The 59,636-nt window shown below is 41.2% G+C and overlaps 1 protein-coding gene across 6 annotated transcripts; it reads right to left on the reverse strand.

The window, feature by feature from the left end:
* Positions 1 to 1,132: 1,132 nt before the first annotated feature.
* ZNF484 (zinc finger protein 484) lies at positions 1,133 to 33,911 on the reverse strand. 6 transcript variants are annotated; one of them, XM_045467737.1, is made up of 6 exons: positions 33,706 to 33,911; positions 28,389 to 28,433; positions 20,845 to 20,903; positions 19,990 to 20,116; positions 12,819 to 12,911; positions 1,133 to 5,770 (listed from the first exon to the last, which is right to left on the reverse strand). In XM_045467737.1, exons 3-6 carry the CDS (start codon positions 20,887 to 20,889, stop codon positions 3,456 to 3,458), a joined length of 2,580 nt encoding a protein of 859 aa, XP_045323693.1. In that variant the 5' UTR covers positions 20,890 to 20,903; positions 28,389 to 28,433; positions 33,706 to 33,911; the 3' UTR covers positions 1,133 to 3,455. The 6 variants fall into 6 exon arrangements, with proteins under 6 accessions (XP_045323693.1, XP_045323694.1, XP_045323695.1 ...); XM_045467738.1 differs by lacking the exon at positions 33,706 to 33,911 and adding an exon at positions 33,614 to 33,628; XM_045467739.1 differs by lacking the exon at positions 20,845 to 20,903 and having other exon boundaries at positions 33,706 to 33,910.
* Positions 33,912 to 59,636: the final 25,725 nt, after the last annotated feature.

Consider the following 59,636-nt stretch of genomic DNA (forward strand, 5'->3'; position numbering starts at 1 on the left):
AAGATTGGCAGCTACCATAATAAAATCTGATACCACCACAGTCAGTTTTCTCTTAGGTTTCAAAGTTCACAAAATCTTCAACAAAACAGTAAATGCCTTAACTTTTAGCCACAAAAATAGGGAATGGTGTCACAAATCAGTGCATTTTCACTTTTAAATTAGCTTGGAAAATTCTGGTAATTTAAAAAATATATTTCTGGACTCCACACTCCTTAGAAAGGAACAGCTATTGGGGTGCCTGAGTGGCTCAGTCTGTTAGGCGTCCAACTTCGGCTCAGGTCATGATCTCACCATTTGTGAGTCTGACCCCACTCAGGCTCTGTGCTGACAGCTGGGATTCTGTCTCCCTCTCTCTACCCCTGCCCCGCCTCCACTCTGTCTCTCTCAAAAATAAATAAACATTAAAAAAAAAAAAAAAACTTTAGGGGGGCCTGGGTGGCTCAGTCGGTTGGGCGGCCGACTTCGGCTCAGGTCGTGATCTCGCGGTCCGTGAGTTCGAGCCCCGCGTCGGGCTCTGTGCTGACAGCTCGGAGCCTGGAGCCTGTTTCAGATTCTGTGTCTCCCTCTCTCTGACCCTCCCCCATTCATGCTCTGTCTCTCCCTGTCTCAAAAATAAATAAAACGTTAAAAAAAAAAATTAAAAAAAAAAAAGAGTAAGAAAAAAAAACTTTAAAAGAAAGGAACAGCTATCTCAGGGCATTGAAAACTTCTGCTAATGATTAGACAGAGCAGGTAGTACAGACAAGTACTTCCTCTGAGAACTAAAACTGGTGGAAGAAAATATTAAATGTACTTAATTTTGTGATGGCACTGGAGAGCTACCGAGAAGTGAGAAAATACAGGAATAGGATTAGAGATAAGACATAACCTCTGGAGTCTGGGACTATTAAGAAGGGGCGTTTGGGGCGCCTGGGTGGCGCAGTCGGTTAAGCGTCCGACTTCAGCCAGGTCACGATCTCGCGGTCCGGGAGTTCAAGCCCCGCGTCAGGCTCTGGGCTGATGGCTCAGAGCCTGGAGCCTGTTTCTGATTCTGTGTCTCCCTCTCTCTCTGCCCCTCCCCCGTTCATGCTCTGTCTCTCTCTGTCCCAAAAATAAATAAACGTTGAAAAAAAAAAATTAAAAAAAAAAAAAAAAAAGGGGGCGTTTGCTAATTTTTAAAGCAAATACCGAAGAAGAGAGGTTAAGACAGTTTTTAACAAATTTATGGACCTAATGGGACAAATACTAAAATTAAGTTCCTTCACAGAATGAGGCACCTAGAAAATCTCCCCAAGTCCTACATCTCTAGGGTGAAAAACACCAGACAAGCCTTCCCTGGGACTGGAGGCCAGTCTCACACTCTCAGTACAAGACTGGACGAAGACAGGCAGGGGTGCTTACGCTCTTGCCTAGTCCTACCTGTTAGAGTCAAAGGCAAATCTTCTCTGGAAGATGACACCATCCAGACCACCTCAGTGTCTCTGCAGTGCCTAATATATAGTGCCTGGTAGCTGATTTAAAATTACCAGGTATAGGGGAAAACAAGCATTACCAAAATCTGAAACAACAAATGGAAAAAGGTTTACAGAGGGTCTAAATAATGGGGCAATCTCTAGACAAAGCAGAGGAAGACATGAAGCAGAAGCATACTTTGTATAGATAATAGCACGAAATTTCCCAAAAGGTAAAGAAAAAAACCACCAAGCTACAGATTTAAAAAAAAAAACAACACAGCAAACCCCAAACAAGCACACAGAAAATCACACCTAGGCATGCCACTGTGAACTGCTGGCAGCCGAAGATAAGACAAATTTTGAAGGAGGGAGAGAAAAGGGAAAAAAAGCACATTATCTTCAAAGGTACTTACACTGAAAGCTTATTTTCAAAAAAAAAAAAAAAAGGAAAACATATATGGATTAATATAAATGAACATGGACTCAAATGACTGACCACATCAACTACACACAAAATCCAAATGCATGACATTAATACCATGTAAACCAAGAGGGAAATAAAGGACCTAATGTTCTAGCTCCTCACCTCATCTGGAAAGTGGAGAAGGGACTCATTTATTTTAGCCTTCAATGAGTGAAGTATGCATACAGTATTAACATCTGATGCAGTAAATTTTAAGGCAAAAAAGAACATCAGTAGCAATAAAAACAGACATTTCATAATAATTAAGTTTCAATTAACCAGAAAGAGTAGAACAACTCTAAATCTGAATGTATGTAAAAACAAAGACTCAAAATATAAGAAAAAAATGGGTTGATCTACAGGAGAGACAAATTCACAAATATTCTGGAAGATGAAACACTGCTGTTAGAATCTGTTAGAAAAAAAAAGATTTAAAAAAGTCTGTAAGAATACAGAGGGTCTGCAAACACAATCGGATTAATTTGTAGACACTGGGAGGGGACAGAGGATTACTCTTCCGAAAGTGCAACCCTGTCTTCTTAGAAAACAAACTCAAATGTGAACAGTAGTGTCCCATAGTCACCTGGCACGTAAGGGACATGCAGAGAATGTACCAACAAAACTTCCATGGAAGGAAAGAATTCTAGGTTTTGAAACCCATTTTCTTAATTTGTCTCTTTTCCAAACAGAAATTTTAAAAAAATATAGACTTCTGTGGATGAGGCTGACAGTCCAAAGTGCTGACCTCTGGATCTGTGGCCTGAGTCCCATGGCCTCAGGGCCAGTCCTGAGGTGACAAGTAAGGAGTCTGTGGGGCTGCTGTCTACCTCATTGGTCACTCTGGGGACACAGCTGGGATAACTTTATGCCTCTTGGGTGTGAGTTACCTAGGCCATGGCAGGGAATTAATAAATACAGGAACATATTGGTTAATAACTAAAGAGGCCTATGAATATTCAAGTAGGCCTGTGGTTCTGATTACCAATCTCAAAGTCAAACAAAAAAAGTGTTTATCCAAATTTCCACACACTAATAGATACTATAAATAATAAATAAGAGTGGCTTCTTCCAAAAGGGGGGGAAAAAAGTCCTTTCTTTGTGTCTTTAATGTCAATTTTCACAAAAAACCTCTGGCTTCTCTTCATTATAGACCCGAACTGTCTATACTTTTGCCTTGATTTCAGCGTCCTTGGACGATGAAAAAATTTTTTTAGCTCTCTGCTCATTAAGAACTTCATTTAGTCAATATCGAATATTTTTGCTACCCAGGGCGTGAGAAGCTCAACAGCCCTGAACTTATGAAGCTGCTTCTCCACAACATGAAACAAGAAAGACTAAGTCCTCTCCTTGCAGATTTGCTATTATTTCCAGGGGCTTGACAATTCCAGTACCTGTCCGGTAACTAAGTGTGGCCATCACACATCGCTTAAGCTCTTCCTCCCAAGTATCTCCCGCAAACGTGTAGCTGGACGTCAGCTCTGTAATCCAGACATTCCTACTTCTGACCAGAGGTAAGGTGGCTTTGGTTACCTCCTGCTTCTTAGCCACATGGTAGCCTCTCATTCCTTGGTATCCCCACACCATGATTGTGGCACTGGACATGCTACTTCCCCAGTGTCAGATTTCTGATGTATCCTGAGCTGTGGCCTCCAGTTTAAGGCTTTCTTAAAGTCACTGCCTTTATAGGTCTTTTGTTTAGTATGAATTTTCTGGTGTTTAATAAGATTTGATCTGATAGTGAAGGCTTTTCCACACTCAGCACATATAAATGGTTTCTCTCCTGTGTGAATTCGATGATGCTCATGGAGTTGTGACTTCTTAATGAAGGCCTTCCCACAGTCACTGCATCCATAGGGTTTCTCTCCAGTATGAATTCTCCGATGCCGATTTAAGTGTGATTTCTGGATGAAGGACTTCCCACATTCAGTACAAATATAGGGTTTCTCTCCTGTATGAATCCTCTGATGCATAATTAGTGTTGATTTTCTCGCAAAAGCTTTCCCACATTCGCTGCACTCATAGTGTCTCTCTCCAGTATGAGATTGCTGATGTATATGGAGGCCTGACTTCCGAGTGAAGGCTTTTCCACAGTCACTACATTTATAGGGTTTCTCCCCAGTATGAATTTTCTGGTGCGTAAACAGATTCGACCTGTCAGTGAAGGCCTTTCCACACTCAGCACATCTGTAGGGTTTCTCTCCTGTGTGAATTTGCTGATGCACATGGAGTTGTGACTTCTTAGTAAAGGATTTCCCACAGTCACTGCACTCATAAGGCTTTTCTCCAGTGTGAATTCTCTCATGTGTAATAAAATGTGACTTGTGGAAGAAGGCCTTTCCACATTCAGTGCAAACATACGGTTTTTCTCCTCTGTGAATTCTCTGATGCATACTTAGTGTTGACTTCTGGATGAAGGCTTTCCCACACTCAGTGCATTCATAATGTCTCTCTCCAGTGTGGCATTTCTGATGTATCCTGAGCCGTGACTTCCAAGTGAATGATTTTCCGCAATCACTGCATTTATAGGGTTTCTCTCCAGTATGAATTTTTTGGTGTTTGATGAGATTTGACCTGTCAGTGAAGGCCTTCGCACATTCAGTACATATATAAGGTCTCTCTCCAGTATGAATTTTCTGGTGTATAATGAGATTTGTCTTGTGAGTGAAGACTTTCCCACATTCTGTACATATAAAGGGATTCTCTCCTGTGTGAATTCTCTGATGCACATGGAGTTGTGACTTCTTTATAAAGGATCTTCCACAGTCACTGCATTCGTAAGGTTTCTCTCCAGTATGAATTCTCTCATGTGTAATAAAGTGTGACTTCCGTATGAAGGCTTTCCCACATTCAGCACATACATAGGGCTTTTCTCCCGTATGGATTTTCTGATGCATACTTAGTGTTGATTTCCTTGTGAAGGCTTTTCCACATTCAGTACATTCAAAGTGTTTCTCTCCAGTATAATTTTTTTTATGTAGATTGAGGTTTGAATTCTGAGAAACATTTTTCCCACATTCACTGTATTCATGGGGTTTTTCTCCAATATGAATTCCCTGGCATCTGAACAGATCTGACTTCTGGACAAAGGCTTTTCCATACTCACTGCATCTACAGTGATTCTCCTCAGTGTGAGTGTCCTCATGACTTGACTTGAGGCAAAAGTCCTCCTCGTATTCAGTGCATCTATAGGGTTTTTCTCCTGTAGAAGCCTTCTGAGGTAGAGCAAGTCGGGGCTTCTGAGTGAGGACCGTCTCATATTTGCTGCATTCATGCTGTTTCTCCTCAGTATAGATACTTTGATGTGCAAAGAGGTGTGACCCCTGGGTGAAAATTTTTACAGAATCAGAAAATAAATTGAGATTCTTCCCAGTATGAATTTTGTGATGTTGAATGAGAGCTTGCTTATGACTCAGAAGCTTCTTACACTGATTATATTCACAACCATTCATTTCTGTATGAGAATTCATAGGAGTGAAAATATTACCATATCCAATAATCTTATCAAGATTTTCTATTGCATTGTTTCTATAATTACATAAGCTTACAATAGGCTTCAAACTCCTTCCAAATGAGTCATAGTTCTGGAGTCTTTTTCTTGCAGGAACAAGGTATGTGTTTACATGATCAGTTTTCCCAGTGTCCTTATATTCACAGTCTCTCTCATTAGCTACTGTTTCCTTGTCAACAAAGGCGACATGACTTACACTTTTGTTCTGGTATTCCTCACATCTCTCCGTCTGTTTGTCATCTTGCCACAATTCTTCTAAAATGGAATAATATGGGTCATCTCTTGTAAAGAGATTAATTCTCTCAAACCGTATTGAAACTTCTTCAGACGTTCCCTGCTGTAAAGTTTCAAAACCAATATCCCCATCTAGAAAAGAAGGAAAAAATAAAACACACAAAGAAGCGTTAAGAACATAGAAGGGATAATATATACAGGTGATTTAGGGTGAATACAGAGAACTGTGAGAAGCTTATATAAATTTACCAAATATGTATGCAAATATATAAAACATAAATAATACAGGATTTGTAATAGATTTATACGTGGGACAGCAGTAAAATGAACCCTTACAGTACATGTACTAAACAAGCAGTGGCAGCTCGATGTGCCAGGCACCGTCCTAAGTTCTATACTACCTCACGTAATCATCACACCCTTTCGTGCTTGGTGTCACCCTTGTCTGTATTTTACAGACGAGGAAACTGAGCCACAGAAGAGTCAGGTAATTTGCCTAAATCAAGTGTTTAGTAATTGGAGAAGATGAGCCTCAAACTGAAGCCATGTCAGCTCCATGTACATTAGCAGAAATACACAGTAAGGTGTCAGAGGGGCAAAGTGACAAACTATGTGGCTTAAAAGAAGCGTATGGGTCTAGCTTCTTATCATCCTCATTATTCTTATCCTATTATTCTAGTTATCCTTCATCCACTAATCTCCCACTTTCTCTTTCCCTATTAATCACTGTGCCCTAAACACCAATTTATTTATGCACAGTGAAACTACTGCAGCTTCAGTCATTCTGACTTAGCCAAATGGCAAAAAATATCTATGATTCGATTCTTTGTTCTGGTTTGGGGTGCAGAGATACATGCACTCAACAGGAGGCATATAACAGCAGACAGGGGTGGCTTTCTGAAGCAGGACCTGAAAGCTGTCAATCAAAACCTGTCCTCTTCCTTTCTTTGGTTTACAAACCCACTGAGAGAAGAATTTGTCGTGTGTTAGATAATAGGCAGTAACGTCAGTTGGGATCCATATACCTATGACAGGATAAACGTGGTGTTTTGAACAATGAGATCTATTAGTAGCACCTAAGATGAACTAGTAAAAAAATATGGAGGTAGCACATCCAAGTAAGGTTAGAATAAACTAAAGGCTTGAAGAAATATAGACATGGTTTTGAGTAAGAGGAGGAGGGCATCTAAGTGATATTTTCTAAAAGAGAAAAGTTAGTAAAAAGAGCAGAAAGAATTATTTGAGAAGATGTATCACAGGGAAAGTAAAGAACCACAATAGAACATGATGAAATTTTGAAAGGTGAGCTATCTACTCTTAGCATGCTGCACTGGACCTGCTCTTCCTTCATATAAGCGGCCACCAGATGGACCCTTAAATGCAAAAGCCATCAGTCATTCCCCTGAGTATTCTATACAAGGGCCAATGCTTGCTTGAGACACACAATCAACAGTGACAGCATTAAGATTCGTTTCCCTGAGCCGAGCCTAGTGATGATCACAATTTATGCTCAAATTGAGACCCTTAATTTCAATCTGAGACACACAACTGTCTCTAAATGGCAATTATAACTTTCAACTTGGGTTGGTTATACATATGACAGAGGCTCAAAGGACTCAGCAAATGTAGCATAAAGCAGCAAAGTTCTAAGTATGTAGTCACCAGCAGGCAGGTGAAACTGATAGCAAAAGAGAAAAAAAAAAAAAAGACCCCTGTGGCACTGGTGATCATCTTGACATCCTGCTCACTGCACCAACTGTTAAGCTGCCTGCAAAGAAAGGATGGACCCCCACCCCAAATTTGGTTCAGATGTCAAGACTGAGGATGTAATACACACACCAACAAGGTATGAACAGGTTCATTACATAGCACAAGCAGTCAGGCTGACCACTCCTGTGCAGCTTCCCACCAGCACCGAGGGAGGGAGCACCTGTGCTTTCTTGTAGATTTGCCCAGATGTGGGGCAGAAGGCAAGGAGAGAGGGGTGAGGCTTAGGAGATGTCAGCAGTCAGACATCAAAAATGAAGTCAGATGTGACACCTAAAGCACAAGCCACAAAACCAAAATCAACAAGTGGAATTGTATCAAACTTAAAAGATTCTGTGCTCACAGTAAAAGAAACCAACAACAAAATGAAAGGAAAGCATATAGAATGGGAGAAGATATTTGCAACCATGTATCCAATAAGAGGTTAAAATCCAAAATAGATTAAAAAAAAACCCCGTAAGACTCACTAGCAAAAAACCAAATAACCTAATTAAAAAATGGGCAAAGGACAAGAATATTCTAATTAGCAAGGCTGTCATTCAGAATAGAAGGAGAGGGGGTGCCTGGATGGCTCAGGTCATGATCTCACAGCTCATGAGTTCAAGCCCTGCATCAGGCTCTGTGCTGACAGCTCAGAGCCTGGAGCCTGCTTCAGATTCTGTGTCTCCAGCTCTCATTTCCCCTCCCCTGCTTGTTCTCTCTCTCGTTATTTCCCTCTCACTTTCTCTCTCTCTCTCTCTCTCTCTCTCTCTCTCAAAAAAATAAACATTAAAAAAATTAAGAAAAAAAAAAGAATAGACGGAGAGATAAAGAGTTTCCCAGGCAAACAAACTTAAAGAAGTTCGCGACCACTAAACCAGCCTTGCAAGAGATCCTAAGGGGTACTCTGTGAGTGGAAAGCAAAGACCAAAAGTGATAAAGACAAGAAAGGAACAGAAAAATCTGTAGAAACAACAAAACAAGTAATAAAATGGCACTAAATACATATCTACCAATAATTACTCTGAATGTAAATGGATTAAACGCTCCACTGAAGATACAGGATGTCAGAATGGATAAAAAAATAAGACCCTACAAGAGACTTGTTTTAGACGTAAAGATAGCTGCAGATTGAAAGTGAGGGATAGAGAAACATTTCCCATGCAAATGGACCTCAAAAGAAAGCCACAGTAACAATATTGTTATCAGACAAACTAGATTTCAAACCAAGGGCACTATATCATCATAAAGGGGCCTATCCAACAAGATCTAACAATTGTAAATATTTATGTCCCCAACATGCGGGCACCCAAATATATAACACAATAACAAAAGTAAAGGAACTCACTGATAATGATACCATAATAGTAGGGGACCCTAACACCCCACCTACAGAAAGGGACAGATATCTAAGCAGAAAATCAACAAGTAAGCAATGGCTTTAAATGACACACTGGACCAGATGGACTTAACAGATATATTCAGAACATTTCATCCTAAAGCAGCAGAATACATACAGTTCTTCTCAAGTACATATGGAACATTCTCCAGAATAAATCACATTTTAAAATACGTGGAAACAGGGGCGCCTGGGTGGCGCAGTCGGTTAAGCGTCCGACTTCAGCCAGGTCATGATCTCGCGGTTCATGAGTTCGAGCCCCACGTCGGGCTCTGGGCTGATGGCTCAGAGCCTGGAGCCTGTTTCCGATTCTGTGTCTCCCTCTCTCTCTGCCCCTCCCCCGTTCATGCTCTGTCTCTCTCTGTCCCAAAAATAAATAAACGTTGAAAAAAAAAAAAATTTTAAATACGTGGAAACAAATGAAAATGAAACACGATGGTCCAAAACCTTTGTGATGCAGCAAAGGCGGTCCTAAAAGCAAAGTATGTACCAATACAGACCTACCTCAAGAAGAAAAATCTCAAATACACAACCTAACTTTACACCTAATCGAGCTAGAAAAAGAACAACAAGCAAAGTCTAAAGCCAGCAGAAGAAAGGAAATAATAAATATTAGAGCAGAAATTATATAGAAACAAACAAACAAACAAAAAAGACGATACAATGGATCAATAAAACTAGGAGCTGGTTCTGTAAAAAAAATTAATAAAACTGATAAACCCCAAGCCAGACTTATCAAAAAGAAAAGAGAGAGGACTCAAATAAATAAAATCACAAATAAAAGAAGAGAAATAACAACTAACACCAAAGAAATACAATTACAAGAGATTATGAAAAACTATATGCCAACAAATTGGACAACCTGGAAGAAAAGGATAAATTCCTAGAAACATAAACCACTATAACTGAAACAGGAAGAAACAGAAAACTTACACAGACCTACAGCCAACAAAGAAACTGAGTCAGTAATCAAAAAACTCACAACAAACAAAAGTCCAGGGCCTGATGGCTTCACAGGGGACTTTTTTTTTTTTAAGTTTAAGGGGAAAGTGGGTGATGGGCATCGAGGAGGGCACCTGTTGGGATGAGCACTGGGTGTTGTATGGAAACCAATTTGACAATATATTATATGTAATATTTAAAAAATTCTCTCTCCTCTTCTGCCCCTCCCCCACTTGTGTTCTCTCTCTCTCTCTCTCTCTCTCTCTCTCAAAAAAAAAAAAAAAAAGATATATGACAGGCTGACTGGTACATGAAAAGATGCTCACTCATCATCAGGGGAATGTGAATTAAAACCACAATGCGAGGGGCACCTGGGTGGCTCAGTCGGTTGAGCATTGAACTTCGGCTGAGGTCATGATCTCACAGTCCATGAGTTCGAGCCCTGCATCAGGCTCTGTGCTGACAGCTGAGAGCCTACAGCCTGCCTCGGATTCTGTCTCTCTGCCCCTCCCCTGATCATGCTCTGTCTCTCTCTCTCAAAAATAAATAAAAACATTAAACACACACACACACACACACACACACACACACAATGCAATATCACTTCATGCCTGTTGGAATTTCCATCATCAAAAAGACAAGAGATTACAAATGCTGGCACAGATGTGGAGAAGAGGGAGCCCTTGTGTACTGTTGGCGAGAGTATAAACTGGTACAGCCACTGTGGAAAACAGTACAGAGGATCATCAAAAAATTAAAAATAGAACTGTCATCTGATCAAGCAATTACACTTCTGGGAATATATCCAAAGGAAACAAAAACACTCATACAAAAACATATCTGCAACCCCACATTCCCTGCAGCAATATTTACAATAGTCAAGACATGGAAACAACCTAAGTGTCCCTTGATGAATGAATGGATAAAGGTGTAGTGTACATATACAACAGAATATTATTCAGCCATTAAAAAATGAGGAAATCCAACCATTCGCAACTACGTGGATGGATCTGAAAGCATTACGCTAAGATAAGTGAGAGAAAGATAAACACTACATAAGTGATAATCTCACACGTGGAATCGAAAAAAAACTAAATTCGTAGAAAGGAAATCAGACTTGTGGTTACCAGAGGCAGAGGGTAGGAGAAGGGGACTGGAGGAAGGTGGTCAAAAGATACAAAACTCCAGTTATAAGCACCAAGGACATGATGCACAGTATGGAGACTAGAGCTAACATTCCTATACAGCATGTAGGAAAGTTGTTGAGAGTGATCCTGAGTTCTCATCACAAAGAAAAAACAATTCTCCCTTTTTTCCTTCTTTTCTTTTTATTGTATCTATATGAGCAGATGGATTTTATCTGAACCTATGGTTCATTTCACAGTATATGCAAATCAAACCATCATGTTGTTTATACAGTGATATATGTCATGTATTTCTCAATAAAATTGGAAAAATAAAGTCAGAATCTATTAGATATATGATGAGATGTTCAAAGTATTTTATTAGAGAAACACAAATTAAAGTAATAACTAGAAATTATAATCTATTGGATTAGCCAATTAGAAATTCTTAGAAACTGGGGCAGGGATGGAAAGAAACTGATTCCTTGTACACTCATGGGACTGTAGAATAACACATTCAATCTAGAATAATGTGGTCATACTTCATCAAATAAAATATTATAACCCAATGATAAAGAAATCCCATTACTCTTCCTCAAGAAATTCTCATTACCAAAGAATAATTCATGAAGAAATTTATTCCAGTACTAATTGTAGTAGCTGGGAGGCTGGACAAGTAAAATGTGATGTCTCTCCACACTATGGGATGCTATGCATCAGTTAGAAGCAATGAACTAGATGGGGCACCTGGGTGGCTTAGTCGGTTCAGCATCCGACTTCAGCTCAGGTCATGATCTCATGGTCCATGGGTTCCAGCCCCGTGTCAGGCTCTGTGCTGACAGCTCAGAGCCTGGAGCCTGCTTCGGATTCTGTGTCTCCTTCTCTCTCTGCCCCTTCCCTGCTTGCACTCTGTCTCTGTCTCTCTCTCTCTCTCTCAAAAATAAATACACACTAAAAAATATTTAAAAAAAAAGAAGCAATGAACTAGAAAAACACATTGCAACATGAGCCAATTTAGTGCTAAGAGGAAAAAAAAAGAAACTGAGTAGGACGTATAGCACAGTGCCCAGAGTACCATTTCTACAAATTAAAAATACCAACAATTTAAATTTTACAAACACTCACAAATTCAAGGTTTGAGAGCAAACATATCAATTACATTAGAACAGTTACCTCTAAGGATAAAAACAAATATGAGCATTGAGAATTAAAAGAGAGAAATAAAGAAACAAAATGGGGGAGGGGAATGTTAGGTACATTGATAACGACATTAACTACAAACCAAGGAATATAATTAACTCAATTTCCTGTAAACAAAGTACAGAAACTTTTTGTAAAATGTCAAAATAAGTAAATTAGTTAGAAAGGTGAAGTCAGTGTTGTGTTACACTAGCCAAGTAAAAAGAAAATGTCAGGAAACATAAACTAATGTCATAAATAGTAAAACTCTGCCCCCCAAATGTAGTAATGGTACTCTCTAAGTCAACAGCTGGAGGAGAGACATGGGACATGATACAGGAGGGCACCTCTAAGTGACAATTCAGAAGCATTAAGGGGAAAGAGAGAAAATGAAAAGAAACCAGCAATAGTGTAATCCACAGTAATTTTTTAAAAAGGTAAATCAATGAGTATCTAAATGTGTAAGAGAAGGATTTAAGACCATGATGTGATGGAGGTAAAGAGAATAGAAATGCTAGAGAAAGGAAGAAAAACCATAAAGCAAGATCCTAGATCCAAATTAGGAGCAATTATAGAACATTCCCTCCTAGAAAGTCAAGGAAAGAAAAGGACACTGATACGGGAAGGGGCCTTAAGGTAGGAATGGCCTTCAGATATCTAGGGACTGCACCCACGCCACCATGCAGTTCCAAAAGTGCAGAATGTTACAGAAATGTCCTACTGACAGTGCCCCACAAGCCCAGCTGCTGCCCATACAACACACTCTCCATGCTCTCAGTCCCCTACTCACTGAGACAATTGTGACTTGAAATGTCACCATCCAGCACACATGGCTCTTCTTGTTCCAAGTTGAAAATGACTTCTGGTTTGGGAACTTGACACCCTATCAACAGAAAATGACAAAAGACTTGCTTTCAGAGGCCATTCAGTGAAGAATTCCATTTACTTTTCAGAAAAGTTCATGCAGAATAGAGGTATATTCATAACACACCAAATGGACAATTACTAACATAGAACAAACAGGATAAGCTATTACACACTTCAGATGACCTGCAGCCATTTTTTATATGAAATTTATTGTCAAATTGGTTTCCATACAACACCCAGTACTCATCCCAACAGGTGCTCTCCTCAATGCCCATCACCCACTTTCCCCCCACCCCTCAACTCCCATCAACCCTCAGTTTGTTCTCAGTATTTAAGAGTCTGTTATGGTTTGCCTCCTTCCCTCTCTGTAACTCCCCGCCCTCCCCCCCCTCCCCCCACCGCCTTCTCTCCCCTCTGGTCTTCTGTTAAGTTTCTCAGGATCCACATATGAGTGAAAACATATGTGACCTGTCTTTCTCTGCCTGACTTATTTCACTTAACATAACACTCTCCAGTTCCATCCACGTTGCTACAAATGGCCAGATTTCATTCTTTCTCATTGCCAAGTAGTATTCCATTGTATATATAAACCACATCCTCTTTATCCATTCATCAGTTGATGGACATTTAGGCTCTTTCCATAATTTGGCTATTGTTGAAGGTGCTGCTATAAACATTGCGGTACAAGTGCCCCTATGCATCAGCATTCCTGTATCCCTTGGGAAAATTCCTAGCAGTGCTATTGCTGGGTCATAGGGTAGGTCTATTTTTAATTTTTTGAGGAACCTCCACACTGTCTTCCAGAGTGGCTGCACCAGTTTGCATTCCCACCAACAGTGCAAGAGGGTTCCCGTTTCTCCATATCCTCTCATCTATAGTCTCCTGATTTTTTTCATCTTAGCCTCTCTGATTGGCGTGAGGTGGTATCTGAGTGTGGTTTTGATTTGTATTTCCCTGATGAGGAGTGACGTTGAGCATCTTTCCATGTGCCTGTTGGCCATCTGGATGCCTTCTTTAGAAAAGGGTCTATTCACGTCTTCTGCCCATTTCTTCACTGGATTATTTGTTTTTCGGGTGTGGAGCTTGGTGAGTTCTTTATAGATTTTGGATACTAGCCCTTTATCCGATGTCATTTGCAAATATCTTCTCCCATTCCGTCGGTTGCCTTTTAGTTTTGTTGATTGTTTCCTTTGCAGTGCAGAAGTTTCTTTATGTTTATGAGGACCCAAAGTTCATTTTTGCTTTTAATTCCCTTGCCTTTGGAGATGTGTCAAGTAAGAAATTACTGCGGCTGAGGTAAGAGAGATTTTTTTTCCTGCTTTCTCCTCTAGGGTTTTGATGGGTTCCTGTCTCATTCAGGTCCTTCATCCATTTTGAGTTTATTTTTGTGAATGGTGTAAGAAAGTGGTTTAGTTTCATTCTTCTGTATGTTGCTTTCCAGTTCTCCCAGCACCATTTGTTAATGAAACTGTCTTTTTTCCATTGGATATTCATTCCTGCTTTGTTAAAGATTAATTGGCCATACATTTGTGGGTCCAATTCTGAAGTCTCTATTCTATTCCATTGGTCTATGTGTCTGTTTTTATGCCAATACCATGCTGCCTTCATGATTACAGCTTTGTAGTAGAGGCTAAAGTCTGGGATTGTGAGCCCTCCTGCTTTGGTCTTCTTCAAAATGACTTTGGCTATTCGGGGCCTTTTGTGGTTCCATACAAATTTTAGGATTCCTTGTTCTAGCTTCGAGAAGAATGCTGGTGCAATTTTGATTGGGATTGCATTGAATGTGTAGATTGCTTTGGGCAGTATTGACATTTTAATAACATTTATTCTTCCAGTCTGTGCGCATGGAATGTTTTTCCATTTCTTTGTATCTTCTTCAATTTCCTTCATAAGCTTTCTATAGTTTTCAGCATACAGATCTTTTACATCTTTGGTTAGGTTTATTCCTAGGTATTTTATGCTTCTTGGTGCAATTGTGAATGGGATCAGTTTCTTTATTTCTCTTTCTGTTGCTTCATTATTGGTGTATAAAAATGCAACTGATTTCTGTACATTAATTTTGTATCCTGCGACTTTGCTGAAGTCATGTATCAGTTCTAGCAGACTTTTGGTGGAATCTATCGGGTTTTCCATGTACAATATCATGCCATCTGTGAAAAGTGAAAGCTGACTTCATCTTTGCCAATTTTGATGCCTTTGATTTCATTTTGTTGTCTGATTGCTGATGATGCTAGAACTTCCAACACTATGTTAAACAACAGCGGTGAGAGTGGATATCCCTGTCGTGTTCCTGATCTCAGGGGGGAAAGCTCTCAGTTTTTCCCCATTGAGGATGATATTAGCTGTGGGCTTTTCAAAAATGGCTTTTATGATGTTTAAGTATGTTCCTTCTATCCTGACTTTCTTGAGGGCTTTTTGAAAGAAAGATGCTGTATTTTGTCAAATGCTTTTTCTGCATAGATTGGCAGGATCTTTGCAGATCTTTTCTTTATTAATGTGATCTATCACATGGATTGATTTGCGAATATTGAACCAGCCCTGCAGCCCAGGAATGAATCCCACTTGATCATGGTGAATAATCCTTTTTATATGCTGTTTGATTCGATTTGATGGTATCTTGTTGAGATTTTTGTAGCCATATCATCAGGAATATTGTTTTGCTGGGTCTCTGTCTGGTTTGGGAATCAAAGTAGTGCTGGCTTCATACAGTGAGTCTGGAAGATTTCCATCCCTTTCTATTTTTTGAAACAGCTTGAGAAGGATAGGTATTATCTCTGCTTTAAATGTCTGGTAGAATTCCCCTAGGAAGCCATCTGGTCCTGGACTCTTCTTTGTTGGGAGATTTTTGATTAACTGATTCAATTTCTTTGCTGGTTATGGGTCTGTTCAGGTTTTCTATGTCTTCCCGTTTGAGTTTTGGAAGTGTGTGGGTGCTTAGGAATTTGTCCATTTCTTCCAGGTTGTCCAGTTTGTTGGCATATAATTTTTCATAGTATTCCCTGATAATTGCTTGTATTTCTGAGGGATTGGCTGTAATAATTCCATTTTCATCCATGATTTTATCTGTTTGGGTCATCTCCCTTCTCTTTTTGAGAAGCCTGGCTAGAGGTTTATCAATTTTGTTTATTTTTTCAAAAAAACAGCTCTTGATTTCATTGATATGCTCTACAGTTTTTTTAGATTCTATATTGTTGATTTCTGCTCTGATCTTTATTATTTCTCTTCTTCTGCTGGGTTTGGGGTGTCTTTGCTGTTCTACTTCTATTTCCTTTAGGTGTGCTGTTAGATTTTGTATTTGGGATTTTGCTTGTTTCTTGAGATAGGCCTGGATTGCAATGTATTTTTCTCTCAGGACTGCCTTCGCTGCATCCCAAAGCGTTTGGATTGTTGTATTTTCATTTACATGTTTCCACATATTTTTAAATTTCTTCTCTAATTGCCTGGTTGACCTATTTACTCTTTAGTAGGGTGTTCTTTAACCTCCATGCCTTTGGAGGTTTTCCAGACTTTTTCCTGTGGTTGATTTCAAATTTCATAGCATTGTGATCTGGAAGTGTGCATGGTATGATCTCAATTCTTTTATACCTATTAAGGGCTGTTTTGTGACCCAGTATGTGATCTATCTTGGAGAATGTTCCATGCGCACTCGAGAAGAAAGTGTATTCCATCACTTTGGGATATAGAGTTCTAAATGTATCTGTCACATCCATCTGATCCAATGTATCATTCAGGGCCCTTGCTTCTCTACTGATTCTCTGTCTAGATGATCTATCCATTGTTGTAAGTGGAGTATTAAAGTGTCCTGCAATTACCACACTCTTATCAATAAGGTTGCTTATGTTTGTGATTAATTGTTTTATCTATTTGGGTGCTCCCAAATTCAGTGGGTAGACACTTATAATTGTTAGCTCTTCCTGATGGATAGACCCTGTAATTATTATATAATGCCCTTCTTCATCTCCTGTTACAGCCTTTAAAGTCTAGTTTGTCTGATAGAAGTATGGCTACTCCAGCTTTCTTTTGACTTCCAGTAGCATGAGAGATAGTTCTCCATCCCCTCACTTTCAATCTGAAGGTGTCCTCAGGTCTAAAATGCGTCTCTTGTAGACAGCAAATAGATGGGTCTTGTTTTTTTATCCATTCTGATACCCTATACCTTTTGGTTGGAGCATTGAGTCCATTTACATTCAGTGTTATTACTGAAAGATATGGGTTTAGAGTCATTGTGATGTCTGTAGGTTTCATGCTTGTAGTGGTGTCTCTGGTACTTTGTGGTCCTTGTAACATTTCACTTACAGGGTCCCCTTAGGATCTCTTGTAGGGCTGGTTTAGTGGTGAGGAATTCCTTCAGTTTTTGTTTGTTTGGGAAAACCTTTATCTCTCCTTCTATTCTGAAGGACAGACCTGCTGGGTAAAGGATTCTCAGCTGCATATTTTTCCTGTTCATCACATTGAAGATTTCCTGCCCTTCCTCTCTGGCCTGCCAAGTTTCAGTAGATAGGTCTGCTACTACCCTTATGTGTCTACCTTTGTATGTTAAGGCCTGTTTATCCCTAGCTGCTTTCAGAATTCTCTCTTTATCCTTGTATTTTGCCAGTTTCAGTAGGATATGTCATGCAGAAGATCGATTCAAGTTATGTCTGAAAGGAGTTCTCTGTGCCTCTTGGATTTCAATGCCTGTTTCCTTCCCCAGATCTGGGAAGTTCTCAGCTATGATTTGTTCAAGTACACTTTCAGCCCCTTTCTCTCTTCTTCTGGAATTCCTATGATACAGATATTGTTCTGCTTGATCGCATCACTTAGTTCTCTAATTCTCCTCTTGTACTCCTGGATTTTTATCTTTTTCTCAGCTTCCTCTTTTTCCATAATTTTATTTTCTAATTCACCTATTCTCCCCTCTGCCTTGTCAATCCATGCTGTGGTCACCTCCATTTTATTTTGCACCTCAATTATAGCATTTTTTTAAATTCATCATGACTATTTTTTAGTCCCTTGATCTCTGTAGCAATAGATTCTCTGCTGTCCTCTATGCTTTTTTCAAGCCCAGTGATTAATTTTATGACTATTATTCTAAATTCTTGTTCAGTTATATTGCTTGAATCGGTTTTGATCAATTCGTTAGCTGTCGCTACTTCCTGGAATTTCTTTGGAGGAGAATTCTTCCGTTTCATCATTTTGGCTAGTTTTCTGTCCCTTATGCGTTTTAAAAGCTTGTTGTGTGCTCTGCACCTGCGAACACCGCTATATTAAAGGAGGCTCATAAATACTGTCCAGAGCCGGGCCCTTCAGGAGGTGTTTTTTAAGGGATTGTTACTTGCTCTCTGTTTTTGTGACTTCGGTTATTTTATCACCCTACTCGTAATAATATTTTGGACCCTCCACCAGATGTGCTTTGATATTCCTTGGAGTAGCCCTGTAAAGGAAAACAGACAAACAGGAGACAAAAACACCAAACACACAAGTAACACAAACAAACAAAAATCTAAAGACTAAAAACAAAACAAAAAACAAAAAAAAACAGTCTACAAGAAAAGAAGAGGGTGGAGGTGGTGTTGATGGAAGGGCACATACAAGGACAGAAATGACAGGAGTGGGGTGGAGCAGGGGGGGGGGGAGGGGGAAGAAAAAATAAACATTGATTAGGCAGAGAGACTAAAAGGCTTAATCCAGAGAGAGAGAAAGGAAAAAAATGAAGGAGGCGGGGAAAATGAAATGAAGATAAAGTTGCCCAGAGAAATTATATGGCTTAATTATTTCAGAGAGAGAGAAAGGACTGTAAAGAAGGAGGTGTAGAACATGTATCAAGACAATGGATTAAATATGTCTGTTTAGACAGACCAATAACCAGAGTTATTGGGAGGGAAGAGATAAGGAGGAGAAATGGAGAGGGGGAGGGAAGAATTATCTATATATCCAGAATTGACCTAGTTAATCCAGGCAATGCTGCATCGCTTGTCAGGGTAGCTGTCCACAGGGTCTGTGCCCCTCTGGTGGATAGCAGTTACCCAGTGCAAAGGGGCATGGTTTGGCATTTTCTGGACCCACCTCCACTCTGGGCCCAGGAGTGACCCCTGAGGCCCCGCCTTGGTGGTGGTGGGGAGTGGGGGAGGAAATGGTGATCCCCCAGTCTCTTCTCTACGGAGCTGGACCCGGTGGACTCGGTTGGAGTCACCCTCACTGTGCCACGGGCACAGACAAGAAGGTCCTTCTCACTCTGCCAACTCCCCTGACCCTGCGCTTGGCTAGGATTCAAAGTCCCGCCCTGTGCACTCTGGCACCGGGGAAGTGCCTCTCAGTGCCGCGATATGTGGTCCCCGCTGGCTTTGTCTGTGCCACAGCCACTTCAGGGAGGACCACCTTCTCCTACTGCGCACACGGCCACTGCCCTCACCATGAGCCCCCAGGGCTCCACAGCACTTCAGGCAAACGGCGGCCTTTTCCTCCTGCAGACTGCGCCCTCAGCCTAGCCACTGTGCCCAGGGGTGGCAGACGCAGGCAGGTTCTGTACTATCGCGCAGCTCTCCAGGGAGGGAACCACTTTCTCCAGCTGCAGGCTGAGCCCCTGACCCGCACCCAGGCCTGGCTCCCCTCCTCCCTAGGTGCGTGAACAGGGAGCCGGCCCCAGTTCAAAGAAAGCCCCGCAGTTAGAGACTGGATCCCTCCCAGTCTCAGTCCGAGGTCTTTCTCCTGTCCAGATACCGTCCTACACTTCCCTCGCCACTCTTCTCTTCGTTTTGTCTCTCCGCAGAAGGGGGTCCCTCCCCTCCATGTCCACGCGGCCTTTTTTTTTTATCTCCCCTACTTCACAGTTACCCACCTATCTTTTTTCCAGCTTTCCCATTTTCGTCCTAGTAGATTCAGTCTCTTTTCCTCCCAGGTTCTGGTGTTCAAAGTCCTTTGGCTTCCGCACTTCTTTGTTTGAGAGATGCAGCAAGTATGGATTCCCCCTACTTCTCCGCCATGTTGGCCCCTCCCAGACCTGCAGCCTTTAGAATTCCCACATATCACAGAAATTCCACAGATTTAAAAAATTCCACTGAGAATGCAAATATACTCAAACAGGTACAGCCTTATCCCCGGGGAGCTGTGCTTACCCACTGAGATCAAGTTGAAATAGTTCTCCAGCATCACATCCCTGTACAGGCTTTTCTGAGCAAGGTCCAATCGTTGCCACTCCTCCCTGCTGAAGTCTACCATTACATCCTTGAATGACACTGACCCCTGCAAAAACACATTCCTATTCAATGTGAAGAATGGAAACAAGGTATTTAGGAACTTACTTTTAATAATTTTCATCATGCTACAACATATAAAGTTCTCACTAAACACCTATATTTTTTTTTTTTCAACGTTTATTTATTTTTGGGACAGAGAGAGACACAGCATGAACGGGGGAGGGGCAGAGAGGGAGGGAGACCAGAACCGGAAACAGGCTCCAGGCTCTGAGCCATCAGCCCAGAGCCTGACACGGGGCTCGAACTCACAGACCGCGAGATCGTGACCTGGCTGAAGTCGGACACTTAACCGACTGCGCCACCCAGGCGCCCCTAAACACCTATATTTTATATCATTATTTGAGGGAAAATAAATCTCATTAAAAATATCATGCTGGTGCCTGGGTGGCTCAGTCAAGATTAAGCCTCCGACTTTGGCTCAGGTCATAATCTCGTGGTTCATGAGTTTGAGCCCCACATCGGGCTCTGTGCTGACAGCTCAGAACCTGGAGCCTGCTTCGGTTTCTGAGTCTCCCTCCCTCTCTGCCCACCCCCCACCCCCATGCTCTCACTCTCTCTCCCTCTCAAAAATAAGCATTAAAAAAAAATATAACCACAGAATCTACCCCCAAAGCCAAGAGCACACTTTACACACTGTATGTTAGCCAATTTGATAATAAATTATATTAAAGTAATATAAATAAATAAATAAATAAATAAATAAATAAATCATGCCATTCTTTCTGTAGTACTGATAATATCCTGGGCTGTTTTGGTCATGTTTTTTTGGTATGCTGTGGAAACTCATAAAACTTTATGATTTGTGCATTCTTTTCTATGCCATATGTCATTAAAACTTCATTTAAAAGATAAAATATATTCTGCCGTTCATTTTGCACTTACCAATTCACTGAATAAGTCCATTCTTTCTTTAAAAAAGATAATTAAAATTGGCACTTTTTTTTTTTTTTTTAACAGTGTGGTACTAGCATAAAGAGAGACATATAGGTCAATGGGATGTAACTGAGATTCAAGAAATAAACCCTCATGTTTATAGTCAATTGATATTCAACACAGGTGTCAAACAACTTAAAATTGGGGAAAAAAAGGATAAAAGAATGAAGTTGGACACCTACCTCACACCATATTAAAAAAAATAGCTCAAAATGGGTCAAAGGCCTAAATGTTCTTATATTTAGCCAAATTTACACTTTAGCTAAAAGGGTAAATCCTTGTGATGCTCGATTTGGCAATGATTCCTGGGATACAAAGTCAAAAGCACAAGCAACTAAAGAAAAAAGTAGAGGAGCAAGTGGATGGTTCAGTCAGTTAAGCATCTGACTTCGGCTCAGGTCATAATCTCGCAGTTCATGAGTTCAAGCCCCCCCGTCAGGCTCTGTGCTGACAGCTCAGCACCCCAACTTATACTCTGTCTGTCTCTCTCTCTCTCTCAAAAATGAGTAAACATTAAAAAAAGTTAAAAAGAAAAAAATAAATAGGACTTCATCAGAATTAAAAACTTTGTGCTTAAAAGGATATCATCAAGAAAGTGAAAAGACAACCCAAAAACTGGAACAAAATTTTTGCAAATTATATGTCTGGTAAGTGACCTGTATCTACAATATAAAGAGCTCCTGTAACTCAATAAAGCATAAATAATCCAATTAAAATGAATAAAGGACCTGAATATACATTTCTCTAAAGATCCACAAATGGGAAAAAGCACATGTAAAGATCCTCAGTACCTTTAGTCATAAAGGATATAGAAATCCAAATCATAGAGATACCCCTTCAAATTCACTAAGATGACTATAATAAAAAAGATATTTAATATTGTTAGTCATCAGTGGTATATTTCCACGAGGATGGCTTCAATTAAAAAAAAAGATAATAATAAATGGTTAGTGTGGAAGTGGAAATATTGGAACCCTTGTACAGTGATGGTGGACATGTAAAATGATATAACCACTTTGAAAAACACAATTTCTCAAAAAGTTAAACACACAGTTACAACATGACCCAAAAGGTCCACTTCCAGGTATATACCCAATAGAAATGAAAACATTTGTCTACATAAAACTTGCACATGACAATTCATAGTAGCATTATTCATAATATTCACAGTGAAAAGGAATAACATATTGTAGTCTGAGAAGACAGAGGGGGAATGTGGGGCAGAGGCAATATTTGAGAGGTATCAGTGAACAACATTAGCCCAAAGATTCAAGAAGCTCCTCAAATCCAACTTTATAAAACTGCAAAGACTATAAAAAATGGTAACAGTAATATCTAGTGATGTTTAAAATACATGTCAAATCTAGGGCGCCTGGGTAGCTCAGTCAGTTAAGCATCCGACTTCAGCTCAGGTCACGATCTCATGGTCAGTGAGTTCAAGCCCCGCATCCGGCACTGTGTTGACAGCTCAGAGCCTGAAGCCTGCTTCGAATTCTGTGTCTCCCTCTCTCTCTCTGTCCCTCCCTCGCTCATGCTCTGTCTCTCTCTGTCTCTCAAAAAGGAATAAACATTTAAAAAAATAATAATAAAATACATGTCAAATTTAAATGCATGAAAATAAGAATGCAAAGATGAGAGGTGGTAAATGGAATTAAGATGATTTGGTATCCCAGAATTATTGAGAAGGGGGTAGAAATAACAACGACTTAAAGGTGAATACTGTAATACCTAGGGTAAAAAAAGAATGTATACAATGAGCAAGTTAACAAAGGAAAAAATTAAATTTTGAGTAATCTAAAAAGAAGATTAAGAAAGGAATGTAAAAATAATATTAAATAGATGGTTCAAATATAAAATTAATAGTAAGATAGTATATATAACTGCAAGTATATCAGCCATTACATTAAATGTAAATGGACTTGGGAGCCTCAATGGCTCAGGTGATTAAGCATCTGACTCTTGATTTTGGCTCAGGTCATGATCTCACAGTTGGTCCTCTCTCTCCCTCTCTCTCTCTCTCTGCCACTCCCCCAATGGTGCTCTCACTCTCTCAAAATAAATAAACATTTAAATGTAAATGGGGGCGCCTGGGTGGCGCAGTCGGTTAAGCGTCCGACTTCAGCCGGGTCACAATCTCGCGGTCTGTGAGTTCTAGCCCCGCGTCGGGCTCTAGGCTGATGGCTCAGAGCCTGGAGCCTGTTTCCGATTCTGTGTCTCCCTCTCTCTCTGCCCCTCCTCCGTTCATGCTCTGTCTCTCTCTGTCCCAAAAATAAATAAACGTTGAAAAAAATAATTATAAATGTAAATGGATTAAACATTCAAGATAAAGCAAATATTGAATAAATCCCACTTGATCATGGCGAATGATCCTTTTAATGTATTGTTTTTAAAAAAAAAATTTATTGTTATTTATTTTGAGAGAGCTGGAGAGCAAACAGTAGAGGCACAGAGAGAGGGAGACAAAAATCCCAAGCAGGTTCTGTGCCATCAGTGCAGAGCCAGATGAGGGGCCCAAACTCACAAACTGAGATCATGACCTGAGCCAAAATCAAGTCATACATTTAACCCACTGAGCCACCCAGGCACCCTCTTTTAATGTACTGTTGAATGTAGTTTGCTAATATTTTGCTGAGAATTTTTGTATATGTTTCATCAGGGATCTTGGTCTATACTTTTTGTAATGTCTTTGTCCGGTTTTAGTATCAGGGTAACGCTGGCCTTTTAGAATGTATTTGGAAGCTTTCCTTCTTCTATGTTTTGGAATTGTTTGACAAGAGTAGCTTTAACTCTCCTTTACTTTTTTTTTTAAGTTTATTTATTTGAGAGAGCAAGCAAACGGGGAAGGGGTAGAGAGAGGAGAGAGAGAAAATCCCAAGCAGGCTCTGAGCTCTAAGCACAGAGCCCAATGCAGGGCTCTATCACACAAACTGTGAGATCATGACCTGAGCAGAAATATGAGTCAGGCGCTTAAGCTACTGAGCCACCCAGGCACCACTTAAACTCTCCCTTAAATGTTTACTAGATGGAGCACCTGGGTGGATGAGTCGATTGAGCATCTGACTTCATTCAGCTCAGGTCATGATCTCAGTCGTGAGTTCGAGCCCCACACAGGTCTCACGGCTGTCAGTGCAAAACGGGCTTCAGATCCTCTGTCCCCCTCTCTCTGCCCCTCCCCCACTTGTACTCTCTCAAAAATAAATAAACATTTAAAAAATAAAAAATAAAATAAATGTTTGCTAAAATTCACCTGTGAAGCCATCTGGTCTTGGACTTTTGTCTGCTGGGTTTTTTTTTTTTTCATTATCAATTCAATTTCACTACTAGTAACTGGTCTGTTTAGATTTTGTATCTCTTCCTGATTCAGTTTTAGAAGATTATACGTTTCTAGGAATTTATCCATTTCTTCCAGGTTTATTCCTGGGATACAAGAATGGTTTAATATCCACAAATCAATCAACATGATACACCACATTGACAAAATAAAGATAAAAATCATGTAGTCATCTCAATAAATGCAGAAAAAGCATTTGACAAAATTTAATACCTGTTCATGAAAAAAATAAAAGTAAGACTTTCAACAAAGTGGGTTTAAAGGGAATATATTTCTGGGCACCTGGGCTGCTCAGTCAGTTGAGAGTCTGAATCTTGATTTCAGCTCAGGTCATGATCTGAGGGTTGTGAGACTGAGCCCCACACTGGGCTCTGTGCTAAGCATGGAGCTTGCTTAAGATTCTCTATCTCTCCTTCTGCCCCTCCACTCCCCTGCTCACACTCTCTCTCACTCTAAAATAAAATAAATAATTAAAAATAAAGGGAGTATAGCTCAACATAATAAAGGCCGTAAATGACAAACCTACAACAAACATATACAATGGTGAAAAACTGACAGCTTTTTCTCTAAGGTCAGGGGCAAGACAAGGATGTCCACTCTCATCACTTGTATTCAACACAGTACTGGAAGTCTAGGCCACAGCAATCAGAAAGGAAAAAGAAAAGGCATCCAAGTTGATAAGGAAGAAGTAAAACTGTCATTATTTGCAGATGACATGGTACCATACACAGAAAATCCTAAAAATTCCACCAAAAAAATATTAGAAATAATAAATGAATCCAGTAAAGTTGCAGATACAAAATTAATATACAAAAAAAAAAAGATATTGCTTATGTTTCCATATACTAATATAAAGTAGCAGAAAGAAATTAAGAAAACAATTCCATTTACAACTGTATCAAAAAGACTAAGAGCCTAGAAATAAACTTAATGAAAAGAGATGAAAGACCTGTACCCTGAAAAACAATAAAGCATTAATGAAAGAAAGAAACTAAAGACAATACAAACAAATGGAAAGATATACCATGTTTATGGATTGGAAGAATTAATATTGTTAAAATTCCGTATTACCCAAAGCAATCTATAGATACAATGTAATTCCTATAAAATGCCAATAGTATTTTTTACAGAACTAGAAAAATACTAAAATTTTTATGGAACCACCAAAAAAACCCAAGTAGCAAATGCAATCGAAGAACAAAGCTGGGGGTAGCACATCCAATATTTCAAGAGATACTACAAAGCTACAGTAATCTAAACAGTATAGTACTAGCACAAAAAACAGACACATAGATTATTGGAATGGAATAGGAGGCCCAGAAATAAACCCAGGCTTTATATGGTCAATTAATCTACAACAAAGGAGGCAAGAATATACCATGGGAAAAGCCAGTCTCTTTAATAAATGCGTGTTGGGAAAACAGGACAGCTACATGTAAAAGAATGAAACTGAACCACTTTCTTACACCATACCCAAAAATAAATTCAAAACGGATTAAAAACCTAGGGGCGCCTGGGTGGCGCAGTCGTTTAAGCGTCCGACTTCAGCCAGGTCACGATCTCGCGGTCCGTGAGTTCGAGCCCCGCGTCGGGCTCTGGGCTGATGGCTCAGAGCCTGGAGCCTGCTTCCGATTCTGTGTCACCCTCTCTCTCTGCCCCTCCCCCGTTCATGCTCTGTCTCTCTCTGTCCCAAAAATAAATAAACGTTGAAAAAAAAAAAATTAAAAAAAAAACAAAACCTAAATGTGAGACAGGAAACCATCAAAATCCTAGAAGAGAACACAGGCAGTAACCTCTTTGACATCAGATTTAGCAACATGTTTTTAGATATGTCTCCTCAGCCAAAGGAAACAAAAACAGTAATAAACTGTTGGGGCTATGTCAAAATAAAAAAAACTTCTACACAGTGAAAGAAACAATCAGCAAAATGAAAAGGTAACCTACTGAACAGGAAAAGATATGTGCAAATGATACACTGAATAAGGGGTTAATATCTGAAATATACAAAGAACTTATACAACTCAACACAAAAAAAACCCCACAAATAATCTGGTTAAAAATGGATAGAGGACCTGAATAGACATTTTTCCAAAAAATGAGATATGGGGCACCTGGATGGCTCAGTTGGTTGAGCACCTGATTCTTGATTTCAGCTCAGGTCATGATCTCACGGTTCATGGGTTTGAGCCCAAGTCGAGCTCCATGCTGACAGCTCAGAGCTTGGAGCCTGCTTGGGATTCTGTCTCTCCCTCTCTCTCTGCCTCTCCCCTGCATGCACTGGGTCTTTGTCTCTCAAAAATAAATAAACATTAAAGAAATCTTTTTTTAAGTTAAAATGCAAAGAAGAGATAAATATTATTGAAAAAATATATAAGAATATGCTTACTATAAAATAAGTCCTCCAAAAAAAAAAAAAAAAAAATCAGTGAACGACTTCCACTCCTGGAAAGATGGGAACAAATGCACTCATCTCTCCTCATTCCACTATGCCCATCTAGAAACCCTAGACGTCATCCATAAACAATCTGAGAATACTCTGTAAGGCTAAAGAATAAGAGACAAACTGGCTAGGGACCTCAGGAACCAAGGAACTACACAACATTAGTTCCTGAAGACTGCCTCATACAGCCCTGACAGGTGCTAGAACATTCTACAACCCAGAATCACCAAGAGCACACAAAGAGAGCTCAAAGAAAAGTCTGCTCTCTCTAGCTAAAAGATCAGCAAAGGGGCAACCTAGAAGGCAGAAAAATTTTAGGCAAAATATACTCTAGCCAAACGCAACAGATTAAAAACCCAAAGAAACAAAAAACTTTGGGCTTGACCCCACGCCCACCAGTAAAGACCCAGGGAGTGGCCTAGACTCCCATTCTTGCCTGGCTGAACAAAGATGCCCCTTCACATTCCAATGGTGTGGTGTGGGAAAAAGCAGGGGGGACCTGGAACTTTCATTCATACACAGTAGTAATAAAATAAAAAAAAAAAAATAGACCAATATTTCTCATTAATATAAGTCCTCAACAAAGAATGAGCAAATAAGATACATAAAAAGAAGTATATGCCAGGGTGCCTGGGTGGCTCTGTCGGTTAAGTGTCTGACTTTGGCTCAGGTCATGATCTCGCGGTTTGTGGATTCCAGGCCCACGTCAGACTCTGTGCTGACAGCTTGCTCAGAGCCTGGGGCCTGCTTCAGATTCTGTGTCTCCCTTTATCTCTGCCCCTCCCCTGCTCGCCCTGTCTCTCGCTGTCTCTCTCTCAAAAATAAATAAACATTAAAAAAAAAAAAAGTACATGCCATGATCAAATGGGGTTTATTCAAAGGTTGCCAAGGCTGGCTCAGTATGTGAAAATCAATGTAATCCATCATAGCAGTAGGCTAAGGAAGTAAAATTCCACAACCATGTCAACTGATGCAGAAAATCAAAATTCAACACCTATTCATGATAAAACCTCAAAACTTTGTTTCACAAGGTAGTCCTTGGACAAGCAGCAATGACACCCTGTTGGAATCCCAACCCTATTAAATAAGAATCTGAAGTCACGTGCCAGCGAGAGAAGCACCGCTCTGTAATGATGGAAACCCTGTCAGTGTATCTCTAACAGTGTTCTTGTTGAAGACACTGTTCTGTCTCCATTCATCTGAAGAGCCATCAGAATTTTTCTCAAGCATCAAGAACCAGGCAATCTTTACTACAGATGAAATAAATTACTTATCAACAATATAAACCAGTATCTCATTTTCATTATTGCTATGTCTTTCACGGAGACCAGAGACAATCTCACAGTTCAAAGTTCATAGCTGTATAAAATCACAACTCACATATATCTATACTCCAAGCTTGACTTGGAGTTGATAGTCACTTCTTTTTTTCCCTCTGATCTTGGTTTTTATTAATTTATACTTGTCCATCTGACGATATGGGTTATTAGATGCTTCCTAAAATCCACTAGAAAACAAAACAACAAATAAATAAATGAACAAATAAGAACTCACCAGGGACTTGGTCATTTCTGGCTCTTCTGGGAAAGAGGCAGAGATCTGAGAAGAGATGAACAGAGTGACCAATGAGAGAAGGAAGTGTGCCAGAGTCCCACACATGGACATATACATCATTTAGCATCCATGCACCTGACCCCAAAAACTCATTTCCAGGACATCATAAAAAATCATCCTGAATTGCACAAAAATTTAATTTATTTTTTTAATGTTTATTTATTTTTTGAAAGAGAGAGAGAGTGAGGGAGGGGCAGAGAGAGAGGGAGACAGAGGATCCCAAGCAGGCTCTGCACTGTCAGCACAGAACCCGACATGGGGCTCGAACTCATGAAACGTGAAATGATGACCTGAGCCGAAATCGGATGCTCAGCTGACTGAGCCACCCAGGCACCCCTGCACAAAAATTGAAAAGCAGAAATTTCACCACAGCATGGCTAACAACAAAATTAAAAGGCTAGAACATACTGATACCCAATAACTATAGACTCTTTAAATAATTTGTGGACCATCCTGAAAACATAAAGACACATAAAATTAAATTACAGTAGAAAAATATGTTAAACGGCCAAGTAAAAATAAAAAGATGTACCAAATAGTATGGTTTCATTTTCACTGAACAATGTGTGTACATACACATGCACACATACACGCATAGACACATATATGAGTGCATTCATACACAAGAAAGAAAATTGTCTGGGAGGAAATATACTACCATGTTAACAGATACATTATTTGGATGGTGATAAAATTATAGGTAATTTTTATATTCTTATAAAACAAAGTAACTTTTTTTTTTTTAATGTTTGTTTATTTGGGGCACCTGGGTGGCTGTTGGTTGAGCCTCCAACTTAGGCTCAGGTCACGATCTCACGATTTGTGGGTTCAAGCTCCGTGTCGGGCTCTGTGCTGACAGGTTGGAGACTGGAGTCTGCTTCAGATTCTGTGTCTCCCTCTCTTTCTGCCCCTTCCTCACTCATGCTTTGTCTCTTTCTCTCTCTCAAAAATAAACATTAAAAAATTGTTTTTAATAAATAAAAATAAATGTTTATTTTTGTGAGAGATAGTGAGCGGGAAGGGGCAGAGAGAGAGAGAGAGAGAGAGGAGAGGTAGAGAAAATCCCAAGCAGGCTCGCTGCTGTCAGCACAGAGCCCAATGCAGGGCTCGCTCCCACGAACTGTGAGATGGTGACCTAAGCTGAAATCAAGAGGCAGACAGTCAACTGGGCCACCCAGGCGCCCCGGAAGCAGGTTCTAATCAAGACACGCTCACTTGGGCATTGGGTCCCTTTGACCCTAGACCTATCCTCCCCAATATTTTTTCATGATAGACTTTTAAAATTAATTTTTGCTTTGAACTTTTATATTAAAAGTATTCCTATTAAATATACTTTTCATGTCTAAACTTTGCCAGCAAATATTGGGCCAAGGTGGACTGGAGTCTGAAAAAGAGATTCTGAAGGCTCACTATGTGCTGATACCAGGGATCTGTGGAAACACAAAGAGATCCTGCAGAGACAGTGCCACATGGTGACAGCCACTCAGCTGTCCTCCCAAGAGCCTCATACGGTGTGGGACGGGTGGTACAGGGGAACAACGAGAATTTGGAGCCAAATCAATGTATGTTTGAATCTCAGTTCTTCCATCTTCTAGCGTGACAACCTAGAGAACTCACTTCAATCTCTGTTTCCCCATCTTCAAACTTTTTAGACAAACAAACTTACGATACTTGAAAAGCACTCAGACAGGTGTGGCATATAAATACTCACTAAAATTAGTTACCGATATTATTACAATATCAGTAATCCACGTAGAATGCAATCACTGTACCAGATGTCATCTGACTTCACAGCCCCCTCAAGTAAGTCATCACCAACCCCGACCCCCAGTTCCTCACTCGCACTCCACAACTGGCTCCAGTGTCAGTTGCTGCACACTGACCTCCTGCGAGAGCCATTACTCACACCTCAGAATCACTGGTTCCCACAGACCCCAAATCATTCATTCCACAGTCCCTGATCACAGAGCCTCCAACACACTACCCTGATCGTTCTGGCTTGTCACCAGTAAATGCCATGCCCCACCAAGGAAAAATTCCTCCTATATGTCTTTCCTCTATTCTCAATACTTCTGGTCATCAAATATGTGTGTGTGTGTGTGTGTGTGTGTGTGTGTTGGAAAAGGTCAGGGGTGGGGAAGGAATCCCTACACTAAGCAATTCTGCAACACCAGCCGAATGTCCTACAATTTAACTCAATTCTGGCATCATCTGCTTGGAGTTAGCATCAGATCGTACAGGTTGAGGGCTCACTCTCATGAGAGTGCCCCCGGCCCCAACTTCAAATGCCAATCATAAACCCAGGCTATTACTTGTGCTTATTAACTGGCTGTAAATCAGAGGTTCCCAGGACCCCCAGCTCGGGTTCCATTAATTTGCCAGAGCAGCTCACAGAACTCAGGATAACATTTGACTTATCGGATTACCGATTGATTATAAAATGACATACCTCAGGAACAACCAGATGGATGAGACGCATAGAGCGAGGTATATGGGAAGGGGTGCCGCACTCTCCCAGCATCTCTGTGTGTTCAATCCAGAAGCTCTCCAAACTCCATCCTTTTGGGGGTTTATGGACGCTTCATTATGTACAGATGATTAATTAAATAACCCGCCATTGGTGACTGACTCAACCTCCATTCGGGGCATGGGTTTCAAGTTCCAACACTCTAATCACATGGTTCGCTCCCCTGGCAACCAGCCCTTCTCGAGTGGTTATGGAGAGACTTTTGAAAAATTACTTCATTAACGTAAACTCAGGTGTGATTCAAAAGAATTTATTATGAATGATGACAACATCCATTTCACCTTCATCTCTCTGGAGCAATTTCTGGAGTCAGGAACAAAAGGTGCCCTGTGGCTCTTATCATTTAGGAAATGACAAAGGTTTTAGGAGCTATGTGCTGGGAACCACGGACTAAGACTAAAATACTTATTTCTTATTATATCACAATATCACATGCCCCCATTGCTGGCCTCCACACTTTCATCACCACCCACCAGGCATCTTCATCAATCATCCCAAGAGTCCCAATCCCAGATGCACCTGCACTGGCACCAGGTACCCAAGCACACTTCCCACCACTCACACCACTACTAGGCCTGTACCATCAGCCTTCCCCACAAACCTACGCACACACACGCACACGCACACACACACACAGAGGAAGGAACCCAATCAATGATCAAATCTGGGGATATTCTTGAATTTTAAAGATAATCAAAAACACATAAATCCAAAGCACATGTGAAATAACAGATTATTTACAGAGAAAATTTTCAGAAAATCAAGTTGCCTCATCTGCATTAAATTAAATGATATCAGAAATGTATCCAAAAGGCCTTTTCTGGGGCGCTTGGGTGGCTCAGACGGTTAAGTGCCCAACTCTTGGTTTTGGCTCAGGTCATGATCTCATGGTTCGTGAGTTCAAGCTCCATGTTGGGCTCCATGCTAATGGTGCAGAGCCTGCTTGGAATTCTCTCTCTCTCCCTCTCTCTCTGCCCTTCCCCTGCTCTCTCTCTCTCAAAATAAATAAACTTAAAAAAAAAAATCTTTAAAAGGCCATTTCTCCGTGAAGGCTAGAGAAAGACATTTTCAGAAATAAAAGTACTTGCAGAGTATCTCTATCCTTATCTGGTGAAAATACTTTAAAAAGTATTCCAAATAATGTAAATTGAATCAGATGAGATCTCCCAAAGAAAGATACTGTTCAGCAATAATTTTTGCAAGAGATATGATTATAAAAAAGGACAAGGGTGGTGATGGGATGAGGCCATTAAAGGTAAAATTGATAATATTCTATGATAAAACATTTCTAATTAAAACATAAGACAAAACGTAAGCTATATGGGGTGTAGAATGGAAACAATGAACAGAAACTTAATCACTACAATGAAAGTAGAAAGTATGAAACAGAAAAAAATGGGGCACCTGGGTGGCTCAGTTGGTTGAGCTTCTGACTTTTTTTTTAATTAATTAATTTATTTATTAATTTGTTTATTTATTGTTTAATTTACATCCAAGTTAGTTAGCATATGATGCAACAATGATATCAGGAGTACATTCCCTAATGCCCCTTACCCATTTAGACCATCCTCCCCACCCCCAACCCCGCTGACTCTTGACTTCTGCTCAGGTCATGATCTCATGCTTCCTGGGATCAAGACTGGTATGGTACTGTGCTGACAGGAGCCTGCTTGGGATTCACTCTCCCTCTCTCTCTGCTCCTTCCCTGCTCATGGTCTCTCTCTTTCTCTTAAAATAAATAAGGAAGGAAGGAAGGAAGGAAGGAAGGAAGGAAGGAAGGAAGGAAGGAAGGAAGGAAGGAAGAAGGAAGGAAGGAAGGAAGGAAGGAAGGAAGGAAGGAAGGAAGGAAGGAAGGAAGGAAGGAAGGAAGGAAGGAAAAAATATGGCGCCTGGGGGGGTTCGGCTGGTTAAGCATCCAACTTGGGGTCTGAGTTCTGAGTTCCAGCCCCGCTTCAGGTGAGCTCAAGGTCTGCTTTTGGCTCCAAGCTGACAGTGCAGAGCTTGAGTGGGATACTCTCCCTCTCTCTCTTCCCCTCGCTCACTCACACACTCTTATCAAAAAATTAAATAAACTTAAAAAAATAAATAGTAACAAACTGATAAGCTTAAAAGACAAAATCAATTAAGATCTCAATCTCTCACCCCTCATATCCCTCATTCCTCATTCTCAACAGCTACCCACCTCTACTGACCCCACGACCCCATGTCTCCCCGCAGATCCACCGTTAGAGATCCCACCATCTCGATCTCTCCCTCACGGATCCACCTTCAGGACCCCGCCGTCCCCATCTCTCCCCGGTTCCACCCTCAGAGATCCCCCCGACCCCATCTCTCCCTCAATGATCCACCGTCAGAGATCCCCCGACCCCGACCCTATCTCTCCTTCACGGATCCACCTTCCAGACCCCACCGACCCCATCTCTCTCCACGCAGATCCACCGTCCAGACCCCACTGACCCCATCGCTCCCCGCGGACCCACCGTCCAGACCCCATCGACTCCATCCCTCCCCGCGGACCCGCCCTCAGAGATCCCACGGACCCCATCCCTCCCCGCGGATCCACAGTCAAGACCCCATCGACCCCATTACTGCATCCACTGCCCGCCCCCGTCAGTTGGCCGGATTGCTAACCACGGACCTCAGCGCCGCTTCGTCACTCATCTCCCGATGCTCCCATCGCAGCACCCACCTACCCCTCACCCACGCCCTCTCAAAACAGTGGCCGTTTACCTCAGGTGGTGACTAAATCTGGCCGACTTCCCTTCTCGCTCAGCCCCACTCTCTGCGGGATTCCTCACACGGCAGCCTGGGTGTGCGCATGCTCAGCAGCGGTTTCTTGGCCCTAGCTCGCGAGTACTTAACATGGCTCGCTGCTAAAAGCGGCTCCCTCCAAACGGCTGGCCCGCGCCAACATGGCGGCGCCCATTAGGCGCCCAGGCGTGCAGGCGGCCATGTTGAAGTGATGTAAAGACCGTGGAGCTCAGAGTTGTCTCGGGAAACGTGGTTGGGCGGAGGTGCTACTCTGGGACTCACCCAGGAAACAACCAGAGCGAGACAACCAGGAAACAACAACCGAGACCCTTCCCCTCGCTCCCGTGTACTCAATGCCACCATTTGAGACAATCAGCCATTATAGAACGCTTCACCCCAAAAGAGGAAGGTACACATTATATTCAAGCACCCACGCAGCCTTTGCCAAACTAGGTCACAACCTGGGTCACAAAACAAGTCAAATTTAGGAAAATTTAAATCATACAGCCTAGTTCTCTGGACACAGAATCAAACTAGAAATCATCAGAAAGACGACAGGAAATTAACACTTGTAAATTAAGTGGGGGTTTTTTGTTGTTTGTTTGTTTGTTTGTTTGTTTAAGAAAGAGCACAAGCTGGGAAGGAGCAGAGAAGGAGACAGAATATCTGAGGCAGGCTCTGTGCTGACAGCAGCAAGCCCCATGCAGGGCTCCAACTCACAAACCATGGGATCATGACCTGAGCAGAAGTCCAGCACTCAACCAACTGAGCCACTCAGGTGCCCCTAACACGTGTAAATTAAGCAACACAGTTCTAAATAATCCATGGGCCAAAGAAGAAGTCTTAAGGAAATTTTAAGAATACAATGAAATAGGGGCACCTCGGTGGCTCAGTCGGTTAAGCGTCTGACTCTCAATTTCAGTTCAGGTCATGATCTCACGGTTTGTGGGATCCAGCCCTGCACTGGGCTCTGCGCTGACAGTGCAGAGCATGCTTGGGATTCTCTCTCTCTCTCTCTCTCTCTCTCTGTGCCCCACCCCACCCTCGCATTCACACGCATGTTCTCTCTCAAAATAAGTAAACATTAAAATATATATTTTGAATTAAATGATGAATATATAACTTATAAACACTTGTAAGATGCAGTAAAACTAGTGTTTAAGGGGAAATTTATGGAATTGATTGCATAGTTTAGAAGGGAAGAAAGAACTAAAATCAATAATCTAAACTTCCATCTTAGGAAATTAGAGAAGAGCAAGGTATTAAATATTATTATTAAAATGATATGGATATTAAATATTGAATTCAATACTAAAAGGACAAAAAAGGAATTTTTTAAGAATTTAATTTTTTATAAGTTTTAACTTCACAGCAAAATTGAGAAGGTACAGAGATTGCCCATATCCTTCTAGCTCCCATACGTCCACAGCCTCCCCCTATTAATATCCTCCTCCAGACTCGTGCATATGTTACAATTGATAAATCTACATTGATGTACCATAATACCCTAAAGTCCATAGTTTACATTATAGTTCGCTCTTTGTGTTATATAGTCTATGAGTTTGGACAGCTATATGATGACAAGTATCCATCATTATGGCACCCTCTGTGAATATCCTCTGTTCTCTGCTTATTTCTCTTCCCCTACCTCAACCCTTGGAAACCATTTACCTTTTTTCTGCCTTCATAGTTTTTACTTTTCCAGAATATCATATAGTTTTCCAGAATGTCATATACTATATCCTATAGTATATAGTACATAAACTTTGGCTTCTTTCACTTAGTAAATTTTTCGTGGCTTGAAAGCTCATTTCTTTTTAGCACTAAATAATACTCCATTGCTGGGGTGCCTGACTGGCTCAGGTGGTAGAGCAGGTGACTCTTGATCTCAGGGTTGTAAGTTTGACTCCCATGTTGGATGTAAAGATTAATTAAAGTTTATTTATCCATTCACCTGCCGAAGGACATCTTGTTTGCTTCCAAGTTTTGCAATTATGAATAAAGCTGCAATAAATATTTGTGTGGGCATAAGTTTCCACCTCCTTTGGGCAAATACTAAAGAGTGCAAATGCTGAATCATATATTGAGTATATTTAGTTTTATGAGAAACTGTCAAACTGTATTCCAAAGTGGTTGTGCTATTTGCATTCTCATCAGCAATAAATGAGAGTTCCTTTGCTCCACATCCTTGCCAGCATTTGGTTTTTGTCAGTATTCTGGATTTCAGCCATTCTAATATAGTGTAATATTGTCTTGTTGTGGTTTTAATTTGCATTTCCCTGACGACATATGATGTCAAGCATCTTCTCATTTGCTTATTTGCCATCTATACATCTTCTTTGGTGAAGTGTCTGATAAGGTCTTTGGACCATTTTTAAAAATCAGGTTGTTTTCTTATTGTTGAGTTTGAAGAGTTCTTTATGTCTTTTGTATAACAATTTTTTGTCAGATGTGTCTTCTGCATATATTTTCTTCCAGTTGGTGACTTGTCCTTTGATTCTCTTAACATTGTCCTTTGCAGAGCAGTTTTAATTTAATTTTATTTTATTTTATTGTTTGTTTGTTTGTTTATGAGAAAGAGAGAGAGAGAGAGCCCACAACAGGGGAGGGACAGAGAGAGAGACACAGAATCCAAATCAGGCTCCAGGCTCTGAGCTGTCAGCACAGAGCCCAACACAGGGCTTGAACTCACAAACTGTGAGATCATGACCTGAGTAGAAGTCAGACACTTAACCAAGACACCCAGGTGCCCCAAATTTTAATTTTAATACAGTCCATCTCACCAATTATTTCTTTAATGGATAGGCCTTTGGTATTGTAAGAAGTCACTGTCATACCCAAGATCATCTAGGTTTTATCTCATGTTATTTTTTTTTAAGTTTATTTATTTTTGGAAAAGACATAGACAGTGTAAGCAGGGGAGGGGCAGAGAGAGAGAGGGAGAGAATCCTGGGCAGACTCCATGCTGTCAGAACAGAGCCTGATGCAGGGCTCAAACTCATCGAAACCATCAGATCATGACCTGAACTGAAACCAAGAGTAGGATGCCTAGCTGACTGAGCCATGCAGGCGCCCCATATTCTGTGTTATCTTTTGAGAGTTTTATCATTTTGCATTTTACATATAGTTCTTTGATGAGTTTTGAGTTACTTCTTGTGAACAGAATAAGGTCTTTGTCTAGGTTCTTTGGGAGTGTGTGCACATGCAGATGTCCAGTTGCTCCAGCACCATTTGTTGAAAAGACTACCTTTGCCTCATTGTATTGTATTTGCTTCTTTGTAAAAGAGCAGCTGACTATATTTATGTGGATCTATATGTGAAACTGTAAAAGATCTATTCATCTTGCAGCTGCCCAAGAGATACTTTTGTCCACAGCCCCCTTAATATACCATTTCTGGTCAATCTGGACTTGTCAGCCCCCCCCCCCTTTTTTTTCAGTCTTAAGGTTATTGTAAATGGAGTGTTGAAGTCTTCAACTATTGTTGTGGGGCTGTATTTCTACCTTCAATTCTGTCAATATTTCCTTCATAGCTAGGCCTCAATGTTATTACAAACTGGTCTGACACAGCTACATCATTTTGTTGTCCCGTAGGACATAACAATCTTACAGAATACTAACTTCAGACAAGATTATTCTGAGACCATGATAAATTGCAACACAAAAAAGGACATTTCATGTTGTCTAAGCACAAACAAAAACAAGATTGCTGTGCCATCCACAAAATAATCATCACATTGCCTTACTTTCTGACAGTATCCAACCTACAGCAAATCTCCCCCTCCCTGAGACTCTACCGCAAATCATTCGAAGTCCAAGAGCCAAGGAGGCTCTTTCTAACTCCTCTGAGATAACTCATCGTTCCCCATGATGTTCTTCCTTACTGCAACATAAATGCTGTTTAACCACAGGTGTGATCCTAGTGGCCTTTAACTGAAGAGTTTTGAAAGGGTTCCTGGTGAAGAGGTCCCTGGGCACTGGGTCAAGATAGGGAGGTCATACCTTTGTATGCATGAGCCTGGAAGGAAATACAGATTAGAAACATGATCAAGAGAACAAAGCCCATGAATTTTATACTTAGTAACCTCCAACTGAATACACACCTGCCATTTGCAAAGGCTGTTTCCACCAAAGGAATGTCTGACTTAAGATTTAGGGGAGTCAAAGAGAGGGGCTTGGCAAAAAAGGGGTCAAACAGTGGAACTCCTAGGAGGTCAGAAGCCATCACCTGCCTCTTGGGAGTTCTGAGGCCAGACAAAGTCTGACTTCCCACAAGATGCCTTCTTTGCCTTTAGTACCTACTTATCCAGTTTCCCTTTTTGCCTCAACTTCCTGGAAGCCGTATTTTTCACATGAAGCTACATAAACATATCTTAGCTGTTGTTTTCAGTTTCCTTATTGTTAAAGAAAAAATTAAAGAAGTTATTGACACTAGTTAAAACAGGAAGGCATGTTTATTCCGGACTATAACGATAGGTGGGAAGGACTACTACAAAGGGCTTTTGCTGGAGGAGAGACTCGGGTCAGCTCTGAATACAAGGATAAGGGGGGGGGGGGGGGGTTATGGCCAAGGAGCAGAGTGAGGGCGAGTGGATGAAAATTTCCTGGGTCTGAGGAAACAAGGCCAGGGGGATTCTTCCTACGGACTCACCAGGACTCTTGTTGAAAGCATGCCAGGATGATAAGACACGGAGGGTGAGGATGAGTAACCTGATCGTATAGCAAAGGTGAGCAGACACCAAGGGTGGCGGATTTTCTTTCAACTGACTCAGTAGGATTCTCGCTAAAATTGTGGAGCCCAGTGGAGATGAAGGCGCAGAGGAGCCCCACTCGGGCTCGGTCAGGGAGACTTTGTGGCCATCTTGATGGGCCCGGAAATCCAGGGAGATAAATACAACACAGGGTCCTTACCAGTTGGATTGAATGCTGGGTTCGTGAGCCTCTCTGAGAACCGGCCTTCCTCCTCTGGGAAATGAGTCACGCACAGAATGTGCCCTGCACGAGCCCCACCACCTGTGGCTCCCACCTGGCCTGGCCACCAGCACCCCCCACCCCCACCCCACCCCGCAGCGGCCAGACTCTTCCGAGGGGGGTCTTCCCTATGTCCACCCACTCCCTCCAGCCCACATCGCGGCCGCTCTGTCCGCTCCGGCCAGCGAGGATCTCGGGTCCCCGCGAGGCGGGCGGCAGCGGGCGCCCAGGTCCAGGATGTTGGGCGCCGGTCGCTATCCCCTCAGGGAGCGCGCGCCCCGCCTCCCGGCCTCCGTAGTTCGGGCGGGGTGGCTTCCCCATAGGCCCAGAGTCCCCACCTCCCGTCCTCCGTAGCTCCAGCACCGGATGCACATGCCCGGCCTCGGGCCCCTGCACTTCCGGCGGTGGGCGCGGGCGCCTGTGGGTCTGGCGGGGCGTGTTTGAGGGCGCTGGAGTGACCTCCTATGGTATTTGTCTTTCTCTGAGCGATATATTTAACAATACATAAACATATTTTATTTACACTTTTAAATCGTGGTGTTTATAAGCAGTTGATAGAAGCAGTTCTGTGTGCGCCACAGGAGTGAATTGTCATCGTTACGTGAAACTTACCTAAGAAATTCCTGCTAGTGTTACAGTTTTACGTAATGTATTGAACAGCAGACACGTTATGTGGGAAGTGTCTGCATATGGAATCGAGCACTGTGTGGCTCAATTTGTTTTCACTTTGACAAGCTCCATAGTCCACAGTGAACACCATTTTAATGAAAAATTATTTTCCTTGGGGCGCCTGCGGGGCTCAGTCAGTTGAGCGTCTGACTCCCGATTTGGGCTCAGGTCAAAAAAACCCGGAGTTGTGGTTTCGAGCCCCCTGTCAGTTTCGTGCTGAGCCTGGAGACTGCCTGGGATTCTCTGCCTCTTTCTGCTCCTCCGTCCACTCGTGTGCTGTTTCTCTTAAATAAACGTTTTCCTTAATGCTCTTTGAAATACATCAATATGATAGCTCCTTCATGGCGTGAATTTTTTAGTTTAAGAAAATTTGAGCTACATTGTTCGCCGTTCCACATTCAGTACCTTTGTAAGATTTTCTCACCTGTGAGTGTTCTTCCAAATAAAAGCCATCTAGAATAAGCACATCCACAGGCCTCCCCTTACGCTGAATCCTCTTATGTGTGAGTTCTGGTTTCGGACTCAGCCTTCTCCATATTTGTTGTTTTGATGGGGTTTTTCGCTGGTATGAATTAAATGAACCTTAATGAAATGGACATTATAGGACGAACTTTCTAGCATCCACTATGTTAAGAGGGAATATCTCCATTGAGAATATTTTCCTGCCTAATGGGGTCTGGCTTCATGATGAAGGGTCTCCCGTAGTCATAGTCATGGTGTTGTTTTTCACCAGTATGTATGAACTGATGCTCAGTGAGGTGTGATTTCTGGGAGAAGACTTTACAATACCCAGTTCATAGGGCTTCTCTCCAGAATGAATCCTCTGATGTCTGATGAGTTTGGATTTCCAGCATTCAGCACACTCATAGGAAAATTCATAGTATGAATTTTCCGATGTGTTTTGAGACCTGCCTTATGAGAAAAGGCTTTTCCACATTCTGCACATTCATATGGTTTCTCCCCAGAATGTCCCTCTGCTGTCTGAATGGTTCTGGCTTCAAGCTAAAAGCTTTTCCATACTCAGGGTGCCTGGGTGTTTCAGTCAGTTGAGCATCCAACTTTTGATTTCAGCTCAAGTCATGATCCCAGGGTCATGAGATGGAGCCCCATGATGGTCTCCATACTGAGCATGGAGACTGCTTGGGATTCTCTCTCCCTCTCTCTCTCTCTCTCTCTCTCTCTCTCTCTCCCTCTCCCTCTGCCCCTCTCCCCTTCTTATGCATGTGCCTGCTCTAAATTATTTTTTAAGGTTTATTTATTTATTTTGAGAAAGAAAGAGAGCCCGGGGTAGGGGCACAGAGAGAGAGGGGAGAGAGAATACCAGGCAGGCTCCATGCTGTCAGGACAGAGCCTGGCATGAACCCAGAGATAATGACCTGAGCCAAAATAAAAAGTCTGATGCTTAATTGACTGTGCCACCCAGGAGCCCCTCTAAAACAAACAAGCAATAAACATACATAATTTCCCACACTCATTACATTCATGGGTTTTCTCCCTAGTATGAGTGACCTGATGGTGAATGTGGGTGCTTTCAGGGAGAAGGTTTTACCACATTTATTACATTCATATAGTTTCTTTCTAGTATGAACTGCCTGATGCTTTCAGAGATCTGACTTACATGAGAAGTTTTTTCCACACTCAGCACATTTATAGGATTTCTTCCCAGTATGAATTTTCTGATGTGCCTTGAGATGACCTTACAAGAAAAGCTTCTTCTACATTCTGCACATTCACAAGGTTTGTGCTCACTATGACTCCTCCGAAGTCTGACGAGTCTGACTTACTTTTAAAGTGTTTTACACATTTCACACCATGAGGTATCTCATCAGTAAGAGAAGTCTTCCAATATTTAGAATATTCATAAGGTTTTATGAGGGTATGACTTCTCTGATGGATACCAAGTTCTGGTCCACCACCTCTAAGTTGACTTAAAAGCTTCTGTGGTTTGTCACAACACGTCAATCATCCCTTGAGAACTGATCCATAATCTCAAAAGGGAATAAATACTCTTCAGAAATTCCCACTTTTGTGACTTCAGGTCTAAATTCTTCATCTGAAAGGAAAAGGGAAAATTGGCTCAACAAGAAGTACAAAATCAGAAACCAAGCAATGGAGCACACAGTTAGAGGTGCTGCTCTTGTATCATTGGTTCAGTGCTTGGCACATAGTTGGTGCTTAACAAATAATTGTGAAAGAAATCACTATCTTATCCTAGTAGGGCTACCGTTCACTGAACCTGTATTGACCATTATTTATTTCTTATTTCCTTCCCTACTGTCCTCATCTCAAGACACTTCTTGTCTTGCCTCTGAAAACATATTTCTCTTTAATTCTAATATTAAATGACTTCTATGTTCTGTGACTATTACAAAGTGACTATGTTCTCATCTTATTTTTATTTGCTTAAAACAAACAAGACAGATCAACCAATAACCCTGCTAGATCATGCCGCCACACTGTTCAAATTGCATACGTTATTTCTGTGCTCAAAGCCCATCTGTAACACCCATAGGCCGACAGACCCAGTTATTTACACTATTTCACTAGTACCTGAGAAATACAGTCTCTTCCCACAGAATCAGAGTACTGGTTGTCCAACATGCTCTATTCCAACCAAACACGACAGAAGAAACTGCCCCAAGGACAGGCCAAGTGGGGACACAAAGCTTCTAACCTTGGCACCTGGATGTCCCCTCCCACCACCTCCAAAGTGGCACAGAGAGAGCCAAGTAGGAAGCTAGGACTTTAACCCCACCGGCCTCTTACTGTGGTGTCAGGACAAACGTGTGGGGACCTGGCAATAACGATGTGGCCTCACATCCTGGAGCAGTGTCAGATAAAGCCAGCTGAAACGGCAGTTTTAGATAAGATCCAGAGTCTTACAACAGACTACAAAATACCTGGGTTCCAATAAAAAAAAATCACTCATACTAAAAGCCAGGAAGATATCAAACTGAATGAAAAAAGACAACAGATAAATGTCAACTCCAGGATGACACAGAGATGTTAACATTACCTAGCAAAGAATAGAAAGCAGCTTTGATTAGGGGTGCCTGGCTGGTTCAGTCGGTAGAGTGTGTGACTCTTAATCTTGGGGTTGTGAGTTCAAGCCACATGCTGGGGGTAGAAATTACTTTAAAAAAAAGAAACCAAAAAAAAAAATAATTAAAAAAAAGCAGCCTTGATTAAAATGTTTCAGTGCCCAATTATGAACACAAACAAAACAAATGAAAAATAGCCTCAGCAAAGAAACAGAAGAAATAAGGAAGAAACAGATGGAACTTTTAGAACTTAAAAATACAATAACTGAAATAAACAGTCCAGTGGCTGGGATCATGAGTAAAATGGAGGACACAAAAGAAAGTCAATAAAATGAAAGATAAAACAATAAAAATTACATAATCTGAACCACAGAGAGAACATAAACTGAAACAAGCAAACAAACAAACAAAACCACCAAGCAGAACCTCAGTAATTTACAGGACTAATAACTAGGTTCTAACAATTATGTGACCAGAATCCTGGAGGGAGAGGAAAGAGGCTAAGGAAGAAAAATGACATAATCATATCAAATGATGCAGAAAAAGCATCAATATCAACACTCATTTATGATGAAAAAACTCAGAAAAATAGGAGTAGAGGGGAACTTCCTCGACTTGATAGAGTAGCTACAAAAACCTATAGCTGACTCTGTAGTTAATGATGAAGGACTGGACGTTTTGCCCAAGACTGGGAACAAGACAGGGATGTCCACCCTCAACATTGTTGTTCAACATAGTACTGGAAGTTCTGGCCAGTGCAGCAGAGTAAGAGATGGAAATAAAAGGCATGCATATTAGAACAGAAGAGATAAAGCTGCTGTTATTTACAGGTAAAAAGATGGTTTATTTAGAAAATTCTAAAGAACCTATAGGGTAGGAGGATGCAAAATCAACATAAAGATTAATTGTATTTCTACTATTAGCAATGGACACGTGGACGCTGAATTTAAGTACAATACCATTTACAGTTACTCAGAAAATGAAATATCTAGGTGTAAATGTAATAAACATGCACTAGATGTGTATACTGAAAACAACATAATGCTGGTGGAAACAATTCAAAAAAGATCTAAATAAACAGACATCTTGTGTTCCTAAACTGTAAGAGTCAGTAAAGAAGTAAATTCTCCACACAATGATACATAGGTTTAATGTGCTTTCTATCAAAATCTCAGCAAGAATTTTTGAAGATACAGACAAGATTTTCTACAATTTATATGGAAAGGTCAAGGTAAAACATTTGGAAAGAAGAGTAAAAGAAGAATCACTCTACCTGACACTATGGGTTACTGTATGGTTGCAGGAATCACAATTTCGTGGTTCTGGAAGACGAATAGACACACAGACCAACAAAATAGAAGAGATGATCTAGAAATGGACCGACACAATGATGTCAACCTGATTTTTGAAAAAAGCAGCTCGGGGGAGAAAGAGCAGCCTTCTCGTCGAATGGCGCTGGACAACTGGGCACCGTGCGGTAAGAGACAGACTTAACGAGTCGAGGTGTGGACTCTGCGCATCCTAAACAAACAGCAGGGCTTCACCTGGCTCCTGAGGCATGACCTGGAGACCCTCGGGTTACCCTGCCTGATGAGACAGCCTTTGGGTACCTTTGGCCTTGGGCCATATCAGATAGTTTACGATAAAATGTGATTTACTGTGATTTACTGCATCAACGTGACCTCTGGATGACCTGAGGATGGACTAACTAAGGGGAGGTGCATGGTCACAGACCCCTAGTAAAAATCCCGGACACAAGCCATGGTGAGCTTCTCTGTTGGCAATGCTGTGTGCAAGTTGTTGCACACTTGCCGTGTATACAGCTCCACTGGGAGTGGGCAACTGGGCTCCACCTTCTGTACCTTTTACCTCTGCTGATTTTAAACTGTACACTTCTGCTGTAATAGTCACTATGAAGCTCACAGCGTTTCTGAGTTCTGTGAGTCCTTGTGAATTACCGAATCTGAAATAAAGAAGGATGAGAGGGTGGGGTTGATGAATCTTTATGACTCTGGGGTGGCTACTGGGTCATCCATGGTGTGAAGCAGTGGCCATTTTCTAATTAGCTGATAGAGGTGAAAGTTATCGGTGGAATTTAGAAATGATAGCCCCAACTCCCAAAGAGTTGACTCAGTAGATACATAATGAAATATAAAATAACATCAAGCAAGCTAAATACCCAATCTCATGGTCACTGTTGTCTATTGTAGCTGATATTAAATAAAGGTGAGTACAGGGACAGACTACCAAGCAGTGCTGGGCTGGGACTCTGGCCATTTGGAGCTATAGCCACTGGCCTCAGGGCCATGACCAAAGGGAAGAATGATCTTGAACAACAGAAAATCAGAGTTATTCATAAGTAAATGGAAAAAACAGGGGTGCCTGGGTGGTTCAGTCGATTAAGTTTCTGACTCTTGGTTTTGGCTTAGGTCATGAATTCATGGTTTGTGAGTTTAAGCGTCACGTCACGCTTTGCACTAACAGCCTCTTGAGATTCTCTCTCTCTCTTCCTCTGCCCCTCCCCCCTCCCAAAATAAATAAATTAACATTAAAAAAGAAAAAAGAAAATGGGAAAAACAAAGGATAAAGTCGAGGGATTCATTCTCAAAAGGTGAAATTGTTTAGACAATTACTAAGAAATGGGATGAACAAAGAATGTATTGACAGGGACAACACAGAGGTTTTAACGCAGCATGATCACAGGTGGGTGGACCAGTGTGACCCCTGATGGTTCCCCAATTGACTCTGTTTACTCAAATTTGAGTACAAATTTGGGAAAACCTTTAACGCTGGAAATTAAAGATGACATTGAGTAACATGACAAGTCATCTGGGGCAATGATCCAGCAAACTTATCAGGACAAGGATGAAAGGGCAAAGCCCCCTGGCTTAGCCACCAGCTGGAGACCCTAGATCATAGACACATGTGGGTAAATTGTCCAGGCAGTATGGAGACTTTTCTAGGGTTCCTTGGCATGGTGTTCCAATGCAGTGGGATTCCCAAACCTGGTGTGATAACCAACGGGGCTACAGGTGATTGGGGGTGGATACGGGGGTACCTTGGTGGGATTAAGATAAAAGCTGGGATAAGAATTGGAATGTTGAACAGACTTCATGCAAAGTGGTTGAGTCCCATTTGCTTGAGTGTAATTTTGGGATGGATATTTTGTCTGACTAAGGAACACTTCCCTACTTAGAATTGTAAAACAGAAGGCAGGTATGTTTACCCTCTGGCCAGTATTAAGTGGACATGCAAAATAGGGAATGACAGAATTTTCCATGCCCACACAGTTTGTTAATTTCAACAACATAAAACACCTGGTGGGCAAAAGAATGTAGCACTTTAATTAATGACATTTGAGAAGCCCGAGTGCTGGTACCAACAAATTCAAATAGTGCTGTGTGACCCATGGAAAAGCGGGAAAAGCATGGAAAAGCAGGAAAAGCAGGGAGCCGGCAGGCTGACCACAGTGTAGGGTGAGAGCCCATGAGCACCACCCAGTGGTGATTGCTGGGATTTGGGAGCAGAAAATCTCCAGAAGCAGTGATACAAAAAAGGCATTTGGAGTACTTAATAGCTTGCCACCAAGCACTAATTGAAACTATCCCTAACACCGAATGACATAAAATAATTTTGGAGTCTGAAATACCCCAAATGACTCGGGCGATGTCAGAGACACACTTCAATAGGGAAGGAAGTGCCCATTTTCTTCAGACCAAAAGACCCATATGAGGGCCAATAGCATCCAAATCAAAAACAAAAACAGATCCTATGGTGCCCAATAATGAAAATACACATCGTATATTTTATTCATTGCCTAGAAATGCCATAAAAAATAAACACAAACTTAAAACACCAGTAAGATTGCACTACACACAAATTAAATGACCAGAATCAGTAACACTGACAACACCCAATGCTGGCGAGGATGTGGGAAACTTATTCAAGGCGGGTGGGAATGCAGACCGGTGCAGCCACTCTGAAAGTGCTTTGACAGTTAGTTTCTTGCAAAACTAAACATCCTGTTACCATGTGATCCAGCAATCATGCTTCTCATTTACCCAGAAAAGTTGAAAACTTACGCTCACACAAAAACCTGCACTTGGACGTTTACAGAAGCTTTATTCATAATTGCCCAAACTTTGAAGCTACCAAGACCCCCTTCATGGGGTGATGGACAATTAAACTATGTACCCACACAATGGAATATTATTTATCAATAACAAGAATGAGCTATCAAACAATGGAAAGACATGGAGGAAACTTAAAAGCACATCACTAAGTGAAAAAAAAAGCCAGTCTGAAAAGGCTAATACTGTATGATTCCAACTGTATGACATCCTGGGAAAGACAGAACCTCGCAGCCAGTGGAAAGGTCAGTGGTTGCCAGGGGATGGGGGACAGGGAGGAATGAAGGGGAGGAGCACAGAGGATTTTTAGGGAGTGAATATACCTTCTGGGATACCATAATGATGCATACATGTCCTTGTACATTTCTCCAAACCCACAGAATGTCCACCACGGAGAGTGATGGTAATGGGAAGAAGCTCTGAGTGGGGGGATGAGGGGATGTGGGAAATCTCTGCACGTTCCCCTCAATTTTTCTATAATCCTAAAACTGCTCTAAGGAAGTATTAATTTAAAAAAACGATTAAATGTTACCACAAACTAATAATTTTTCAAAAGAAAAAAAAAATACCACAAACTGAGCATCTGAAACAACAGAGACTTACTGTCTCTGGAGGTCAGAAGCCCAACGTCAAGCTGTTGGTGGGGTTGGTTTCTCCTGCAGGGTCTGTTCCTCACTTCCCTCCTGGCTTCTGGTGGTTTGCTGCCCATCCTCGGGGTTCCTTGTTTGTAAATCTCTGCCTTCCTCTTCACATAGCATGTTCCCTATGTGTATCTCTGTGTCCAAATTTCCCCTTTTCAGAAGGACACCAGTCTTAATGGATCAGGGGCTCACCCTACTCCAACATGACCGCATTGTAACTAATCACATCTACAATAATCCTATTTCCGAAAAAGGTCACATCTGAGGTACTGGGGGTTAGAACTCAACATATATGAATAACAGACTATTACGCAGCCATAACAAGAATGAAATCTTGCCATTTGCAACAGCCTGGATGGACCTACGAGGTATGATGCTAAGTGGGATAAGTCACACAGAGAAAGACAAATACCAAATGATTTCACTCATATGTGGAATCTAAAAAATAAAACAAATGAACAATCAAAACAGAAACAGACTCATAGATACAGTAAACAAACTTTGGTTAACAGAGCAGGAAGAGAGCAGGGGGTGGGTGAAATAGGTGAAGGGGGTCTAGAGGCACAAGCCTCCAGTTTATAAAACAAGTCATGGGCATGGAAAGCACAGCGGAGGGAATGTATACAGGGAATGTAGTCAATTGCATTGTAACTTTGGTGATATATGGCAACTGGACTTCTCATAGGGATCATTTCATAATGGATAAAAATATTGAAGCACTATAATGTACACTTGAAAGTAATAGGATATTGTATGTCAATTTTCTATCATACTTTGATAGAAAAAAAAAGAATACACATGGCTGGCAATAGAATGTTAAAAAATGTGTTACTGTCTAGTTCAGAAATAGAGGTAATCTTTCATAGTTCTGAAAACGTCAAAGAATGGATAGAGTTGGGAGTAATATAAATATTCATTTTTATAATAGTTTTAGACCTGTAAAAATGAATCTGTACAAGAAGACACTTATGTGGATATTTAAAAAATTAAAACTAGGGTCTTCTCTGTATTATCTAGATATTTTAGCCAAAGGCTACCTCACCAGATTACCTAATGTGAATACACTACTGATTCTCTTGTCTTGCTAATGCAGTATTGTGTTATGATTGTTGAATTACTATCAAGATAACTGATAGATAGAGATAATGGATTACACACATACGTTGCTCTATAATGTGTTTCAAAGAAAAATAAAAAATATTTAAAATTTTGAAAACAAAATTAAAAAAGAAAAAAGAAGGAAAACCAAATGTATATTTCTTTTTCACTTTTAATTTTTTTTTTAATTTACATCCAAATTAGTTAGCATATAGTGCAACAATGATTTCAGGAATAGATCCCTTAGTGCCCCTTACCCATTTAGCCCATCCCCCCTCCCACAACCCCTCCAGTAACCCTCAGTTTGTTCTCTATATTTATGAGTCTCTTCTGTTTTGTCCCCCTCACTGTTTTTATACTACACTTGTTTCCCTTCCCTTATGTTCATCTGTTTTCTCTCTTAAAATCCTCATGAGTGAAGTCATATGGTTTTTGTCTTTCTCTGACTAATTTCACTTAGCATAATACCCTCCAGTTCCATCCATGTATTTGCAAATGGCAAGATTTCATTCTTTTTGATTGCTGAGTAATACTCCATTGTGTGTGTGTGTGTGTGTGTGTGTGTGTGTGTGTGTGTGTGTGTATATATATATATATACCACATCTTCCTAATCCATTCATCCATCAATGGACATTTGGGCTCTTTCCATACTTTGGCTGTTGTTGATAGTGCTGCTATAAACATGGGGGTACATATGTCCCTTCGAAACAGCACACCTGTATCCCGTGGATAAATGCCTAGTAATGCAATTGCTGGGTCGTAGGGTAGTTCTATTTTTAGTTTTTTGAGGAACCTCCATCCTGTTTTCCAGAGTGGCTGCACCAGCTTGCACTGCCACCAACAATGCAAAAGAGATCCTCTTTCTCTGCATCCTTGCCAACATCTGTTGTTGTCTGAGTTGTTCATGTTAGCCATTCTGACAGGTGTAAGGTGGTATCACATTGTGGTTTTAATTTGTATTTCCCTGATAATGAGTGATGAGCATTTTTTCATGTGTCGGTTGGCCATCTGGATGTCTTCTTTGGAAAAGTGTCTATTCCTTCTTTTGCCCATTTCTTCACTGGATTCCTTGTTTTCTGGGTGTTGAGTCTGATAAGTTCTTTATAGATTTTGGATACTAACCCTTTATGTGATATGTCATTTTCAAATATCTTCTCCAACTCTGTCGGTTGCCTTTTAGTTTTGCTGACTGTTTCCTTCGCTGTGCAGAAGCTTTTTATTTTGATGAGGTCCCAGGAATTCATTTTTGCTTTTGTTTCCCTTGCCTCTGGAGACGTGTTGAGTAAGAAGTTGTTGCAGCCAAAATCAAAGAGGTTTTTGCCTGCTTTCTCCTCGAGGATTTTGATGGCTTCCTGCTTACATTGAGGTCTTCCATCCATTTTGAGTTTATTTTTGTGTATGGTGTAAGAAAGTGGTCCAGGTTCATTCTTCTGCATGTCACTGTCCAGTTTTCCTAGCACCACTTGCTGAAGAGACTGTCTTTATTCCATTGGATATTCTTTCCTGCTTTGTCAAAGATTAGTTGGTCATACATCTCTGGGTCCATTTCTGGGTTCTCTATTCTGTTCCATTGATCTGAGTATCGGTTCTTGTGCCAGTACCATACTGTCTTGATGATTACAACTTTGTAGTATAGCTTGAAGTCTGGGTGTGATGCCTCTTGCTTTGGTTTTCTTTTTCAAGATTGCTTTGGCTATTCAGGGTCTTTTCTGGTTCCATACAAATTTTAGGATTATTTGTTCTAGCTCTGTGAAGAATGCTGGTGTTATTTTCATAGGGATTGCATTGAATATGTAGATTGCTTTGGGTAGTATCGACATTTTAATAATATTTGTTCTTCCTATCCAGGAGCATGGAATCTTTTTCTATTTTTTTTGTGTCTTCTTCAATTTCTTTCATAAGCTTTCTATAGTTTTCAGTGTATAGATTTTTCACCTTTTTGGTTAGATTTATTCCTAGGTATTTTATGGTTTTTGGTGCAACTGTAAATGGGATCAATTCCTTGATTTCTCTTTCTGTTGCTTCATTGTTGGTGTATAGGAACGCAACTGATTTCTGTGCATTGATTTTATATCCTGCCACTTTGCTGAATTCATGAATCAATTCTAGCAGTTTTTTGGTGGAATCTTTTGGGTTTTCCACATAGAGTATCATGTCATCTGCGAAGAGTGAAAGTTCGACCTCCTCCTGGCCAATTTGGATGCCTGTTATTTCTTTGTGTTGTCTGAGTCGTTATGGGTCTGTTCAAGTTTTCTATTTCTTCCTGTTTCAGTTTTGGTAGTGTACATGTTTCTAGGAATTTGTCCATTTCTTCCAGATTGCCCATTTTATTGGCATATAATTGCTCATAATATTCTCTTATTATTGTTTTTATTTCTGCTGTGTTGGTTGTGATCCCTCTTGTTTCATTTTTGATTTTATTTATTTGGGTCCTTTCCTTTTTCTTTTTGATCAAACTGACTAGTGTTTATCAATTTTGTTAATTCTTTCAAAGAACCAGCTTCTGGTTTCATTGATCTGTTCCACTGTTTTTTTTGTTTTTTTGTGGGTTTTTTTTTTTTTTTTTTGGTTTCAATAGCATTAATTTCTGCTCTAACCTTTATTATTTCCTGTTTTCTTATGGTTTGGGGTTTTATTTGCTTTTTTTTCCAGCTCCTTAACGTGTAAGGTTAGGTTGTGTATCTGAGATCTTTCTTCCTTCTTTAGGAAGGCTGGATTGCTATATACTTTCCTCTTATGATGGCCTTGCTGCATCCCAGAGGTTTTGGGTTCTGGTGTTATCATTTTCATTGACCTCCATACACCTTTTAATTTCCTCTTTAACTTCGTGGTTAGCCCATTAATTCTTTAGTAGGATGTTCTTCAGGCTCCAAGTATTTGTTACCTTTCCAAATTTTTTCTTGTGGTCGATTTTGAGTTTCATAGGGTTGTGGTCTGAAAATATGCATGGTATGATCTCGATCTTTTTGTACTTACTTAGGGCTGATTTGTGTCCCAGTATATGGTCTATTCTGGAGAACGTTCCATGTGCACTGGAGAAGAATGTATATTCTGCTGCTTTAGGATGAAATGTTCTGAATATATCTGTTAAGTCCATCTGGTCCAGTGTGTCATTCAAAGCCATTGTTTCTTTGTTGATTTTTTGGTTAGATGATCTGTCCATTGCTGTGAGTGGGGTGTTGAAGTCTCCTACTATTATGGTATTACTATCAATGAGTTTATTTATGTTTGTGATTAATTCATTTATATATTTGGGTGCTGCCACATTTGGTGCATAAATGTTTAAAATTGTTAGGTCTTCTTGGTGGATAGACCCATTGATTATGATATAATGCCCTTCTGCATCTCTTGATACAGAGTTTACTTTAAAGTCTAGATTGTCTGATATAAGTATGGCTACTCCAGCCTTCTTTTGTTGGCCATTAGCATGATAGATGGTTCTCCATACCCTTATTTTCAACCTGAAAGTGTCTTTAGGTCTAAAGTGGGTCTCTTGTAAACAGCGTATAGATAGATCTTGTTTCCTAATCTATTCTGTTACCCTATGTCTTTTGATTGGAGTATTGAGCCCATTGACGTTTAGAGTGAGTACTGAAAGTTATGGATTTATTGCCATTATGCTGCTTGTGGAGTTGGAGTTTCTGGTGGTGTTCTCTGCTCCTTTCTAATCTTTGATTTTTGGTATATATATATATATATATATATATATACACACATATATACACACATATATATATATTTATACCAAGAAAGAGGAAGATGGTATATATATATATACACCAAGAAAAGATTAAAATATACATATATATACATATATACACAAATATATACAAATATACATATATTTATATATAATTATATATTATATATAATATATATGTGTATATTTTATATACACATATATATTATAATATATGTGTATATTTTATATATACATATATATTATATGTATATGTATATATAATATATATGTATATATAAAATATACAATATTTTATATACATACAATACACAAATATAATATATATATGTATATAAGATATACATATATAAAAGATACACACACACACACACACATATATATATATATATATATATACATAATATATATATGTATATTTTCATCTTTTCTCCCCTCAGAGAGTCCCCCTTAAAATTTCTTGCAGGGCTGGTTTAGTGGTCACAAACTCCTTTAATTTTTGTTTGTCTGGGAACCCTTTTATTTCTCCTTCTATTTTGAATGACAGCCTTGCTGGATAAAGAATTCTTGGCTGCATAGTTTTCTGATTCAGCACATTGAATATATCCCGCCACTCCTTTCTGGCCTGCCAAGTTTCTGTGGATAGGTCTGCTGCAAACCTGATCTGTCTTCCCTTGTAGGTTAGGGACTTTTTTTTACCTTGCTGCTTTCATGATTCTCTCCTTGCCTGAGTATTTTGTGAATTTGACTGTGATATGCTTCGTTGATGGTCGGTTTTTGTTGAATCTAACGGGGGTCCTCTGTGCTTCCTAGATTTTGATGTCTGTGTCTTTCCCCAGGTTAGGGAAGTTTTCTGCTATGATTTGCTCACATAACCCTCTACCCCTCTTTATCTCTCTTCCTCTTCTGGGACCCCTATGATTCTGATCTTGTTTCTTTTTAATGAATCACTGATTTCTCTAATTCTTAAATCGTGCTCTTTTGCCCTCTTTTTTTCTGCTTCGTTATCCTCTGTAAGTTTGTCCTCTATATTGCTGATTCTCTGTTCTGTCTCATCCATCCTTGCCACTGCAGCATCCATCTGTGATTGCAGCTCAGTTATAGCATTTTTAATTTCATTCTGACTAGTTTTTACTTCTTTTATCTCTGCAGAAGTCTATTTTTGACTCCAGCTAGTATTCTTATTATTGTGATTCTAAATTATGGTTCAGACATCTTGCTTGTATCTGTGTTGGTTAAATCCCTGGCTGTCATTTCTTCGTGCTCTTTCTTTTGTGGTGAATTCCTTCATTTTATCATTTTGAAGGGAGAAAAGGAATTAATGAGGTAGAAAAATTAAAATTAAAAAATATTAAAATTAAAAAACTAAACACACACACATACACACACACACAAAATCCAATAAATGAAGCTAGATCCTAGGTGTGTTTTGGTCTGGGTGTTGAAGGTGGTTTGACAGATTAGAGGAAAAAAGAGGTGGGAAGGAAATAGTTGGAGAATTTGAAAAAATGAATACACTGAAGTAGACTAAAATGAGATGATGAGAGTAAAATAGAATTTGAAAATATTTACATAAAAGCAAAAATATAGTAAAAAATTAAAGAAAAATATTTTTAATAGAAATTGAAAGTAAAATGAAGTTTTTCTCTTTCTGTATTTAAGAAAAAGAAAAGAAATGAAAAAGACAAAAAAGGAAAAGAAACAGAAAAAGAAAATCGTTTGAAAATTTGAAAAAGTGAATACACTAAAGTAGACCAGAATAAAATGATGGGAGTAAAACAGAATTTGAGAAAATTTACACAAAAGTAAAAAATATAGTAAAAAGATTAAAGAAAAAATTTTTAATGAAAATTGAAAATAAAACTTAATTTTTTCTTTCTGTATTCAAGAAAAAGAAAAGAAGTGAAAAAAAAAGAAAATTGAATAGATGGACCTGCTAATAGATTGAAATAGGACTGAAATTACTTCGTTTTCCCATAGAAGTCAGACTGTGAAGCACTTTATAGTTTATAGTCCATAAACTAAGTAGGCGGTAAGACTTGTGTTCTTGAAGAGCGATGTTGACCCAAATGGGTGGAGCTCAGTGTAATGGCTCCATTCTCCACTAGATGGCGCTGCTAGCCTACTGGGGTGGAGTGTTGTGGGGTTCATAGGTGCGTATGCGCATGCGCGGGAGCAGGGAAAATGGCCGTCACCCAGCTACCCAGTCTGTAGTATCGGAACTCTCTCCCCTCTCTCCCCAAACAGCAATCGCACACCCATCCTCTGTCTTCAGCTTTTGTCCACTCCCCACTTTTTCACTGTCTGTGACCAAGCCCCAGGTGGTACCTCTCTCCTGAGTTTTGTCTCAGATGCAGCTGTTTTCCCGGTGCCTTATTTCTGAAGCACTGCGGCTTTGACCTGTTCTGCCCCTCTGTGGGGGTGGGTCTCACCAAGCAATGGCCGAATGAGCAATGGCCCAAGGTCGGCTGCACCCAGGAATGCTTGCTAGATTCTGCTGCTGCCAGTGCCCCAAGACTGCAGCCAGGTGCCAACTTGCCCCAGAAAAAGTTTGCGAGATAGTGTAAGAGCAGCTTTTCAGGGATTATGGAAAATCACAACACACATCTGGCACCAGGCTTTGCCCTTAACAAACTTGTTCCAGCACCAGTGAATGTGGCCATTCTCTGGGGTCTGCTGGGACCAGGTGGCTTCAACAGTCTCTACCAAATATCCTTCCAGCAGTGGAACCGCTTTTCCCCGTGTGGCCTGAGAACCTCCCAGACCCCACTCTGTTCCTGGGGATTTGCCCTTCCCACCAGAGCACCACCAGGTATCGAGCTACGGAGTTCAGCCTTTGCATACCCCTTGTTTACCATCTTAATGGAATGTAAACCCTCTTCTTTCCCTTTTCTCCTTTCTCCCTTTTTAGTTTAGTCCCTGTGGCTGTTTCCAATTTTCCACTTTTTCTCCAGCTGCTTTTGGGGAGGGGTGCTTTTCCCGTATTCTTCCCCCACACCCCATCTCCATCCTCTCTCTGCCCACAAAAGCAACTCCCTTCCCGCGGCTTCTCATTCCCCAAGTTAACCTCTCCACGCCACGTACCTACTGAATTCTGTGGTTCAGGTTGTGCAGATTGTTGTGTTAATCCTCAGATCTATTTTCTAGGTGTGCATGATGGTTTAGTGTTGGTCTGGCTGTATTTCATGGATGTGAGACATACAAAAAACTTCCATGCTGCTCTGCCATCTTGGCTCCTCTGTCCCAAATGTACACTTCTTATTATAAAAACAATATCACAAAACAGAGTGGGAGAAAAATTTATAAGTCATATATCTTATAAGAGGCTTGTATCCAGAGTATAAAAAGTACTGGTACAACTCAACGGTTAAAAGACAAATAACCCAATTTATGGGGCGCCTGGGTGGCTCAGTCGGTTGAGCGGCCGACTTTGGCTCAGGTCACAATCTCGCAGTCCGTGAGTTTGAGCCCCGCGTCGGGCTCTGTGCTGACAGCTCAGAGCCTGAAGCCTGTTTCAGATTCTGTGTCTCCCTCTCTCTGACCCTCCCCCATTCATGCTCTGCCTCTCTCTGTCTCAAAAATAAATAAACGTTAAAAAAAAAAAAGAGACAAATAACCCAATTTAAAATAAGCAAAAGATGAATAGACAGTTCTCCAAAAAAGATATAAAAATGGCCAATAAATACATGAAAATGTGCTCAATATCATTAGTTATCAGGATATTGAAACCAAGATCACGATGAGGTATCACTTCACCCTACTAGGACAGCTGTAGTCCAAAGACAGATAACAGGGAGTGCTGACAAAAATGTGGAGAAGATGGAATCCTTATACAATGCTAGGGAATGAAAAATGGCACAGCTCCTTGGGAAAACAGTTGTAGACATTTCTCAAAAAGTTAAGCAGAGAGTTATCATATGGCCCAGCAATTCCACTCCTGGGCAAGTACCTAAAAGAAATGGAACCACAAGTCCAGGAGGAAATCTGTATGTGAACATTTGTGGCAGCAATGCAGCAGAGGTGAAAGGTAGAAACAAGGCCAGAACAGCTGCCACTTGGCACCTAATGAGGTCAGATGGAATCCTGTAGGGCTGGGTGGCATCCGGGAGATGCATTGGACCTTCCACGCAATGACGAGCTGCACCAATGGTTAGTGGCTGACTGGAACACCGGCAACAGGTCAGTGCCTTTTTCAGGGTTATATCTACCCCACACTGGCACTGTTGATTAGATTGATGGCCTTATGTAAATATGTCTTATGATACAGACACCTCATGGGAAGGGACCCAACTGATGATCCAGACAGAGAAGGATAAATAAAAATTTAAGACACCGGACTCCCTCCCTGATAGAATAATGGAGAAGAGAGGGAAGAAGACAGGCAGACACTGGAATTCCTAAATCTACCTCCCAAGGACGGACACCAGACCAGTGCCCCATGTACTCCCTGCTCTGCCTCTGCCAGAAGCTGAAATTAAAACTAATAACAAGGGGAAAAACTGCTCCTCTCCAAGCAGCAGGATTCTCTTTAGTTTCTTGTTGCAGTTCTTGGGTCTTATTTAAACTGTGCTGCTTGGAGGTTCCTTTTCACAGACCAGCTCGGATGTGTTGGCGACCATGCTCTGGGCTTGTCTACACTGTTACTGTTCCCTGAAAATACTCGGCATAAGGGCAATCATGTCTCGTGGTGCCCAATCTGTAAAAGATCATATCTAGTGCCCTCTGCCTCAGAACAATGGGCCAGAAGTCATGTCCTGTGCCTCATCAGCTGTGTCCACTGCAAAGCCCCCTCTGCACCCCAACACAGCTTGACGCAGTTTTGGAAGACGGACCTCCACCCACATTCTGTACAGACGGAGGAAGGATTACCTGGGATTTGTAACACGCTCCAACCACACCTTTAACACACACCTGCTTCAAGCCCATGCCCTCCTCACCTGCAGACAGAACTAACCTACTTCCCTTGGGGTCCCGCAGACCGCTGGCCCTGAGGAAGCAAAGGACCAAGATTTCTGCAAGATGAGGCCTGACCACACTCAGAGCCTGCACTGACTGCGGTGTCCTTGACAAGAGACACCTGGGTGCCTGATTCCCGGCTGAATCTGGACGCTTCCAAGGACAGATGCTGCTGCTGGGCACTGCTTCTCCTGCACGCAGCCCCCTCCCCATTCCCCACACCTTCCCCTCGAAAACCCTCCCACTTCGTCTGGAAGGGGAAGATGGCCTTCGAGACATTAGTCCACCTCTTCCCAGGTTGCTGGCTTCCTGAGTAAAGCGACCTCTCTTTTCCCACCATCACTCGTCTCTCGAGTGTTGATTTTCCAGCGGAGAGCAGCCGAGCCTGAGGTCGGAACCAGTTCTCTCCGGTGATAGAGGAAACTTTCAACCTTTCCTGCTGGTGGGTCTCAGGGAGGCTACACTTCTCCCAGGGTCAGAACAACTTCTGCAAACCCTCAGATCAGGGCTGTTTCTGCTCTGAACACACACTGCACATCCGCTTCTTTGGAAAATAACCTAAAAGAAACATTTCAAACTAAGGATGAGACTAAAAATCTTCTTGAGTCCCGCTGCCACACCTCTGAGGCCTGCAACCTTGCACGTACTAGAAGCATAAGATAAAGTCTGTGATTTTCTGAAATGTCCTTCATCACAATGATTTGTAACTCTATTTTATTTTGTTTTATTTTATTTTATTTTATTTTAGTTTAGTTTAGTTTATTTATTTTGAAACAGAGAGCCATGAGCAGGGGAGAGGTAGAGAGAGAGGGAGAGAGAATCTTAGTCTGGCTCTGCTCTGTCAGCACAGAGCCCAACACGAGGCTTGAACCCACGAACTGTGAGATCATGACCTGAGCCGAAACCAACTGAGCCTCCCCAGGCGCCCCGATGCCTTGCGACTCTTGATGTGGCAAAGAACACATATATCACATATTACACATTCCTTCTCCAGAGCTCTTGCTTCTTTGTGAAGATTGTACATCCCAGGCAGCCAGCCTCACCTGGGTTTGAATAAAATTTTCAAACTCCTTTCTTCTTTCTTCCTTCCTTTTCTTTTTTTCTTTCTTTCTTTCTTTTCTTTCTTTCTTTCTTTCTTTCTTTCTTTCTTTCTTTCTTTCTTTCTTTCTTTCTTTCTCCTTCTCCTTCTCCTTCTCCTTCTCCTTCTCCTTCTTCCTTTTAGAAATTCTAAAAGTTGGTTCATTTGCTTCAACACCAGTAACTGGCAGAACCCGGGGTGGAGGGCCCAGCTGGTGAAACAGCCCAGGCTTTGCTCATGTACAGGTAGGACAGGAACCCGGGGGGTGTCTACACAGGGCGGGCAGCCTTCATGGAGAGCTGGAAGGGCCTCACAGTCTCAAGTGGCTCAGAGGCAATGGTCCTGGGTTGTGGGAATGGATGAAATTACAGTTGTGAGTAGGAGCTTTTGGCGTCAGAAATGTGTTCTCTCTCCTGCTGCTCTGGAGGCTGGCTGAGGCAAAGCAGCACTCCTCCTGACTCCTGGGTGGGCTGTGGAGGCTGCTGCCCCGTTGGGGCTCCTGCTGGGGGACTCAGAGCCTGTCAGCAGCTAGGGGCAATCAGCCACAAGTTGTCAGGAGGGGCTGCTTTGCTTCTGATGAGGAAGATAAGGGAGGTTGAGAGAGACAGAGACAGAGACATAGGACACAGCAGGAGAGAGAAGGGCAGACAGATTTGCAAGCAGGGTTCCTTTTGGTCATTGGTTTTCTTTGGTAAAAAGCTGTAATGGGAAGCGGACGGGGCCACGGCTAGTGCACTGATGTGGGATATAAGCCCACACATCCAGGAGGCAGAGTTCACAGAGCGTCATGACTGAGTCACGGCCAAAGCAGGAGACTCACTGCATTCGTATCCACTGAGGACTCACCAGTTTGCCAGGTGCCCTCAATCACGTAGGGAAGAGAAGCGGAGGCCTCAGTTTCTCTAAGAGATCTGTTCGTGACTCCCAGCCTGGGGAGGAGGCTCCCTCTGCTCTCCGCTGGCCGAATATGGGTAAAGTTCCCTGGTTTCTGCCCCTTGTCCTGTCTCTCTCCCAAGTGCATTTTGTGGTAAAGCACCGATTTCATGATGACCGAGCAGGAGCCCCTGGTTTGCTGGGAAAAGTGGGGTCTTGACATGGATCCCCCACGACCTGCTAAGGGGCAGTCGAAGCCATCTGACTTTGGGGGTTTTGCTGCGGTTCACCGCGGTTCAACAAGTGGTGAGAGATGGCCTCTGTGTTCACCATCACCGGGCTTCAACATTTCTCAGCAAGCGGCCACGGAATCAACATGGTAACGCTATGGGCGTGGATAGTGCATTAGGCTACCTGTTGCTAAGGCTTGGAATACAGTTCTGTGGGAAGACACCCAGGAGACTGTGCAGTGTGTCCCTTAGGTGGTGCACAGAGAACCCCATTGTTTGTTTCTAGACAAAGGTGATGCTCTGTGGGGAGGGGGAGCGGGCTTCTTATGCAACCATCTATACGTGTGTCACTTGCCGAAACCCAGCTTACAAGGGTCAAGGTTGCTGGTGGGGAAGAATGTGGGAGCACAGAGGTGAGACAAGTCCTATGGGACACACCTCAGGGTGATGTGGTTTGAAGGTTTAGGGGTGGCAGTTGTGAGAAACAGATGTGGGCGAGGAAGACGGAGATGCAAGACAGCTCC

The sequence above is a fragment of the Leopardus geoffroyi genome, chromosome D4 (genome assembly GCF_018350155.1).
Source record: "Leopardus geoffroyi isolate Oge1 chromosome D4, O.geoffroyi_Oge1_pat1.0, whole genome shotgun sequence".
Taxonomy (NCBI): domain Eukaryota; kingdom Metazoa; phylum Chordata; class Mammalia; order Carnivora; family Felidae; genus Leopardus; species Leopardus geoffroyi.

Bases quoted from the DNA above. Each gene is read 5' to 3' on its own strand.
- ZNF484 (XM_045467736.1), bottom strand. From the start codon at position 30,969: ATGCTGGGAGAGTGCGGCACCCCTTCCCATATACCTCGCTCTATGCGT. The intron at 28,434-30,897 runs GTATGTCATTTT...ATCTCTTCTCAG, and splicing joins TCCATCTGGTTGTTCCTGAG to ATCTCTGCCTCTTTCCCAGA. The intron at 5,771-12,818 runs GTGAGTAGGGGA...CTTCTTTTCTAG, and splicing joins TTCAAGTCACAATTGTCTCA to ATGGGGATATTGGTTTTGAA.